The sequence below is a fragment of the Ischnura elegans genome, assembly GCF_921293095.1.
Source record: "Ischnura elegans chromosome 13 unlocalized genomic scaffold, ioIscEleg1.1 SUPER_13_unloc_1, whole genome shotgun sequence".
Taxonomy (NCBI): Eukaryota; Metazoa; Arthropoda; class Insecta; order Odonata; family Coenagrionidae; genus Ischnura; species Ischnura elegans.
In genome coordinates, this window is record NW_025791657.1 from 1,132,274 (window position 1) to 1,204,362 (window position 72,089).

At 37.5% G+C, this 72,089-nt stretch overlaps 2 protein-coding genes across 2 annotated transcripts in view; one reads left to right on the plus strand and one right to left on the minus strand.

Moving 5' to 3' along the window:
* Positions 1 to 1,756, plus strand: part of LOC124172274 — a 19,654-nt gene extending 17,898 nt beyond the window's left edge. Inside the window, exons 4-5 of the mRNA XM_046551692.1 lie at positions 507 to 626; positions 1,552 to 1,756. Coding sequence (XP_046407648.1) covers positions 507 to 626; positions 1,552 to 1,719 — 288 coding nt within the window. The 3' untranslated portion in view covers positions 1,720 to 1,756. The remainder of the gene's footprint in view (positions 1 to 506; positions 627 to 1,551) is intronic.
* A 51,072-nt stretch (positions 1,757 to 52,828) lies between these two features.
* LOC124172270 lies at positions 52,829 to 55,713 on the minus strand. Its single transcript, XM_046551687.1, has 6 exons — positions 55,117 to 55,713; positions 54,853 to 54,998; positions 54,363 to 54,726; positions 53,664 to 53,749; positions 53,400 to 53,583; positions 52,829 to 53,317 (listed from the first exon to the last, which is right to left on the minus strand). The coding sequence occupies exons 1-6, from the start codon at positions 55,355 to 55,357 to the stop codon at positions 52,878 to 52,880; spliced, it is 1,461 nt and encodes a 486-aa protein (XP_046407643.1). The 5' UTR covers positions 55,358 to 55,713; the 3' UTR covers positions 52,829 to 52,877.
* Between the last annotated feature and the right edge of the window lie 16,376 nt (positions 55,714 to 72,089).

Consider the following 72,089-nt stretch of genomic DNA (forward strand, 5'->3'; position numbering starts at 1 on the left):
GTAAAGGCTTGATAAGGCACACGTAGGGCAAGATCAGTTTATGCTAAGGCTGATGATGTTCCAAGGGTCAGGTGGACCTGCAATGTCGATGAAACAAATAAATATGAACAAATGATGACAATGGCTTTATCTTTATTGATTGATTGAATTCAGGACTTCAAAGTCCTCTCCTACAATCAAGTTGAGGACACCCAAATATTTCAAGGCCTGGATGGAGGAAGGCCACCCATTTGGGATTAGAACCTTTAACCTCCTGAGTTGGAAGATGTAGAAATAACCCACTTCTACTTTGGCTAGCACATTGAGAAGCATTCCACACCAAGGTGTGCAGAGTAAACTGGTCATGTCTGCAATTTCATTTTAGGTTGTCAATGAAATCTCGTGCAAACATGATTTCAGCCAGCTTGAGTGATCTCAGATGAAAGAGGAGAGGTTATTGTTATTATTTATAATTATTCACATTTTTATTTTGCCTCTATTGATTGGCACCCATCATTATCTTCTAGGTAACTGTGAAAGACGAGAACAAAGACCCTCTCAGTGAAGATAAATATCCTGTGATGAACACTCTGGATCCAGCTGGAATTTCAAGTAATGCTTTGGACCCACTGGCAACTGATGACTTGGTAAGTTCACGTTTGCTTTGTTAAGCATAGTTTTGCTACTACATAAACTCAGTCCTCCATGGAATAATCCAATATCTTTTACAATAATAACAATACATTTTCCCTTCATTTATCAAATGTGAGTAAGTAAATGTTAGATGTGTCATAAGTCTTAGTTAGAACTTTCACTGTTTTTCATCATGTTGGTTAAAGAAAAACCTCTCTGCTATGTTGACGTGCTAATTTTTGTCTAGCCTCTATGTTTCCTGGTCTATTTTGGTTGCTTTTTCAAGGAAGATCAAGGGTATCACAGTTCCTAAAGTTTTAGTCAATAGGGCCAAAAGTTTTTTTTTTGCAACGAAGAGATATGTTATTCTTGAAGAAGTCATTCAAAATGAATGGGTCATTGTACTGACCAGAATAGGGGCATAAAGCTGCTCTGATCACACACCTTTGCTCACTGAGCAACTGATGCCATCTTTGGAGATAGTATTGAATGTTGGCAAACCAGGATGGTTTTTAGAGGCATCAATTATTTTGATGGAGCATGTTGTATGTTCAACTTTGATTAAAATAAAATGTAATGATTACCTTTAAAGGATGTAATTAACATTCTTGTACTCCGTCTGCACATATAGAAAATGATTCTTAGTTGTTGATGAATGATGTCATGAGACCATCATGTCTCAAAATATTGCTGATAAATTTGTTCTTCCTTCTTTGGAAGATTTTCCTATGGCTAATTGAAAAGGTAGAGGTATTTGGTGGCCCGTATTTTGTAGGTCAATAAATTTATCCTGCCTTCCTCTCCGAGGTTAGAGTAGCAATTCAAGGAATTTTTAATTTGTGCATTCACCCTATATTTGATGTTTTTGTTGCGATCTTTTTGCTTTTCCTACCAATTGGTGAAAACTCATAAATGAATTGTTAATTCTCTTTCTATCAGATTGGCATGGGAGCATGTGGGTCCCCTTGTGTAAAAGCAGATGAGACCAGTGATGATGGAGGAGAATATGTGCACAATGATAGCTCTGATGGGGCCACAAATGACCTTGTGGCCCAAGCCTCTATTCAGGTAATCATCATAATAATAATATTTAAATTGGCCCAGTGATTTGTTTGGACAAACAGGAGACATGTAAAGGAGCATATACGATACAAAAGCAACACAAAGAAAGAAAGAAAAGAAATGTTTATGTGAAGAAATTCATCAAAACTATAAATATACTTTTTTGCACAAACATTTACGGAACGCATGAACACACAAGTGTGAGGTAATATAGTCAGTATTTGAAGTAGAGTGAGTCATGCTGTTTTAGTAGACATTTTACCTATGAGCTTCTGTTTCTTTCTATGAATTTTGAAGATTATTTTGTAATTGGTTCTAGGGCCACAGAAAAGGATATTAGACAACATTCAAGTAGAATTCACTATTATAAATTGACATTAAGGCATCAATAACTAGTTTCTCAGATAGAATCAAAAAGAGGTCGATGTCATTTTCTGTGGAGCTTCTGAATTTGTTGCCCCTAGGAGACTTGATTATCATATTATGCACCCAGATAATGAGAACAGATTTTGTGGATTTTACATCAGCTTTTACAGAGATAAGTTAGTGTAGAGCTGGTTGCACATGCCGATAAGTCACATGCCATGGTAAACTTCAAATTTAGTAAAATTATTAAGATTATAGCCTTAAAAAGTTATATTCGTGTGCTTAAAGTAATACACATTTAATACAGTTACTACCCACGATGCACCCCTAAAAAGCACCAAAAATGAAAATGTTATAATAATATTATGTTCACAATCGTTTAAGGCTTACTCCTTGTACGAAAAGAGGAGTTTTATATCCTCTGTACTTTAGGTTAGAAAGGCATTGGAATGAGTAAAACTAGAAGTTATTATTTGCATGCAATGAATGCTCCTTTATACTCCTTAGCTATTCATTGCCTGGCTCACTGCAGAATAAAACCTGCTCTACCGACATATGGAATTATATCCCCTTGGATCAGCGTGGTAACCTTGGTAGGTGAAGGAATGGTAGGGTAAATGTAAAAAAAGCAGGGACTTTGATTATCACCTGCAAAGCACAGAAGAATTGATAAGGCTACCATGGGAATCCAAGGTTGGTATAGAGCGTTCCACATTTAGTTGACAGTATGGGCTCTTATGGAGAATAGTTTCCCATGTTAATCTCCATAAGGCCAGGAGCGCGGTGTTGTCAACAACAGCACGAAAATTAATGTTGCATTTTGCACTGCTTAAAAATTGCATTCTAATGTAGAAAGAGATGATGCATTCATTGCTGCCAATAGTTTTTCGATAAAAATTATAACAAAAGCTATAAAAAACATTTCCTTAAATTTCCGTCAGAAAGGTGTATTTTTTTACTTTATCTTCTTCTCGCAATTTCTGCCTGACCGTTGTCTGTATTGAATTGAATCTTCTGCAAAAATTTCTTCACACTATTTTCTCCTTGAAGGTCTTCACCAATTGTACAAATATTGAGTTTAAATGTTGTTACACCGATGTAACACCCTTTAGGACAAGAAAATTATTATTTTTGCAAGGTAAAAAGTAGTCGCTTACTAAGTTACGTTTCTTACGTCGTAGGTCCCTATATGCTGCGTATCAAATGTGAAAAAATTATAAGGTTATTTCTGGTGAAAAAATCATTAACGTACATCAATTCTGAAGCGATTTACAAGGTTTTGATCTTAAGAAAAATATTACGGTGCCACTGGGCCGGGCTTCTTGCTTTTTTTTGCGCGCAGAGGGAAGGAAAAGGAATTTTTTGTCAATGCATACTATGAAATGTATTTATCTATTCATTTGATATCCTAAACAGAGAATACTCATACATCATAACAGGAGTGTTTTTATCTGAATACATCGTGGAAACTAAGAAAAAGAATATCTCATAATCTGTGCGAAATACTACCCCATCCAGTGTACCCCTTTTATAAATGGGGGCTTGGGTTTTTTTCTGAGTTCCTTTCATAGGGTACCATAAAACCTGCACCAAAAGCGACCCTAGTCGAAGGGGCCGTGGGAAGAATTTACGAAGGCGTTCAGTTTGTCATTGCATTTTTTTGGAGTGAACAAGTGTTGTGTGGTCTGCTGAATTTGAGAATTGTGATGTGTGTGTTACACTTACCTTTGCTGTAACACGCCCTGTGATCGATATGTCTGTCGTAAACGCTCTGTAATTAATATGTCCGATACAAAGAAGAGGAGAAAAGGTGAGAAGCTCATAAGCCACGAAAGACAGTTAGTGCTCAAAGTCTTCTCGTACTTAAGGAAATCTCTCAGCATTAGTGAGGCCTGCCGAGAAGCTTCGAAGGCTACTGGGTGCTAGGAGTTCACTATTTACAGAGTGAGAAAGGAAAGCTCCCGTGGTCCATTGGTAACTCCTTCAAAAACTAAAGAAATTAGACAGCCTTACAAAAATTCGAGAGCAGTGATTTTCGACGGTTTGGTGAGATCAGGAATTAGAAGTAAGGTACATGAATCTTTCGTGAAAAATATTCCTCCGACTTTAACACCCATCTTAAACTTGGTAAATATGGATAGTATTCTCCCAGATTACAAAAGGACAACACAATATCGTCTTCTTTTGGACGTAGGTTTCATGTACGAACGCAGGGGGAAAAGAATCATCCTTATCGAATGGGATGATATTATTCGTTGGTGGCACAATTAATTAGTTAATGCAGCTAAAAAAATATGGTCGTGAAAACAGGACAAATGTATTCACAGGCAAAAATTGGATTAATGTTGGACAAATAGTAATCATTAGTTTGCGAAACAAACAATTAGAAAATCCGCATCAAGCTTTCCTTGCTGGACTAAATACTGGGCTTGGCCCCCACTTCCCGAGGAGGACGATTTGCAATTATACACACAGGAACGGAAAATGGGTTTATAAAAGGAGCATCGCATGTGTTTCTGTACGAAAAACTCAATGGATGAGCATGAAGAAGTGGGTGGCGAGTGTTATGAGAGATGGTTTGAGCACTCACTTCTTGCAAACTTACCCGAAGGATCAATTATAGTGGTAGATAATGCCTCTTATTACTCAAGGATATTGGAATCCTTGCCTACTATAAGGTGGAGGAAAGAGAACATTAAGGAAATTAGCTTTGAAGATGTCAGCTTGAAAAGATATTTAATTTACAATAAACCAAGTACGGGAAAATTTTGAAAAATAAAAGGTTGACGTCTTATACAGCATCGCCTTTCATGTAATACTAGCCAGAGCCAAAAAATATTACATAATATGGAAGGAATAGAAATTTTGTCTCATTCAGGAGTGGCAATATTTTTATTATCCTTCCATTTATTGTTATTTTTTACATTACAGATTATTCATTATTCAGCTTGTGCATTGAATAAGTACGTACATAAAATAACAAAAGACTTTGTTTTATAAGGCAGCAAAGGTATTGTAATTTACGCTAAAAAATTCCTTAATTTATACCGTCTTTCGTGCGATCCCTAACACCTTTTTGAACTAAACCATTTTGGCGCCATATTATGTGTGGTTGCATATGCTATTAGGATGCCTGCCTGTGGAGCGGAAGCTTGGCAACACTGTTATCCATAAGGCCCGTACTGTCAACTAAATATGGAACGCTCTATAGTTAGTCCAGGCATTGCAATAGGAGGAACTAACAATATGAATCACCTTAGTCAAGTAAGTAACCACATCTCATCCATGTCTCAGCAAAGCATGCTTTTATTTTTCTGTACTCTTTTGTGTGATTTTTTCCAAAATTGAATGTTATATCTATATTCTTAAAGACTAGTAAGAACTTTGAGAGTCGTAAAAATATCTAGTAAATAAAATCCACTGAATACAAACACTTTGCTTGCATAGAATATTAGTCAAAGTAAACAGTAATATAGGCAGCAATATCTTGAAGCAATTCTAATTACACCTAAATTTCAGACACATTGAGGCATTAGACAAATATTGGTTCACACAGTAGTATTGACCTTTTCATTGTGACTAATCCCACATTTTCTTGATAACATAAGAATTTTTTCTTTTTCGAATAGGTACTATGATAGATAATTGTACAATTTATTGCATGTAAATGCATAACAAAAGCTGTAAAGATGTGAATATTACAGAAGTGTATGTTTTGAGGTGGTGTGTAGATATTTATCAATGCTATAAATAGGGATTATTATTTTTTGTGAACTCAAAAAGCTTTTTCTATATTTCTGTATCTCTGTCTTAAATATGCTGATTTTGGACTCATATGCAGGCACAGGCCTCAACATCTTCCCAAGGCAAAGAGGTGGATGCTGAAGGCACAAGGGCCATTGTGATAGAGCTTGACACTCTGTTGGTTTTGGCCAAAAACGTACTATCTCCCGAGGGGACAGATGCCTCTGAGGTATGCATGAAATACACATTCAATTAAATAAATGGATGAAAGTGATGCTTGGGAGAAATCTTCAATTTCAAGTACTTTAAACTGGGGCACTTGAGCCCAGATTTTGAAACCTATACCATTATTTTCAAAATTGGGCATAATGCATTGTGAACAATGCCGCTAGTCATGGGTTATGGGTAACTTTGAATCAGCATTCACAAGGTAAGGAGAAAAAATTCAATATCCTTTGTGATTACTTGTGCTAAGAGGAATAAGGTCAATGGATGACGCCTTGAATTAAAATTTAAATGCCATGGTGAATGAAGATGCTGCAGGAGCCAACCGAGGAGGTAATCCCAATCCATGACAGAGAGCCAATAAGTAAAACTGTTATCCCACATGACATCCCCCCAGTTAAGAAGATTCACGAATAAATCCCCTGTACAATCAAGAATAGAGGAACTAACTCTGAAGAAGACCTGTTGCCCCACAATATTTGTACCTTGCCCTTTGTTTATTCTTTTGGCCAACACTTTTTCCCCGGAAAGGAGTGTATATTATAGTATTTAGGACAGTGTAATATTGGATAGTGTTTAGGATTAGCGTTGGTGTTGTCACCTCATTATTTTTTGCATTTAAGCCAGAGATTATCAAAAATATAAGATTTTTGTTTCATTTCTTTATTATCTTAGACATGTCATTTGTAAATCTGAAATCTGCTTACTTTCAGCCTACTGTTACGGAGATTGGAGAGCTGGTTCAGAATCGCACAAATGCTATGGAGTCTATGACAGAGGCAGAGGGTGAGTGATATTCATTGTTTTAAAATGACACTTTACAGAATGACTTGTAACTAAATCTGACTAGGCGATGAAAAACTGGATTTCAGAATTCAGTAAAATTTTGAATTTGATTGTTTTTGTACTTTCTTTCTACACTCTCATTTTACAAAAGCTTTTTATTCATCAATATTTCCGTTAAGTTCATTGGAAATGTTATTTTTACATGTGGCTCGACCCCAGGTCCTCGGCGTGACAACTGGGCCCTTTAACCACTAGACTAACCCTCACCTTTTGCAGAGTAGCTCTTACACTTGAATATATTTGACCTGTAAATATTTAACTGCATTTCAGTTTAAACTGTTTGGTTATATAACCCCATATAGTGGTTGATTCAAGAACAGCTCCCAATGGACTATGTATAACACAAGAAAAATGGATTAAGTTGCGAGACCAGGTTTTTGGACACACTGCTTGTGAAGGATGTAGTATTTGTATTTGTCGTCCACCTAAAACTTCTTTAGTTTATGATTTATAGTTCTGCTTGAGAATATAATCAGGTCGGCAAATGTTTAGTTAAATTTTCGTCATGCTTCTTTGACATCCAGCAATATATGCAGTCATCTGCATTCATATGGGAATTCCAGTGTATGTACTTCATCTAAAAATCTTGTCTTTAAGGCTGGGTAATAGAAAAAAATCCCAATAGATCACTCGTGAAGAATAATTAGCATAAGATTCCATTTATGTACCAATTCAATTGTGGTGTCCACAAACAAAATTAACATGGAACTTATTGAAATGAGCTCAAGTGGTTTTTTTCAGTTTTGAAATGATGGTAAAACTTTGCTTCGAAAGACACCCCAACCAATTCACTGCTTTGCGCTCTTGGCAACTGTGCTTAAATGGGCCTAACTGTTATTCATGGAAAAGTGAGATAAGGGAAAAAACTGATTTGGCTGAAAATAGGCTAAACTCAATTTCAATACCATGCGTGCAGCAGTTGTAGTTCTGCAGAGTAATGACAATGGGTGACTAGGCCATGCTTACTTATTCACGTCAGCTAAGATTTCAATGTTATAGCTTCATTCAAATTGTTAAATGTGGTACAGCAAAGTACAAGGCATCACCATCTTTGATGGTCCATATGAGAAGTTTGAATTATTTGGATGTTGATTTCACTTATAACAGCTAAGTTTATTTTTATTAGGATGTTCTAGTAGTATTTTGTACATTGCTTAACATTTTAAGTACTTTGATTTTTATGAAAGTTTACTCTGAATGTACACAAAATTAATATTATTGTGATGATTGCTTCTGAAAAGAGATAAACCATAAGGGAAGTTGAAAAATGGATGCATGTGGGCAACCTGGAATTCAGGTATCTTTTGTCAATTTTCAGCTTTTTCATATAAAGTCTATGAATCGACAAAGTGAGTAAATGAAATAGATATTCTTTAAGACTTTTCAATGGATCAGGATTCATGGTGATTGCTTGCAAGACTTAACCCATGGTGAATTCAACCCTGAATAGAGGGTCAGCCTGTGAAACCAGACGACTGTAGATGGCCCTAAGACGGACTCGGGAAGTATCATGGGGGAAGGTTTCTGATATGTTACAAATTGTACTGTCTGCCATTTCAGTTCGTCATTGCATGCAAAGCCTTTTATTAAAATGTTGGATGCATTTTGCAAATGCGACAAGTTTTTTGTCATTCTAACATTTTGCATACCTGGTCTGTTCTGACGGTTTTTGATACCAATACATCCTGAACCATCGAGGCACTCAAACTAAGACCGGCAGAAAGGGATATTAGCGGATCTTTGAGGGCACATTCAAAGAGAGAGGAAGAACCCCTTTCACTCTTGTCATATGGGTAGTGAATTCACTGAATCCATAGTATAAAATTTTGGATCCTAATCTGATGCTTTCCCCAACTTTGGATCCGATGTATCCGATGAAGGGCAATAACTGCAGATATTTGGACATGAGACATCAAATCTGACCAATCTTATATAATATATAATGACATAAGGTATGCGATCATTAATACCCCATGCCTTTATACTTGAAATAATTTTATAAATAATAGGTGTAGTGGTTACGAAAGTTTCCTTAGAATAGAGAGGTGTGCCCCTCAGAGAATGTGATATTCATTTGCTGCCATTGTTGTTCTTATTTACGCACCACATATATTTCTTTTTTAATAAATGTGGTCCTTGAGAGTAAGTTCTTATAATATGCCATATTAATACCCATTTATCTTTCGCTCAATGATTTATTGAGATAGCAATGATTTTTTGTGAGCTTTAATTTAAACCTTCTAACCCCCATAGTTCCTATCCATTTTTATTTTGCATATTTTTAGCCTTGCATTGCAAGAAAGTGTTTCCGTTTAAAAATTATGAGACTTGTTTCAATTCAATATTATGTGTGTGTGCATGCCATTTGTTCATAAATTCAATTTATTATTACTTCTGTACATTGAGGTGTTTTCTGGAGTAGATACTTGATGTTAGTATGCAATATGTTGCTCAATTTCTCTGAGGAGCAGTACCATTCCATTTGTGAATAAATTTATAGGAACCGCCGTAAAAATTAACTGACACCATGTTATGTGTATAGCATCTAAACGAAGTATTGGTTGAAGTCGCTACCTTGATATCTGTCTGATGACTGTTATAAATTAGTTCATCGAATCATAGATTTCATGCCTGACTTTACTTTTTTCTAATGTGAAATTCTTTTCTAGAGTCCCCAGCTCCTGAAAGAACCTCAGCCTTGTTTGCAGTCCTTGAACCAAAGATAAGAGCATCACATTCAATGAAGGGAAAGACATTGATGGATAAAGACACTAAAAAATGTGATACCTTGCTTGCTGACAAAATAACGTGCTCAAATCGTAATGATGGTCGGTTACATTCGAAATCTATATATGCGTCTAAACTCAGAGAGTATAGAACGACAATGGCTATTGCTGGGAAGAGAGATGGTAGTGATGAGGCGGACACCATAAAGTTTTTCAGGAGCAATGAGAATGCGAAGAATGGCCCTGAGGCAGCCATACTGGAAAGCAAAGTGAAAAGTACTTGCATGATTAAAAATTCTGGGAAGCGTGCCAGTTCAAGGAAAAAATCTTATCATTGCTTCAACTGCAGAGATTCATTCAATGCCAAATGTGATCTAATTAAGCACCTTGAGATTCATTTCGGTTCTGGTAATTTGGATATTGATTCAAATTTGTCAATCAGAAAAGATTTGTCCCTCAAAACCTTTGTTTCTGGAAGAGAAACTAATAGTTCTTGTCAGCCCTTCTCCAAAAGTTTAAATCAGTTGAACTGTAAAAGCCGAGGGGAGAGGCAAAAAGGAAATAGGCTTCTTAAGGATAACTTCGGAGGAACAAGGAATAAAAAAAGGGTGAAGGAAGTGAGGAGAAGCTTCATTGTAGATGGAAAATCATGCACAGTTATTCCACACACGGTAAAGACGTCTTATTCCTGCAGTCAGTGTGAAAAGTCTTTCCCTCAAAAGGGTAACATTGTCCGTCACATTCGGACTCATACGAAGGAGAAACCTTATTCGTGCAATGAATGTGATAAGTCTTTCTCACGAAAGAGCATCCTTGTCTGTCACGTTCGGACTCATACGAAGAAGAAACCTTATTCTTGCAATGAATGTGAAAAGTCTTTCCCTCAAAAGGGTAACCTTGTCCGTCACATTCGGACTCATACGAAGGAGAAACCTTATTTGTGCAATGAATGTGATAAGTCTTTCTCACGAAAGAGCATCCTTGTCCGTCACATTCGGACTCATACGAAGGAGAAACCTTTTTCGTGCAATGAATGTGATAAGTCTTTCTCACGAAAGAGCATCCTTGTCTGTCACGTTCGGACTCATACGAAGGAGAAACCTTATTCCTGCAATGTATGTGATAAGTCTTTCTCTCATAAGACTACCCTGGTCAGTCACATTCGGACTCATACGAATGAGAAACCCTATTCCTGTGGCGAATGTGGTAAGTCTTTCTCTGTAAAGAGTCACCTTGTCCGTCACATTCGGACTCATAAAAAGGAGAAACCTTATTCTTGCAATGAATGTGATAAGTCTTTCTCTAATAAAAGCATCCTTGCCTGTCACATTCGCACTCATATGAAGAAAAAAACTTATTCCTGCAATGAATGTGAAAAGTCTTTCTCTCAAAAGGGCAACCTTGTCAGTCACGTTCGGACTCATACGAAGGAAAAACCTTATTCTTGCAGTGAATGTGATAAGTCGTTCTCTGCAAGAAGCAGTCTTGTCTGTCACATGCGGATTCATACAAAGGAGAAACCTTATTCCTGCGGTGAATGTAATAAGTCTTTCTCTCAAAGGAGTCACCTTATCCGTCACATGCGAACTCATACGAAGGAGAAACCTTATTCTTGCAATGAATGTGAAAAGTCTTTCTCTCAAAAGTGTCACCTTGTCTGTCACATTCCGACTCATATGAAGGAGAAACCTTATTCGTGCAATGAATGTGAAAAGTCTTATACTACCAAACGAAACCTTGTCTTACACATGCAGGTGCACCGGAAAGAAGGCTTATTCTTGCAATGAATGTGAGAAGACTTTCTCTTAATGTATCCACCTTTTCTTTCATTTTCAAACACACAGGGTTAGGTTTTAGTTGTCTAATTAGTTGGTATTCATAAGCAATGAAGGTAAATAACTCTTGTTGTTACGAGTAATGCTTGAATGAAAGGGAAATAACTGTCATATAATGTTGCAAATTATGTAATAATATTCATTAGGTGTGCGACCTAATTTCATTAATGTTTAAGTAAATTTACTTTGCTACATTTTCTAGGACTAAATAATATTAACTGTGTTCAATCTTTCTTGTTGTCTTTTCCATAAATACTATGGTAACAATATTTTAGGAAACTTTTAATATTTCCAAACCTTATGAGTATTATAATTAACCTCAGCTAATAAAAAATAAGAGCTCAAGACAATAATGCTTATAAACATACTCACTTTTAATATTGAAATTTGCTATCAACCTTCTGATAAATGTATTTGAAATACCACTTTTCATAACATGAGTCAAACAAGTGGTTGACCCGGCTTGTCCTGTACATAACGGGCACTTCTTTTTCTAGCATCAGTAACAGCAAATGGTTAAAGCAAATACTATATCTTGAAAAAGTTTAGGCCAACACGTAACAGTTAATAACCCTTTCAACGGAAAACAAAAATTATTAGGAGAAAATAACATTTTGAAGTTGAGTTGAAAAAATCAGTACAAATGTCGCGAACGTAATGGTGAAATGGCCCTTTCACATACCTAAGTCATAAGTCTTGTAAGTCATATACCTAAGTAATCTAACCTCAAAATAAACTTTAAATGCTATAAATATAGGCAACATTAAGTTTTTAACGCTTTGCTATTATGAAGTAAGCCATTAACTTCAGCTGCACAGAAATCTTTTGGAAGAGGCAAAAAGTCATAAGAGGGAGAGCAACTCAACTTTAACCTGCCACAACCGTACATGCCCACAATAAGCTTCTTTGTATTTACTTACATTGTATTCATTTTCCAGGGCCCCATTTACATAATCAGTAGAATTCCTGGTACCTTCCCAGCTAGCACAGAACAGGACGTTGCCCCGTAAATTACGGCAACTTTCCATCAACGATAAAGAAACGGCCGAATACGTTGCTATAAACATTACGGCAACGAAGGGGCAATAATACCGTTAAATGTCGCCAACGTTAAGGCAACAGTTTCTTTTCGGTGACGTCAAAGACACAAGGGACACCTACCGGCACTTTCGAGAACTAACTGAGCAGCAACGCGACAGTGGCGCCATCTTGCGGGTTTTTTATATCACGTTGATACTGCTACCACGGCGGGGTATTCCGATAAATTCAAATAATAATTGCTAGGTCTGGGATTAATAGAGAAATCAATCATTGAAAAAATTTGGAAAATAAACTTTTATTTTCGCTGCAAACATTAAAATCCATTATATATTCAAGCAAACGGTATTAAAAGGTCACAACAGTAATGGTATCACACGCACCAAACACACCACAGAGCAATTAATTTTGTAATCAGAACAGCCCCACCTGGGGAAATGAGAGTTGGAAAAAACAATGAGCTACAGGATAGTTCATAGCCCAAAATGGAAAGAAATAGATAGGTCTCCGTCAATACAAAACAAAACATATTGCTAACCAGAAGATAGCATGATAATTTTCAAGTGGAATAAAAGCCTCAAGCATAATAGATCCCCCACGAGGAACAGTTCGAAAAATATCAGTCTCACACATGACTCCAATATCAAATTAGGAGAATTAACAAATTATAGCTTTACATCATAAATTATATAGTAAGGGTTGAGGTCTTACCAGAAACTTGCATTCAATTTTTTGGAGTTTAGATTTAATTCATTTTCAAATTTTCTGTTGCAGCAGATACTAATGGGCAGGGAAATATTTTTTAGTTACATTTGACATAATATATTGAAGTCTTATTACGAACACGGAGGCATGAAATTCAATAGCAACACTAGTGTGCCCTATTTAATGTGGCCTCTCCTTTTAGTGGTCAACTCCTGAATTGCCATGGAACACAGCCATTTCATACGAGGACATACACTTTCAAGCTTGTGGTGACAGGGAACATCAGCATGTGGTAATTAGGAAATGTTATTTTTAAAGAAGATTTCTTCATACAATTTACACATTCAGTTGTTCACTGCCATAGCCAGCACGATTATGAATGCCCTATTATGAAATTGCTGTGTTCTATGACGATAAGGACGCTGATCACCACAAGCAAACACACCCTAGCGTTCCTGCAGCATTTTATACCTCCATATATGGAATAAGATAATCTTCTCCACTTCACCAATGGAGCTGTATAAGGGTAGGGCATTCTATAGCATTTGAGTTAGGTTCACAGGAAAAAAATGAACTAAAATTAATTTATTTCATGTATACGAAAGGCTATTCAACCAAACTTGGACCTATTCCTAGCAGCATTTGGCATTCTGAAAATCATAAAAAATAGGATATTTAAGAAGGCCAAGAAACATTCCTACTCCCTTGTGAGACAAAAATCAAGGAGCATTAATGACATTTCTAGCTGTCTGTCGTAACAGTGATCAGTCGCTGACCTCACCTTATCCCACAATCATGTTATGAGACTACAAGCAAAACTGCCCTTCCACACTAGCAGGTTCACAGATAGGCAAATTGGAAGAATCATATTTCTTCGAGACCCCCTTTGAGTTGCCTTTCAGAACACTTTCTCGTTTCTTATTGAAGAGAATTTCAAAGTTTCATTATTTATTTTGCATTTTGTTTTAACAATTGAAGAATGAGTTCACAGGATCAGAGCGGTGAGAAAATTTAATGAGATTTAATTTTTTCATAAAAATACAAGTATTTTTTCAAAAAGATATTTAAAAAAATAAATATTTATTATATCAGAAATTAATAATCTAAAACTGTGGAAAAAATGCATGTTTTTATGACAAAATATCTCAGTATTTATTAACCCATAAGGCCGAGTAAATATATACCTAAATATATTTAATTTTCTCTCCTTATTTAACGTAATAGTATGCTAAATAATGTAAATTGAAAATATGGGCCTTCAAAAAAATTGCTTATGGTAAAGAAGAAATGTCGAAAAGAAATATGCAACATTGGCGAAATTGGTATCTATACGCAGTTGGGCAAATCGCATTACCATATATTTTGATACCACATACTCTGTCGAGGGAATATGCCGTTTTCATTGACGGATATAATCCTACGCTATTTTATGGCAAGTTTATGGCTTATACGTCATATTTGATAACTAATATTGTTCGATATCGTGTTTTAATGATGTGTTGTACAATATAACCTAAATTCTCTATAAAATAGGCATGCTTTACGGTTGGAAAGAAATGAGTCGTAGCGAATATTTTTACAGGAGACATGCATTTCACCTTTTTTTAATTGATATTAATTTTGCCATTGCAGATTAAGTCTTAGGCTAAATTCGTCATTTATTCCTTCACGAATCCGCGAAGAATTACATGGCCTTTCTGTTTATGGACGAATATTGCATAGGGGTACGTCATCTACTCACTCCTTCGCTTCACTTATTAGATGCGTCCCTGCTAGATACGACTTGAAGTCTACCAGTGACATTTACTTCCGTTGCATATACTCCTGTAAGTAAGGAAAGAGTACTCTTTCCAGGCTTCAGTGTAAACGCAGTCCAGTATGCTGATAATTTAGGACTTTTTTTCCCAGAATTCTAGTGCGTAAATTTGCATTTGCATTTCGTGTTGGTCCACAACTCCAAGTTATTTACTATACTCCCCAATAACTCGAGGCAGTGGAAAGTATTTAATTTTTTACTTAAACGTTTCCCTGCGCCAAATGGAAGCGCATCACTTGTATTGCTGTCTACAGTGACAACCGAGTTATTATTCCATGGAAGAATATAAAAGACCTTCATCAAATGCTTATTTTCATGTTCCTCTCGGTCTTATGCCCATGGTTTTGCAAAATTTAATCAGGCACTCCACCATTCTATTTTCACGGTGAATTCGATGCACCCGTGTGGAAATTAAATTTGCATTTGGATGCCTTTTCTGATCCCAAAATGAAGTACCATCACGAAAAAATAGAATTTTCTGCCTTAAGTGAACTTTAAAATGATTTAGCGTCAAACGTCTCTTTTCCGTTGTAAAACGGATTGTATTTCAGGTACTTTTATTCTATTTCGTATAGTACGCCAGTTTTACAAGTGTTCCTCGATTAATAGGGAAAGTAGGTAATTACTCGCGATGGTTAAAATGAAAGAAATGAGTTGGTATGAGTATATAGTCTCCAACGCTCACGTGCCCATCGAGTAGTTAGAAGAACATTTACCGAAAAGTGAGTTAAACTGGAAAAGATTCCTTGTCACAAAGTCAGTATACATTAAGACGCACTTCCGAGGTTTCACCGACTGACGTACTCACTCACACCTATGTTTACGGTGAACGAGACGAGATACGACAAAGAGCCATTGAATCACTCCCCTCAAAAATCGACAGAAGACCATGGAAATATTGTCGCAACTCTTAAGCCTCGGGAAAAAATATTTTAGAAGTTTGACTATTGCTGGACTATTAACGTCATTTTCCCATAGTTTTTAATGCCTCCCGGGTAGAGCCTAAGAGTACCTTTCCTCACTGTAGGGATCGCTAATGCGTCTTAACCCTTTCCTGCCGGAGACTACGAAAGCATAACGTTTTCGAGCTACGAGTAGCAGAAGTATATTTTAAATTTCTCTGTAAGGAGCTCTTTTTTTGGGGGTGGGGTGCCCGGGTACACTCGTCCCTCGGATTTGGGACCAAATAAGGGACAAGTCGTCTCACTATGCATCGTTTTTTACCTTCTACCATCTTCTGATTTATATTATCAAAGATAAACGACCTCCTAGCAGCATGCGCGGGATGAATTTTGCTGTAATCGAAGCGTGGGAGGGGGAGAAGCGAGCGTGGAGGGGAAGGGATCGGCCTGCGGCTCTGGTATCCACGACGCTGCGTGGGCGTTGGAATATTTTCTTCGCGAACGCGGACTCAAATTAGGCATTTTGTAGCTTTACGGTGGCAGATACGTCAAAATGCACGAAATTTTCGCCCGAAAAGGGCAGTAACTCGGCAAAATCTATAAAGAATGACCATAAAATACTATATTTTTCGAATTTCGACCCTCCCCCCCCCCCCTAAATTGCATTTGAGCGAGGGTCAGGGGTTCATGTACAGGTCTCAAATTTTTCAGGTCTTTTTTTTGATCGGACCCACAACTTTTTTTCATTGGGCCAGATGGATTTGAAAAAAATCGATTTTTGCGATCCGCCCTAATGTACAAGTTACATTACTTTAGAATGCCGGCGTATTAGTAATTACCTGGGGGAAAATGAATGGATCATAAAATAAAGGGTATGTTATGTAGATTGTTATTTGGATTGCAGCATTCATGAGCGATAAAACAATAAAACAACAGCATCTCCCCATTACATATTTTTCATCTCGTAAGATGAAAGAACAAGTCATTAAAGCACTCATATGAGAAGTTCATTAAAATAACACTAAAATTTCATTTAAAATTTGCCTACTTACAGAATAAAACAAAGAATTCATTACAATAAATAAAAAAATTGAGTTTGCAACAAATTATTTTTTGCAAAAACCATTGCCGTTTCAATCACTTCACCTCAAGTTCCTGCTGCGGGAGGGATCATAAATGAGTGGCAGGGTCGGGCTTAATTGCCTAAAGGGAGGCACAAGGGTCTCGCTAAGCTGGGTCTCGGGCCGGGCCTGAATACCACCGACCATAGCTACCGCTGCGGTCGGTTCCCCTTCCCGCGCGACGGCTATACACGACATCAGGTCGTCTGCTTAGAAAAGTTTGCGACAGCTATATCCGACGTCAGGTGTTCTGCATATAAAATGCCCGTCGGCTCCACCCGACGTCTGGTGCGAAAGGGTTAAGCCCTCCGGCCATCCCTCACTGCAATGGATGCTTCACGGTGTATCGTATCGCAATGTCCACTTCGTATTGTTTCTTTCTGGTTCCACGACGTTAATATGTCTGCAACAAGTCCGAAATTGAAAGGTTTTCGGTTATTTTCCATGCCAGTGGATAAAAAACGTGAAAAATCTCAATTTAGGCATTGCATTACTAAAATTACATAATATTTATTTGTAATGGAATATGGAAAGTAATGACATTTTCCTCTGTTAGATAGTTAGCCCTCTCCCATTATACTTTCCCGTGCTAAGTAATAATTCCCTCCTCTTGCCCAAAAAGTGACATTCTATGAAGTCGCCATTTATGCCTTAATTTCCACTTTGCATTTCGTATCCTACTGTGCATTTCGTATTGCTTCCTTTCCGCTCCACGCTGTTAATATGCCTGGGAAAATTGCCCATGTGTTGGCCCATCTGTTGACGAGAAAGGAAGAAGGGATGCCCCGGATTATATGAGTCCACTCCTTGCGAGGCACTCGGCTGTGGATTTTGGAGACACCAGGCTAGAGGGAAGAATATTTCTTGCTTCTCTTAAGCAAAGGTTTGTAGCTAAAATCATTATCTTCTCCCCCAGCTGAAGTGTTAATGTTCTCTTTAGTACATTGTTTCCATTGACTCTTACGTACTGAAAAAGGGTGGTTTCCTTTTATATTTGTACTGCCTAAACCGAAATATTATAGCTCTTGAAGTACGCATTTCACTGTTTAACATTTTTAAATGACGATATCTATTTTTCGCGTCTAAATGAGAAGTGAAAATTTTCAAGCGCGCGAAAACGCGACGGCTAAGTATGAACGCTGGGAACGCCCGTATGTTCACATTCTGGTTCCCGCTACCGCCACGTGAGTTGACCTTGGAGTGAGAATACGTACGCTTCTGCGATGCAAGATGCTAGCAGGTAGCGCTTGGCTTAAATAAGGATTAATAACGCGTCATCGATCGAAGGGAATTTTCCAACCGTAGGAAGTTCTAATAAATGATTATTAAGAGATGTTTCCCCGAGCTCTGTTCTTCGTGCATGCATTTGCAACCTAAAGCGATGTAAAACTGCTATCTACTTGTATAGTAACTAGGTCCCTGTGGCGTCTCGTGGAGTGGCATCAAACGGGTGCAAATATGGCCGTTTTCAAATGCGGTTAAAATGACCATTGCAGTTCATGTAAACTGGGATTTTTAACGCTTAATAACGACGGGAGATATTGTATTCTGTTGTAGAGACGACAATTTAGTTTTCTCACCCATTTTCTCTAAAAATCTGGAGGCGGAAGGGAGGCACGGCCCCCTCATTGAGTGTTAGAGAATCGCTTTTTAACTATCGCTTTTTCGTCATTGAAATTCACATTCACCGTTACGTGAAACCATCATTTTTCAACTGACCATTCAATTTTTAGTCTTTTGGAGTTCTCCATTACAATTTATGTCTACCTCGTACACTGCATTAATTACTAGTTAACTGGTGAATTTATGACAGCAGAAATAGCTATTAGCGTGTTAGTTTATTCATTTACCTTTTTAGTTATTAATGTTTTCAAGAACACTCTTCGGCCCCATCATAACCAATATAGTAACGGAAATAAAGTCGCATTTCCTAAATCACCAACGAATTTCTTACCATTATGGTTGCCTGGTATCGTATCATTTAAGAATCATTAATTAGGTATTTATAATTTTCAAGTAATTTATGTCACTGCTGCTTCTCAACTTCCTTCACTCAATTACTTTCGATAAATTTCAATCGTTTTGGCAATGGCCTAACTGTATTTAAGGGGATACATCCCTTCATCCCCCCCATACATGGGAGCCTCAGAGAAATAAAAAAATTATTTAAATTCCTTGTCTGGATTCAATATACACTAACTGCGTCTGCTTCAACTAAAATTTTAAGTGCCAAAATGATGTAAAATTCACTTTGAGCCATGATATTTTTCAAAATGTTCCCTTAAATCCACATTTTCAAGGGGGTTCCCCCCACTAAACCCCCTCAATCCCCCAAAACCCTCAATTTCCCCCCTAGTATATTACTAGATACGCAACTGCTTTTTGGTACTGATGTATTGTAATTAATAACTAAACCCAGGAGTTTACCAGCATTGTATAACCGTTTGATGTGATACTCATTTGACCATGGAGGAAGCCTGAGTTATTGATGAAACACTGTTTTTGCGCAATGAATTATGAGAATATCTAATTTATCGGGATTTTTATTCACTTTGTAGCAATCAATCGCTAAGGACCCATCATTAGATCTCTGCATTTCTCCAGGGTTTTCGTCCGCGTCAGATTGTTGGCGCCTACAATCTGAGGCGGAAGAAAACCCTGGAGAAATGCAGAGATCAGACCATCGCAGCGGAAACCTAAGCTCTAACATGACCCATCATTAGTGTGAATTTGAAGTGACACTAGTAGGTACCTAAATCCCGTCGACGCTAATTGTTATTGTTTAACTTTTGTTTTGTTTGGCGTCATTGAAAATGCTTTTATACCAGCGACGAGTGTAAATTAATTCATTTAGTCACATTATATTAGTATGTTATACGGTATTTTGGATTCATTCTTGGAATTCAACCCTAGTTTTTGGATCGTAGTGCATTATTATTTGAAAATTCAGCTCCTAAGAGTAGTAAAATATAATTAGCGTAAATTATTTTAGACTACCAATTAACTCTATATTATTTACCCGTAAAAATTACAATTTCTTTGATAAAGTTAATGCAATCAAAATTTACCCACAAAATGCTTCTCAGGAGCCACTTTTTTCAGATGGCTCGTATTCAGGTGAGTAACCGTGAGCTGAAAAGATGGTTGATAAACGGCGGATCCAGGATTTATTTCTATGGCGGAGTTACAAGGGTCTAACAGGTAATGATCTGACATTACTGATTTTTATTCTAATCTTATTATATCTGACAGTAAAAACGGCATAATCCTATGAGACGGCAGGATATTGTAACGTGGGTTGCATAACGGCCTTTGTATACCGGAGTTGACCAAAGTTGCGAGAACGCAACATTATTTTTTTTATACTAGTAAATTTTTTTAAGGGAATCATGTTTTCAATTTACCTTATTTAGCATGTAATTATTTAAAATGTAAAGAAAAAATATATATTGTGGCGAAACGCCTTATTTGGTCTTTTATTTTGTTAAGTGGTTTATTTTTATTTATATTTTTTATGTAAGATAAATTTGGTATCAAGGGTATTGTATTACAATTCAAAATCTGTGCCTCGTTGAACTAGTGAGAGATGAAAAAAAGAATATAGTTCGCTCAGTCCCCACTAACGTCGTCAGTTTACATGTGCGGTGCAGACGACGTTAGTGCGGGGAACGCTGGGTAGAGGAGGAATGGATAAAAGGCCGTGCACGGGAATTAGCACAGGCCTCAGACAACAAAGAACAAGTCAGCAAAGAACAGAACGGAGAGAACAAGGTGACGCACGCTACGGCTAAAACGCACCCGAGAAGGCTGAGGGCTGTGATTAAGCGGAAGGAAGGTTCCGGCTCGCTGAGGGGTCGGATTTTGGAAGAAGCACTGGCCACGTGTAGCAGACACAATCAGCCGGCTGCTGGCCCGAGTGGCTTCTGGTCTCGATCCCCGCCACCCAGTGAACGAGTAAGCTTATACGCCCCTATTTCCCTTCTCGTGCAACTGATCATTGCCAAAGTAGTGTGTCCCTTAAAAGAAACCAGTGAGTGTTTCGTGCTCTCTCTCCCCGTCTCTCGTCTGAAGAAGAGGAACGATAAGTGATTTGTGTCAATTTCTCATTGTTTAATGATTCGTCAAAATTGCATTGATGATAAATAGTCCTTCTCAAAGAAGCTGACGTGGTTCACGAGTGTTGATTTCATCATTGTAAGATATTTAAATCGCCTCTAAGACTAAAACACGGCTTTTGTGCTCAAAGGCATTACTGAATTATGCGCAAATTCATTGTATGATTTATTTTATGTTCGATGGTTTATTAAGTGTTTCAACTTACTTGTGTTTAAGGGTATAATTTTTTTGTGTGTTTCTTTTGGAGGGGTAATTCAAATGTCGATGGGGTAATTTCATTTCATTGTACTGTAGTCGGTTCATTAAAAGTCATTTATATTAAAAGAAAAAGAACCGGAACATAATTTATTTAAGGTAGCGATTCTTCTGCCCCCCACCAATTTTACTGTCTTAATAGCAAAGCCAACGGCGCTGGTCGCCCGAAATCGACGAACCCTAACAATTTCTTACGTGTCGTCCCGTTTGTGCTTCCCACTCGTCCTAACGGGTAGCGGAGGAAAGAAGGTGGGGAGGGGTTTTGGACTATACAAGACCCGGTATGTATTATTGAATTATTTCCTTTGTATTCGTACATATGTAAAAGTGGCACTTGTTACACGATAAATACATTTGTATTTTTTGTGTATTTTTGAAATTTGGATACTTATGTAAATGTGGTCAAAATACACAAAAATACAAATGTATTTATCGTGTAACACGTACCACTTTTACATATGTATGAATACAGAGGAAATACATATGTAAATGTGGTCAAAAATACACAAAATATACATTATGTATATTTCCTGTAATACTTGGGAGGTTTTCGTGGCGTCTTGCGAAATGTTCATAAACATTTTCTCCAGAAATATAATTTTCATAGCAAACGCTAGATTTCCCTATTTTAATGATCATTCATCCATTCGAATTTATACCCAGAAAGCTTAAAAATAAATCATATACTGGTCGATGTGAGCAAGGGTAGTAAAGATGGCGGCCATTTATGTTAATTTGTAAATGCACGCGAAATACAGACGTATTACATATGTAAAATTCAGTTTCTATCCGCGAAATATACACATGTAAAAATGGTTCACAATACATGAAAAATACAAAACATAGTACTTAGACAGATCAAAAGTAAAAGCAAAGTTTAATTTTTTAAACAATATTTTAATGAAACTGTTTAAACAAAAAATTAAATTCTCAATTCCGCGGCTCACTGTCGCGAGGGAAGTGAGTGGGAGTGATACAGTTATAATCTCGTTGACAGTTAACCTCGGCATTTCGTTCGAGACTACGAGAACGTGCTGTAGGAGGAACTCCGGCATCTACGCCAATAACCAAAAGGAAATCCGTTATTAACTAGCTACTGATGTATAGTTAATTTTATATTTGTTTGTATTATTATACTTATTGGAAGAATTGACATAGTGTTTTAATCCTCGATAACCGGTGCGTGTGGATGGTGTGCTCAACGCGAAGCTATGTTTTGCTGGAAATGTGCTTCAATCCCACACGTTATTGCGATTCGTGCATGCCAGCTCCAGCAGTTTCCTGTCACTGGATTATTAAGGTAAGGTATGATTTATCTTTTATTGTATTGTACGTCTACATAGACTACATTAATTATGTTATTTGAGTATATTTGGATACAACTATTGGCGCAATGTGGTCAACACATTGCGCCAATAGAGGTAATTATTTTGTTTATGTGTGGCTATTGTTTTCCATTTTTGTTGAGCTATGTATCGAGGAGACTGGTGTCCATTGAAGTTATATGGTAAAACACAGTAATGTCAATCTTGTACGTATAAATTAATAGATTATGCGTCGTATAGTAATTCCGTGCTTCGCGGCTGAAGTTACATTTTTTCTTCTCTTAATTAAGAGCAGAAAAAATTGTTTAAAGGAATGTTTTTGTTCACGTGTAAGTTGTTTTATCGCTGTTTATTACCACAACCTACTGTATTGTAGTTCTTGCATTCCTAGTTATCCTATGCTTTAGTCATAACATCTTTCACCGTAGACTTATCAGCGTAGCCTTGTCACTAATAGATTCCTCGAGGTTCCGAGCCGTTTTGCCCTCTACTTCTAATTATTTAACGAACAAGAAGTATTGGTCGTGTAACATCGGTTTCCTGAAAGCAAAATGTAATATTTCTTTCATCTTGAAATGCAGTCAATCAAGGTGCATTTCGTCATTATTATTAACACAAGATAAATACGTAATTTTCATGCGAAAGTTTGTCATTACATGTAAGAAAAAGGTGCGTACGGGCCAAATTAATTAATTGTAATTTTCTTTTCATGCTCTTTCGCGCATACCCAGCAGGCGACGATGTAAATAGCTTGGCCTGGACAAGAGGAGAATGGATTACGGAAAAGACGACGAAGCAAAGCCAGAATATCAGGTGGAATTGTTAATACCGAGGTAAGCTTTGAGGGAAAACTTTTTTAATCCATAATGGAGAGGTTTCTTAAAGTTAAGCCTGAAATTATCGGTTATGTATGAAATTTGTTTGAAAATTTGATATCACAAGTTTAATTCTTTCTGTGTGAGTCATCCGCTACTAAATTATGGTAATAATATATTAGTATCATGTACTAAATAAGCATACCAATGGATTCACGTTTTCCTAGTTAATTCATATTTAAAAATAGTCATATGATCTTTTCTCATATTTCTCATTCTTCTTAAGAGAAAGGCTATTAATTTTGTAAAATGAAAGCATAATCCCAAAATATATGATTTCTCAAAGGACAAGGTCAAATCTGTGCTAGCTGGGACCTCGACATAATTGGTAAATGAAAAAATTTAAAACTTATGTCTGGAATCTAGCAGAGAAGCCAAACTTTCATTTGAATTCAGAATACAGAACTAGTACTAAAATTACAGACTTCACAGAATACTGACTGCCTATATGAGTTGAAACAAAATTGAAAGGCCTTGAGCTCCTATTCAGATCTTACAAAAAGATATATTTTTGCATGACTTTTAAACTTGACTTCTTCTTTTCTCCTGTCAGAAAGTGGCTAACTGTGCAGAGTTGGTTTCCTGAGTTCAGGTTTCTTCTTGTGCAATAGGTTACAACGCTTGTCCCGTGCTAACATTTTTTTCTATTTTCCAACTCAAACCATTGTTTGTACTTGATTTATCTTTGTGCCATTTTTTTAAACTAAGTTCCACCTACTGTTTGCTGGCCCTTAATGCTTGTTAGCAATATTCATGGCCACACTTGTTATTTGTGTGTATTATTTTATTTTTATCTTTGAATATATGTTTTATTATCTGTATGTTCTGGTTTCCTTATATTTATTCATCCGTTTGATCCATATTGATATTAAGTGGATGTGGGTCAGAAAATCAATGTGTATAATTCGTGTACGAGGGCATGCAGATACATATGTATATTGCATGTAAGGATATTCAGATTTCCAATTTATAATACGCATGTATTCATTCATTGATTCATTCATTCATTGTATACATACATTCTGAGGGACTTTTGAGCCACTTTTACGTGAAATATACAGACGTAATACGATTGTATTCCATCATATACATATGTATTATTCATGTATGGGTATTCAGATTTCCAATTTGTAATACGCACGTATACATACATCCATAGGGACTTTTGAACCACTTTTACGTGAAATAAACCGATGTAATACGATCGTATTCCATCTTATACCTATGTATTTGGTCAAGTATTTTTTGTGTATTATTGATGTATTACAGATGTAATACAAATGCCGTGTTATCTGGGCAGCTTCGTCAATTTGCCATAAGCCTCCGCGAGAGCAAAATATGATGTCTTTCCAGAAAGAAGTGGCTACAGAGGTCAAATAAAGGTACACAAATACTTAATAGTATGTGCAGTTTTCTGAAAATTAATATCTTTATCCGAAAAACATTCCGTAAGTAAGAAATATGCTATTCTAATTTTGCATTCGTAGATGTTTTGCTGTTGCGCTTTCGGTTGCAGTAAATGCACAGACTGGCCTGACCTTAAACTGGAAAGTTAAAAAACTGTACATAGTCATACCAATACAGTATTTCATGAGGTGGACTTTACACTTGATTAGCAATGAATTGGTAGCTTATTGCGTTGGACCTGAATCTTATGCATCAATAAGTGAACAGTTGATATCATATTATTAGTAAACTGCAAAAATTATGTTATTTTACCAAAGAAAGTAGATATTACAGAAATTATTACGTGAGTAATATATTATGAGTAGGTAATAATGCGACTGAAATTCTTCCACTGCCAAACATAGTCATGATGGCTTGCAGGGTAGTCAAAATGAGTTTGATATCTTGATGCATTTTCTTAAGCTATTACAAATTATTTATAACTAGTTAGCTGTCACTTAGCCGTTCTATTCCTCTTCTTCAGAATATCCTCACAAGTTTGTTGAATCTTCAATTAAGCCATTTCCGGAAGCCTTTTGCGATTTACTATCCCGTGAAGAAGCGTAGAAAGCGACCGTTACTGCCTGAAACAGTTGTGAATTTTTATCGCCTAATAATATTTGCAGATCAGTTCTGCATTTATAACTTCTTTCATGCATAGCATACATTTATATTTTAAGTTTATCGGCAAAAAAGGTAAATTTTATAATTAAGCAATGTCTAAATAGAAATTTATTTAGAATTGTTGCATTGTAATTTTCATTTCATTAATTGATCATGCTTGACTTTTTTCATTTACCTAAGAATTTATTATTAATATTATTTATAGTTATTACCTAAAGAGAAATTTAAGAGCATACGTTTTTTTCTAGTACAGACGCGCATTTCTGGCGAGAGAACGGCGCTTTTTCCAGAGTTAAATGGCAGAATGTGAAAAAATACAAGTAGAAAATATAGTATCAAGGTAATTCGGTAATATGCCTCTGAAAGTTACTTAAAGTTGTATTTGGTCAATATTTATCATGCAATTTGAAAATGGTGAAAACGCGACCCGGAAGAATCACACATGCCATATCAAAGACGTTAATTCAGTTTAAAATATTCTAATGTAAATAAGTAATAACTCAAATTCGCACTTGCAAATGCCTAAACTTCCTAAGCGTTTTAAATCTCAGCACAAGGCTAACAAGATGAGTGTGTTGATAAAAATGAAACTTTAATATTTGTAAGGATGGAGTGAAGAACTCTTTCCGAGCATTTATCGCTCCCTCCAATGAAAAATTGAAAGACAAATATGTTCGAAGTTTCTTTAATTTTGATGCTAAAATCTGCATTCTTTTAAGAAATGTCTATAAGTGCAGGTAAAGTATAAATCTCGCGTAACTGATTCATAAATACAAATAAACCTATGCTTAGACATTATAACATGAGAAAAGTGAATTGAAGATACAATATATGCCATAGAGCTGGAAGGAAAAACGTAAGTACCACGAGTCGTGTTAATGATTACCGGGATTGATTTCTTCTGTTATCAGTACTACCATTTTCTCAAACGATTAAGAATAAATCTCAAGGAAAATGTCATCCCAAATATTTGTGATGTGTAAATCTATTTCACATGTTTACTCTGGCGAACCCATATACCTTAGAGCTTCCACTTGCGAAGGATATTTTTTCCATCACGTCTGTCAAGCGGCCTTAGTAGCAGATTCATGTTGGGAGTTATTTCCTCTTCATCGAAAATGGAGAGGTGATGGCAGAGTCAATGTCAGAGGAAGATAATGGGTCTCTGCAGTTGCAACCTCAATGGCTCTTTATCTTTGGAATCAGGCGTTAGCCAGGTGAGTTGAAATGTTTGCAAAGCGATGAGAAGTCCAGAGACCAAGTGCCGTTGAGGTTGGTAAGGACCTCTCTGTTCCGCTACCGTTATCTCCCTCTCACATTGACTCTACCTTCACCTCTCTTTTTTCGATTAAGAGGAAATAACTCCCAATATCAATTGGTTCTAAGGCCGCTTGCTATGAGTGATAGATTAACCCTTCGCAACCCTTCGTAACCCTTCGCAAGTGGAAGTATTAAGGTAGATTAGTTTGCAAGAGTAAACATCTGAAATAGATTTACACATCACACATATTTGAGGTGACATTTTCCTTAAGATTTTTCCTCAATCGAGTGAGCAAATTGTTGTGCTGATAACAGTAGAAATCAATCCTGGTAATCAATAATACGACTCGTGGTACTTACGTATTTTAACTTTCTAGCTTTATGGTTTATATTGTATTTTGAATTCACTTTTCTCATGATATTTTGTCTAAGCATATGTTTATTTGTATTTATGAATCATTTACGCAAGATTTATACTTTACCTGCACTTATAGACATTTATTCAAAGAATGCAGATTTTAGCATTAAAACTAAAGAAACTTTGCACATATTTGACTTCAATGTTTCATTGGATGGAGCGATATATGCTCTGAAAGCGTTCTTCACTCCATCCTTACAAATATTAAAGTTTCATTTTTATTAACACACTCATCTCGTTAGCCTTGTGCTGAGAATTAAAACGTACAGGAAGTGTGTTCACGCAAAAATTATTTTATGTGTTTGCAAGTGCGAATTTGTGTTTTGATTTAGTTAAATTCGAATATTACATGCTGAGGTAACATATTTCTTATCGCGTAGTGTTTGCTCCTTCCGAGTCGCGTATGAATATTTGGGATAAATATTTACTAAAAATACGTCTTACGAAACAATTTTGTAAATTTCGAAATAATGTGCGAAAAATAGGTAGAACGAAATGGAACAATTGGTTCGAATGTAAACGATGAGTATTTACAGTTTTAAATAAAATTGATGTAAGCTGCTCATGAGTCTGAGATCTGAGTTACAGTCATAAAGGAAAGCTATTATTTATTCGTAATGAAAACTTACGGTGGGGTCAATTATGCATCAAAGTTCATAGGAAAAATTAGTATGAAAGCTGGTTCAAGAAACGGAGAAGTTGCCGTATGATTTGATCAGTTTATAAACTCACCGTAAATAATTAGTTTGCACAGTTGTTTTCCCACGAAGGAGTTCCCACGGTAATTATTTGCTCCCCGAGGTGATCATGCATGTTTTTTCATTCGAGCCGTGAATTAAGTAAGAATCCTTTTACCTCGTTTCAATAAAAAGAGTAAAAAATTGACCTGTCCGTCAGCAGATCTTGATTGTATTTGAAACGCTGATGGAATGTACTTATTTCTGCTACAAAATGACATATTTCTCGAAGTTTCTATTTAGTTTCTGGTTAGTATGAAGTCGTCGAGTATGTGATATTAGCCAATCTAACAAATTGTAATAGCACTGCAAGTATTTCAACTGCCGGGGCTAATCTCAGCGTCCATTAATTAATGGAGAAGCATTGAATTTGTAAGAGCGGCTTGCTATCCCTTTGCGATACCTCACCTCCCCCTCAAATTGACTCTGCCTTCACCTGTATTTTGTACATTATAGGAAATAACCCCTTACACATCTACATTGCAAAGGTCTCTTTATAGAAACAATGAAAAAATATAATTTGCATGCAGAAGCCTTGAGCACTAATGGATCACTGTAGCAAAATATGGGAAATATATTTAGATGGGTGAACATTATTTCATTTGTATCATACTTTTATCGTCTGAGATGATGTTTTACAGACAATATTAAATTTCTAACCCTTTTTCAGATTTTAGAGGGGTTTTAGCTTTAAAATTAAATGGTCTTAACAATATCTGTCATTTGATATTTCATAGGATAGATCGATACATGCCTGAAAGAAGCTCACTCAACCTGTACAAATACTTCAATAAAACAGGATTACATGTATCAATTTACTCATATTTTATGTGTGAGCAGATACCTCACAAAGGAAGTGCACAGGAGTGCTGTAACAATAAAAATTAATTTATTTTGTTGCAATTGCAAATTTGTGTTTTGATTTGCTTGCACTAGATAATCATTACCTAATCAGATAATATTTGACCCTGCCGATTCGCGTTTGATAATTTGGGACGAATGTTAGCCAGAACTTACGTTCTGCCAATTCACAAAAATGTGCGATAAATTCGATGATTATAAATTTGTCTAACGGAATGGAATAAGCGGATGAAATGTTAACGAAGAATATTTATAATTTGAACTGAAATTGACATCAACTGCACATGTCTCTGGTCCCAAATTAGCAATGAAATACATTTATTTACCAATGAAGCTGCTATCTATCGCTAATCTTTGACTTTGAGTAATATTAGGTAGGTACTCAAACCTATTCGGGGCGAATGCACGGCCGTACATTTCTTGCAATTGTCATCAAGCCATCCCCATGCTTTCGTACCACTTCGAACTTTCGAAAAAACTATGTGCTGTCATTAAACAACGTGCGAATCATACCACTATAAATTACATACATTTAGTAACAAAATTAGGCGAGAATATTTGTAAGACAGAAATGAGCTCCCACCAAGTATGCATATCTTCATGAAACGAAAGATGTTATATCGAGGCATGAAAAGTAAGATGAACTCAACGAAGGTGTATGCAGAAATCTGTAAACAGACATTGTAATATTCACGTGTAATTATTCACATGCAAAGCTAACTGCCCGTTTCAGTGACATCAATTGCTGCAGAAATATCTATTAGTGTGCCAGAGCAGCTTCAACTAACCAGTGCACCAGGAAGAATATTCTCCACGTGCAAACACGCATAGAGGTAAGTTCACAAATGTTTAGATAAAAACGTGCAAGTGTCACTCACGACTATGCTGCCTGCGCTAGCGCTAAACGTTTTTACGTTTATTTTAACTACAAGAATCATAATAGAAATATAAGTAATTTTTAAATTGACTGCTTAAATAATTTTTTTATCTTTCAATGAGATACTTTAAATTTTCAAAATATTGTTTTCTTATTAATGTTTGCTAATACTCACTATGTTGGGAAATAATTATATTCATACTGAGGTAAAATATTTTTTTAAATAGTAATGACTTCGAAAAGATTACTAACAGAGCAGGGAATTGAGAGAATCGCCGAGGACAGTGACTGCGACGATTTTTTTGACAGTAATAGTGAATTCCTCCCAGCAGAATTCACATCTGAATCAGAAGATAATTTGAAAGAAGTCAAGGAGGGGCCATTTGACCAACTGCTTGAAGAGGAAGATATTTACCGTGATGTGGAGGTAATTAAAAGCACAGATTACTCTGATATTAGGGTGTCAAAATCAAGGCGTGCGTGGGAAAAAAATCCTTCAGAAACTACAAAAACATTACAACGAAACATACTAACTGTAAATAAGGTCCTTCAAAGTATCCCAGTTGTGTTTGTTCAATTTGAAAAACTTTTAATCTGTTTATGAACGACGATATCAAAGGTATTATAAGTAAATGCACTAATTTGTGCCCCCAAAAAGTGTTAAATGAGTTGTCAGTGACGCCCTATGAAGAAAACAATTGGAAATTTTGAGTATAGATGAACTTGATGCATATAATGGATTAGTATTCACTGCAGGTGCTCTTCAATGTGCGAATAAGAACGTAAAGGAGTTAGGGTCAACTGATACCAGCATTTGTAGAGCTCTTTCACAGCATTTATGTCCCGCACAAGGTTTCAAAACATGATGAGAGTCGTGTGATTGGATGACAAAGGTACTAGGGCCGAAAGAAAAAATTGAAAATATTGAGTTCCTAAAGGACCAAAAACGGTAACTAACGTAATAAAATGTGGGCAGGTTACCTGAGGGTTAAAAACGTGAAAATTTTCTACTAATCATAATTATTGTGAAAGCTCCATACTTTACCATCAAACAAAGGAGCACGTGGTTAACCCATTAATGCCCAGAAGATTTTTTTCAAAAAATTTTAATTTTTTTGCTTAAATTTGATTAGACATCATATTAGATGCGGGAAAAAATGTTCAAAAAAATCTCTAACATTTGCATAGTACTTAATCCTATACGTATCTTAAGATACGTCTGGGCACTTGTGGGGTCAAAAAAATTTACTTTATCATTAAATTGTGTTAATGCACGTTTTTGTTATATAATTCATTACTAATGCCTTCATCAGTAGTTTCTTAATATAGTAATGAAGTAATTATAGTGAATTTGAATTTTTGTGCATCAAATAATATAATGTTGAGTTTTATTGTAGTATTCTTGCGTGAACAATTTGCATTTGCACTTTGAAATTTTACAGCTTTTGATTTTTGAAATGCAGCTTTTTCTGGTAGGTTATATACATTATTGGTTCTATTTTCACGAAGTGTTCAAGTGCCACACAAGCTCCTTCCAGTCAACTTTGTAAGCAGCTTTTCTGATGTGAATAAGTTTAAATTTAAACAAGTATGTTTGTACCTAGTGGTAATTTACACTCATCCACCAGTCCTAAAACTACATCTCCTCCTTGACCAAGATCTGTTCTCTACAATTTTGAAAGTCTTGACCAAAATCTCAAACAAAAGTTGAACTCTATGTAGCCTATCCTTGCCATCATTTTTCCCATTATAATAAGTATCTGCCAAATGCAGAAACCTTAAAATATCTTCAAACTTGTTCCTTCGCATTGATTGAGAAACTATTTCGATGGTGCAGTCTGGAGATGACCTCCGATAAAGCCATCGACTAGGAAGACGATGATAACCTGAGAGTAACGATATTCCTTTATAAATAACACTTTATATATGTATTCGATTTGTACGTACGAATGTACTAACATTTTTAACAATTGTTCAGAAAACTTGTCTTGAATTTTTGTTTTGACAGCGTTGATGGTAGAGCTATTTCAGATGTGTTTCACCTCAGCTCATTCACGAAGGTACCTCTTCTCTTCTCAGCGGTAAATGGGAGCCCCTATGATGTTTTCCTGACTCACATAGCAAGGGGTGTGCAACAAAAGTAACAAAAAATCATTTACAAAAGAAACGGTAGAGAAGTTTTTAAAGCTCCGATTCCTCCTTATGTCAGGTGTATCCATCGGAGACTCGATTACAAAATACAAAGTATGGGGTGACATAGCGTGGTACATAGTTTCTTTACCAATGTTCACTAAAGTTACTTATTTCCTACTCTGATTTCCGTTTTGCAATCTGAATATCATTGCCAGCGGAAAGTTTAACGAGAAACAAAGTTATCAATCCATTCCACCGTCGGCGATAAAGAATACAAGTGATGCCACGACAGCGGCAGGTACGCATGGTGGGAAGGGGGCGCGCGCCCCCCTCTTACGTGGCCGCCTGCATTGTCTAACATTGCAGAACTACAATTGTAACTCCTTGACATCATAAGATGGCATTACGTTGTACATATACGTGTATAATAATTTTAAATACCTTTCCTAAACTTTGAACGTGACTTGATTAGTTTCCGTTACGATACAAGTATAGGTAGCTCAAGATATCTTTTGCACCCCCCTTGAAATTTTTTTCTGTTTGCGCAACTGTACCAGGATAGGCTACTTGATATAGCGAGCATTTGCGCCTCCATAAATTCAATACTGATTCATTTCATGCTACCAATGAAGGTAATTTATCACAATTCAAATGAGGATACACCACAATTCGGAGAAAATAACTGTTTATTGCTGTATTTACCTAATTGTTCAATATTATACTTCATGAAATGGCAGAAATATAAAATTGTCTTCAAGCTATCACATAATTAGGCTTATAAAATAATTATTTATTTATTTAATCAATAAATAAAATGAAACATACTTACAAGTCAAAACTTGAATTTTTAGTGCCACAAGTGCCCAGACGTATCTTTAGATACGTCAAAACTTTACTGATTAGTTTTGTAATGAGCTTGAAAGAAAAATAAATGTCTTTATACAGATAATATTTCTTAAACATTCAAGATAAAACAGGTAAAAACTGGATTCAGATAACTAAAATACTTTATACGAAAATTAAATTTTCACATGACCATAGCGTAGCGATTTCAGAGTAGTTCATGGACAGCCATGTGAAATTAAGCATAAAAATTGCAAATATAGGCTTAAATAATCTAAATCGCTTGTATGCCATTCGAAGACTGCCTTTTGTCATATTACATAAATAAATTGCGTAAACAACATACTTAAAAGTATTTAGGAATTTTTAAAGTATGACGTATCTAAAGATACGTCTGGGCATTAATGGGTTAAAATGCTTTCTGAACAAAACTGTAAATGTACGCGTTTTTGATGTTACTTAGAAGCATTAAAACTGGGATATAAAGGGTTAATGAGATTAACAACACCATTGAATAAAGTGTTTTTTCATCAGCAGCGTTTAACATTTAGTGGCGTAAATGATAACGAATTCATGTTAGCCAAAAAAACGTAGCTTTGCTTCGAATCCTCTCATGCGCGATGGTTTATTTCTATTTTTTCCGATTATGTGTGAATTAATCTATATTGACGGAAGGCTTTTTCTCGGTGGATGGCCCTTGGTTGGTGGATGCTCCCGGGGTGGGGAACCTGGGACCCCCTTTCATACGGACCTGGTTTGAATTATGCAGTGTACCGGACTGCTCAGTAAACTGCAGGGGCGAAGTCTTCAGTATTTTGCGATTTGGTGAATGAGCAACAGGATAGCTTTCCCCGATGGAATGTGATATAATTTCGTGTTAAATGTATCTGATCTGCAAATCAAGGGCCACACCGACGATAGATAGGGCTGTGGGCCCCAGAAAATCCGAGAAAAAATAAAAAATAAGCAACACCCTACTGTGGGGATAAGATCGATCGTCAGCTCCCACTAACAATGGAGAGCTGTGAGGCGAGGCGACAAGACAAAGGGGACACCATAGAGCTTACTGGAGGGGGCGACTCATATTCTCCGTAATGGCCAGAAGTGAAGGCTAGGGGTCGCTGCATGCTGGCGCATTTAGCCATATTCCCAGGCACAGCTATAACAGTCTTTGGGGGGAATGATCAAGTTTTTCTCTTTATTCTTAAAATAATGCCTTTCGGGATTTTTCGCGGTAGGTTCCATGATAGTAAGCAGTGATACGTATCGAAATGAATTAATTTGCATTAGATTAGTACAGTTTTTCCCGTAGGGGCAGGATTATTATTAAAGTATTCTACCGATTAAGGTAGGTCTCCATGGAGTGTTTACGAAGGATTCCGGGAGCATTCCCTTACATCTTGCACTTCCCTCTTCAGCGCACAGTAAGACCTTATACCTTTCATTCTATCTATAAATCCTATTCTTTTCCTTCCCCTCCCTCGTTTACATAACATTCTTCCCTCTAACACTGTTTTCAACATCCCATCTTCGCTAAGTACTCGCTCCATCCATACCTTCTGCCTTCTCCGTATCTCATCTAAAAGCTACCTATCCTCCTCACCCACCATGTCCAGCACTTCGTCGTTCCTCCTCCTCTCCGTCTACTTCACCTTCTCCATTCTTCGCCACACCCACATCTCGAATGCCTCGAGTCTTCTCTCATCCTCCTTCCTAAGTGTCCACGTTTCTGCACCGTAAAGCGCTACACTCCAGATCAGGCTCTTCACTAACCTTTTCTCTAAATTCTTACATAGTGAACCTCCCAGAAGCTCCTTTCTGTTCATGAACGCCTCCTTTGCTAATGCAATTCTCTTCCTAATATCCTTACCACTACATCCATTTTCCTCTAATGTGCTGCCTAGAGGCAGGATTATCAATAGACAATTCGGTATTTTTTCAATCGATTGACCCAACATTTGCTGGCAAAATAACAGCTGTCATTTCGAAAATTGCAATAATTTCAACTTTCTGTATCCTATTCCCGAAACTAAAGACAGATTTGGGTATGGGGCATCCAGGACCAGCAGTGGGTGGGGTTGGGGAATTCAAGCCAATATCGTTCAAGTTGTTACGTTTTTGTACAGAAAATGTTAAGGGAACCAAAATTTAACATAAATTATGACAGTCTTAATCAGTTAATAAAATTATTTGCTTGACAAAAAAAATTATTTCTATTATATTTCCATGTAATTTTCGTTTTGAGTTAAAGTTATTTCCGTTTTTAAGGGCAGTTGCCCCCTTCCGCCTCCCGCTGGGTACACTCATGGTTTTGTGCGATTGTTATGCAACCATCGTTTATTCTTCGAATGTAACTTTTCATCGTTAAAAACGCCAAATTATGATATATATTTATGACAAATCCAAAGTAAGATAATGTTTTCAGTGGCATAATACCGAATAATCTTTATACTTTGTTTTCTATTTATATTTTTACATTTTCGCCGAAAACCTCCGGGAAAAGAGTCGCTCTGTCACTAAAAATGCACGTTTGTACTCGAAAATATGCCTGCTTCTCAATTTAAATTTACGGATAGAGCGAAACATTTTTTAGGTAAACGAAAGAAAAATCAAGCCTGAGCATTTACTGAATTGAAAATTACAATACAATAATTAACAATGCAATTCGATTTTGACGTTGTTCACTTAAACACTTCCCTTCGTTGTTCGATCAACTTAAAATCTAAGTGAATGCAATACATTAGTGATGTAAAAAATGCAGAACTTAAGTGTTGATGGTACTAGGCGTTTGTAATTCACAACTGTTGCAGTCAGTAACGGTCGCCTGCTACCCTTGATATCGAGAAAGTAAATCGGAAAAGGCTCCCGGAAATGGCTTAATAAATGGGATATAAAATAACTTGAGACTCCAAGCGAGACACTAGGGCAGGGTAGAGGGTAAAATATTTCTGTTTCTTCCCGCACAGGCTGTTAGCTAACATTTTATCCTAATTTAATCCTAATATTATATCCTAATTTAATTATAAGTGCTACTCCTGAAGATAAGGAGTTAAACCTCTTTGAATGGAACTCCATTTTGGGGTGAAGTTTCCCTGGTTTTCTCGTCCCTCCGATTTGAGGAACAACTCAACATGCGCCGTGCCCCGGTCACTGCCCAATGCATTATATGTCTTATTATGCAATGCAATATTATGTCTTATTTTGCATAATACATATGTTTATTTCAGGTCACTAGACATTCTAACCCTATGTTAGCGCATGACCACGGTTAACAGATTGCGTTACCTCTCTATTACCTCCACCTGGTCTTCCGTGGGGGTAATTGAGAGGAGCGTTTACTCAGCCATGTTTACTCAGCTTAAAATCGATTTCCTTCACCTTTATCTCGTAGCCCTATGCATCAATCATCTTGTAAACGATCGCAAACAATCCAAAGAAAAAGCGTAAAGAGCGATATATATTTATCTATCCAGCATGTCCAGTTGAGATTACTAATGTAATTTTAGCCCGAGCGTTGACTGACAGTACCGGTATTAGACCATCTCTATACCTTCATTTTAATGCTGCACTAATGATTACATACTACCGCTATCTGTGGCTATAAATACCTCTATATTAGCTAAATGAGGAGCACATCCTGAGCGAGTTGAATCTGACAAACTGATCCGCCATACGGTTCTTCAAATAACCACCTTCGTGCCTCCTGAGAAGAATTTATCCGTCACTTTGAATTTAGATTTCTGTAAGTCTTAATAAGAATGGAAGGAAGATGTTTTCCTTATACTATTGTAATAATTTTCCCATATCAGTTACTGAAGTAATTTATTTTATCATTTCAGGACCTCCTCAGGAGCCAAGGGGGTAATAAATTTCATTTTCATTTAGATTGCCTAGCCTATTTGGTAAGTAGTTGCGAATGCATTTAATCTATGCTTTTCTTTGAATAATCGATTCTTACGTGGTTGCCATTCTTTAAATAATCATGCCCGTGAAGCGAAACGTTTAATTTAATGCAATCGACCAACGGAGTTTGAACGTAATATATGATAGGTATATAATACCTAGAAAATATTTGTTTTGTTGTATCCATATTAAGTTTTTCCCCACAGTGTACCTCAGTCTAATGCCACACAAACAGAGTTAAAACGCTATTTCAAAACTATATTTCAAGCGAAATTATTTTTGGCTCTAATTTTAGATGAACTTACCCAAAACCAGTTTTTGAGAGACCGCTGGGTTTTTAAAGTCATCAATACTTTCTAAATGATTATGATATATGTGAAATATTGACGTTATTTTAATATTTTCTATGCTTCTGGAAAAATATTCTTGTAAATTCACGTTTTCATTTGTGTGTGTACCCGACTGTATCCAACACCTCACATCACTCCCGTAGAATGGTACATCCAGAACAAGAAAAAAAAACGAAAAAAGCTCTATTTTTTCCTTTTAAATTTCATTTCTTATTTCATTTATAAGCATATTTAGAAACATGGCGGAGTATTGATTATTAAAAATGATGATTTATTATTTTTTAAATCAGTTTTGGATTCTGTTTCAAATAACTATTTACCGAAATATTGGTTCGAATAGTTAACCCTTTCGAGACGGTGAAGTTTTCGCTTTAGCATGACTTCTGTACTGAGCCCCGAGAGAATCTTACGTACCCTTAGTACAGAGCATTATTGCAGAATATTCGTAAAAAAGAGTGTCGCGGATAATCACACACTCACAGCATTAACCTTTTTTACCCTTCCTAGCGGAGACTCCGCATCATCTCGGACTCCGAGGGTAGTTGGGCTCCCTCCTTTCGGGGTTTACAACTCTACCAGTGGCATTGGTTTGCAATCACTCATGCTTTGTTTATATGAATTAGCTGTATGGATCATTGTTGCTTGAACGTAAATGGCAGACTTTGAATTGAATTCTTTGTTTTATTTTAGCTATTGTATTTTTTTAACGGAGCTTTACTGTCTATATTAGCGCATTTAATGCTGTAAGTATTTCCATGCTGATGTTTATACTGAGATCGAGACATAATTAAGTGATTATCGAAGAATTTTGTTTAAAATTGTAAACGCAGCTCAAAAGGGTAATAATTCAATCCTTTAGTTACATATTTTGAGAAACGAATAAATATTACTTCGCAAAATGACTGGATAAACGGTTGTATGACCGCAAACCCCTTACCGCTAGGAGGGGTAATATAAGGCGTGTGGTCCGGGTACCTGCTCATGAATTTCGAGGGTACGGCCTATGCCCCGCAGTGTTGGGTCCCGTAAGAAAGACATGGCACACCCGCGATTGTCATAAAAGGGGAAGAGCTAGGAAACATATATATTCGGCATTTGTTGACCTGCGTAGGAAATATCTCCAACGAAAATATGAGGCTTTCGTCTTTCGGGTCAAGAAACGTCCAGATGCATATTTACGTCTTTAATAGGGAAATGGTTAACGCACAAATGAAATATAAGTTGAGGAATAATTCAGCAGTTATAAACTTTAAACAAAGCGATAGAAATTGCGTCTACACCTTTTATTAATACTTGATTCGTTGGGGTTACTCAGAACTTTGCGTTTCTGGTTACGTAACATAAAATACAATTCACCGGTTATTGATTTATCTTTTACATATCGTTTCCAATGTTCTTTCGGCTTACTATCGAGGATTGATAAAATTTTCAATTTTTAATAAAAGTTTCAATAGAAACATTTTATAGTGACCTACTATGATAGTAAAATGAGTGAGAATATTGGACAGGTGATATCATAAATAATTGATAGAAAATATTTTTACTGATTATTTGCAATTCTTTCTCAGCGAAATGAAGAGAGAATTATGCCCCCCCGGAAAATTCTCCGTCGCTTGTGTCCACAGTGACCATAAATTACTGCAAAAAAGAAGGACATCAGAATTTTCCAATTAACTTGAACAAAAATAAAAAAAAACCTGGAAAAGGATTTCTTATGCATTGAAAAGTTTGGCTGAGTATCATGAAATCTTTTAAGGGTGACCTCAAGTTTTCTGTCATTTTATGTAATTAGCATCAATCCCAATACCAAGAAAAAATTACGCTGTCTTTGAAAAGTAAAGATATGACGCAAATAAGCTTCATTCTTCCATGTGGGGTGATATGGGATAAAAATCGGATAGAAATTGGATAAGACTTTTGAAATATCTCCGCAACGATGGGGAGCATGTCAGGAATCTGAAAGTAATCGTCTAAGTCATCTTCCCCTCCTATCTATAAATCTTGAAAAGGGTAAATGGCATGCATTTTTTCAGTGTGGTCAATCATTATAAATATTTTTCAGCATGGTATTATGTTTTTATGTTGCAGTTTATCAGCGCTAATTCTAGTAGTGATTTGCACAGGATATCATGAGAAGGCATTTTTCCAGTGAAAGGGAGTTAGGATGAAAATTATATGTTTACTTTTGAGAAAAAACCTCTTATTAAAAAAAATGCGCCCAAATCCACATTACTAATTAGTGTCTTTGGACTTGGACAATGTATAGCATCATTCTACGATGCTATTAATATTAAACGCTTTCATGATATTCTTTTCAGCAGTTTTCTACTGGGGTCATCTCTGATTGGTTACAAAGATTTTTCTGAAGCTTTGAATTTTGTTATCTATAACTTAATCAGTGGCGTAAATATTAGAGGTTGATCGGGTAGATCCTCCAAAAGTTTCAGACATTAAAAAATATTTAAAAATTGCCTTGTTTAACAATTTAATTACTACTTTGGCTTTTATTTAAAGGTTTTGTGTTAAAATGATGGAAAATGAATTTCCAGGCATGTCATTTCTTCCCTGGAACCACCAATACATGGGAAGTGTTTTCTAGGCCATCCAATGCCCACTAATCATATTCCTGGCTATGCCACAATTCAGAATTATCATGTGACTGAATAATGAAACAAAACCGAGTGCACGGGAAATCAGCCGGGTGTGAATGGACATTGCTGCCAACGTTTCAATTGCCTTTTCTGCCATCGTCTTCAAGGCGAATCATGGACCTGGTTGTTACCTGGCTTATGTACACCGTTGGGGTGGTCAACAATGTCCATCCTTACCCGGCTGATTTCCCGTGAAGACTTTATCAGCAGCATTCGCCGGGAAAGCACAAAATCATTCTTTAAAACCAAGTGCACTGTCCCCATCATATTTTTACGTAGTCAATGAGGCAATAGTTTTCTTTGCACGTTCACTACCGTCTCCGAAATCTTTTTCCTCAACCAGATTGTTTCAGTACATTTAGAGATTGTTATTTAGTCGCAAAAACGATGATTGAATGTGATGAAATTTGATGGATGCCACTTGTGATCAGTTTTTTAGTCCGGGTTGCGCAGTAGGCGGGAAATTTTGGTTTCAAAAGTAACGCTTACGCTAGTTCTATTGTTCAAACACAAATATTGACAACGTATTATGTTATAAAGGCATATTCATTCTGTTTACTTCCAGTCAATCTTTCAACCTTACGTGTTAACACTGAGAAAGGTTCTTACTCCTCGCTGACCACCGCCACCACATTGTTTCTACTTGCAACTTTCTGTCTGCCAAGTTCAACAAACTTTAAAATAATTACCTCATTGTTTAGCAACAATGGCGAGCCACATTTCTGTCAGTAGAAGTGAGGAATCTGTTTTGGAAAGTCTATTTAGAGGATTGCATTCTGGTTCAGTGCTCCAGTATAAAGAGCCACTGGACATTTTGAGAGGTGTAAATGTGCGTGGAGATTGGCGAAGAACACTCTTGCATGTTTCAGTGCGGCTAGGGAAGCCCGATTGGGTGGAGGAACTGTTAGCTAGGGGAGCTGACCCATGCCTTGTTGATGGTACCGGATTGAACGCAATTTCTTCGGCCGAAGAGAGGTGTCGCCGTTTCCCTAACGACCTGGACTGCTTGCAAGTCCTTAAGTTGGTGACATTGGCTTACATGAGAAATCAGGAGATGATGCACCATCTGCAGTCAATATCAAGTCATAGTGCTCACAGAAAAAAAAAAGATTTGGGTTCTCCAAATCAACATTTTGAATCTTTGAATTCCTCCGTGGACTCATTGAGGCAACAGATGAAATCTCTTGTGCGTGAGTTGCACTTCTCCTTGGAGGAACTCAAGGCGCAAGTATCAGGACGCGACATAGTGTTGCGTTCCGTGGAAGAGGCAGTGACGTCAGTGGTTGAAGATGTAGGGTTAATTAAGTTAGTACTAAGAGGAGAGGCTGGGGTGTGGCCATCTCTTTCAGATCGAGCTACAGCTAGACATGAGTTTGTGGACGCCATGTTGGAAAGGACGATAGTGAAGTACGGAGATGGATCTAACATTATGCGAAAATTGTATGAGAGACTTTATGATGAAGACGATGGCACTGCTTGTATTGTTAAGTGTTTAAGTGGATATGATCGGGTGAAGGTGGTTGTTGACTGTGGTTCTGAGAACATAGAAAGGATGAAGAATGAGGTTGTGCTTTTGGATTGGACTCAAGAGAGTGGCAGAGAATGGAATTCATTTTGTGATTTGCAAAGTGAGACTGTATATTTGGGTGCAAAGGTTAGCGATGTTAACAGTGAGATAAACAAATGTGCTTGGTTAGCTTAGGCCCTCTCACAATTATGTCTGAAGTTAGTCTTTGAAAATGAATGGATGCCTTACAAAAAGGGAGATATCGAACGCGAGTATGAGTGGATGAGGTCCTTACAAGAGGTTGAGAAGAAGACTGGGGAGGAAATTAGTTTTTGGCTCACTTTTGCATTTGAACGGAGGACACAGCACGCACAGATATTTTATCTTGCAGCAGGTATCCCACGTATTATCGCTTTACATGGATTCAAAGAAGGAAGAGCTAAACTGCAGGAGGAATCCCCTCTTCTCCACGCAATGTACTTTAACTTTGTGATGCCAACAATGCTAGCCAACACGAGGGTGAGTCTTTTTTTCTATTCTTCACACGTTAACTTCCCCTTTCTCCATATCACCTCAACAAATATTATTTGCTGCCTTATAAGTGGTCCTCTTTATTGTAATAGTTTTTTTCTGAACCATCCTAATAATTGGACGAAATGCATTTCAGACTTGTTCCTCATTGTTAATGCAAAAAAATAAATGAAAATATCTTAATATACGATTTTATAGACATATAACGCCATTTTGAAAGATTGTATTAGTTATTTATCATTTTATTTTCCCAGTTTTCCCAAAAGTGGGTCATTTATTGAAGAAATGTTTTGCATATAGTGGTGAAATTTAAATTCTGGCACAAAATACAATTTCTTTCCTTGTGTTCCATAAGATGTTTAATTTTACGTTGGAGAAATGTCTTGGGTTTACCTTATTCAGTAACACTGTAGTCATGAACTTCATATTCAGATATAAAGAGATCTCTTCTTTTCCCGGTTTTCTGGCGCGTTTAGTCATCAGAAGTGACAACAGTTACGCCAAAATTCCACCAGGCTACTTCAGGTCAAAGTGATAATTTCCGTAATTTTGTCGCGTTATATAGTTCTACTTCCTCAAGCCCGTATGACACTTCCCAATTTATTGGCCAATCCATTGGATATTGGATTGTGGACCCACTGACACACACCAATTTCTAGCCCAATCTCCGTTTCACAATATTGGGCACAATTTCTTGGCCAATCTAGATTTTAGAACGGGTTCTATTTTCTCGAGGCCAATCTCCAATCAGAACTCAGTCTCGTCGACTCCTAGTGGCCAAATCTAGAAGCTCTTTGCAAAACATTTCACCTCGGAATTTTAATATCATATATAAAAACTTTAGAAGCAAAGCAATCCATGGAATAGCTCAAATAATTAATATGTACTGTCGCGTCACGGGGCCGTTGTGCTCCGCCCGAAATGCAATGCATGCAGGGCCGGAACTAGCCTTACATTTACGACGAAAATAATAAGAAAAGAGAAATGAGGGACTGGAAACCAAAATTTAAATAAAGTGAAAGGAAGAAATGACGGGGGTGGAAGAAAATAAGTAAGAGAATCCCGCCTTACCTTGGCTTCCGCCCGAACTCTACACCCCATGCGTCCGTCCACCACTTGATTCTCGTCAGAGCTTCGACGAGATAAACGCGTCTTCGCCTTGAACTCAGGCGAACGAATGCTGTCGTCTTCGCCCGGACCCAAGCGAATGAATGAATAGCGGTGCCGCAGGCCAGCACCGTTCTTCCGGTGCTGCTCAAGCCCTCTTTAGGCAAAAAAGTACGGCACAAAACAAAAAAACCAAGGCAGGCGGGAAAAAGAAGAAAAGAGGGAAATTCAAATGGAAGAAAAGAAGGCATAAGGCTGTTCCGGCCCGAACATACCGCCCACCTGAATTTAGCAAAAATTCACCTCTTTATAACGAAAACTGAAATAAGCTGCGTTCTTAGTCCTATTCTAAGAGTTGGGTTTGGGATACTATAGCTTCACTTCCAGAGGCCCATCTGGAAGACTTACTACAGGACTCAGGTTAGGCCGTGGATAGGGAATTAGAAGGAATAAGAATGTTAAAAACGAAACTAACGCGTAACTAGCGAGGAAAAAAAAGAAAATCTTACATCCGATCTCACAAGTGCTCTACCAGATATAATCCAAAATTTTCTGACTATTAATGCCTCTACCATTCGAGGTCCCCCGTGCAGAGATGCAAAGTGATAATGTCGCACAATCAATCTAGAGAGATGACTCTCTTTAGGCAACAAAACAGGTTGTTTTTGTGATTGAGGCAATGCGGAATTAATGAGCCTGCCGCCCACCCTGAGGATCCCTTGATCATCAACAATAGGAGATAAACGAGCAAAAGTAGAATGAAGACACTTGTTTCTAGAGATAGAATGGAGGACATCCTTGAAATGACATTTCTGAACCAGTTTTATGATGAGGTTAAGAGATTCGGTCCATTCAGATTCCAAAATAAGAAGATTGGATGGTCGCTGCACTCCCTTACAACCAGAGATAAATCTACGCACAAATACAACTGTTCGTATTAATTTCAAGTAGCAGGAGTACGCCTTCATCCAATGACATGAACATCCCTTTTCATCTTGGATGGCCCCTGCCCATTGCGCTTGAATCTTAACCTCCGGTAGATCATTTGCATATTTACTTTCCGAAGGTATTGATGGCCACTTTGATTCATCCTCTTTTAGAAATTCCGGACCTGACCAATATAAGTCACATAGCAGCAACTGATTTGGCATCATTCCCCTCGAAACACAATCCGCTGGATTGTTGGATGATTCAATATGTCTCCACGAAGAACTGGGAATTGAAGCCGTAATATTAGTGATTCTGTTAGCAACAAAGGTCTTTAATAAATGAGGTGACATTCGCAACCACGCCAACACAATCTGAGAATCGGTCCAGGCATATATTTTGAGGATCTGAAGTCTTTTGTCCAAAAAAGATGACAAACGGGATAGAAGCTTAGATAACAAGTACGCTCCCATTAACTCAAGCCTTGGAATAGATAAAGTTTTCAAGGGAGCAACTTTACTTTTAGCTGCAACTAGATGAACATTAATTTCTGATTCTGCGATCGTTCTTATATACACCACCGCACCGTAGCCGCGCTCCGATGCATCACATAATCCGATCAGTTGCGCCTCTGAAGACCGTGGAAATATATATCGAGGAAACTTTATCTGCTGCAACAACTGACTCTGCGAGACAAAATTATCCCATTGATTCTTAATGACTTCTGGAAGGGAATCATCCCAAGATAATTTTTCATTCCACAGGGATTGCATCAAAACTTTAGCCCATAAAGTTACGGGAGACAAAGCCCCAATCGGGTCAAAAATTCTGGCAATGTTCGAAAGCAGTTTTCTTTTTGAATTGACCACCGTATCAAAATTGACATGATAGGAAAAAGTATCGGATTTTGGTGACCAATACATTCCCAAAACTTTTAAAAGGCAAACATCGCTCGAATCAAAATTTAAAATTGATACCCATTTCTCCTCGGGAATATGACTTAACAATTCCGGAGCATTGCTTGCCCATTTTCCAAGAGAAAAGCCTCCTGATAAAAGCAAGGAAATTAATTGCTTTTGCAAATTTAGTGCCTCTGCAATCGAGCTCGCTCCCGTGACGATATCATCAACATATGTGTCATGAAGAAGCACCTTTGAGGCTAACGGGAAATTTTGTCCTTCATCACTGGCGAGTTGATGTAGAGTTCTGATCGCTAGAAAAGGTGAAGAAACAACTCCGTAGGTCACCGTATTCAATTCATAATCCAATAATGAGGACGATGGATCCTCTCGGAAGACAACGTGTTGATAGGTGCGATGGTCGGGATGTAACGATATTTGTCGATACATTTTCACAATGTCGGTAATAAACGCGACCTTATGCGTCCTAAATCCAATTAAAAGGTCAAAAATGTCCTTTTGAAGTTTGGGACCAGTTTCTAAGACGTCATTTAGTGAATTACCGAGTGATGTCTTCGCCGAGGCATCGAAAACAACACGTATTTGACCGCACTGAGAAGCATCCTTAAACACGGCATGATGGGGCAGATAATACGATCCGGGACTCGTAGACCTGGACATATGTCCCAGCGACTCGTACTCGCTCATGAATTTATGGTACTCGCCTTTTAAACGCGAGTTCCTTGACAATCTGCGCTCCGTGTTCATCCAGCGCGTGATAGCATATCCATGAGAATCTCCCAGAGTGGGAGGACATGCCTGAAATGGCAACATAACTTGATATCTACCGTCAGGCATACGACGATGCGTATTTTGAAACCCTACTTCGCATTGCACGTCTTCAGGTCTCGGTAGAATTTCGACCTCCACTCCTTCCACTTCCCAAAACCTTTTCAGTTGATTAAGAAGAAGTGTCTCCCTCTTACCAATAGCCAGCGAAAGTACCTGAGAAGGATTCTGGGGGGCAATGGTTGGATAACTTCCCATTATAACCCAACCGAACACAGAATTCATAGCTATCACATTTGCGTAAGACAATGATTTCCGCCCACCAAGAAGAATCCTAGGAAATAAATCCATGCCCAATAACATTTCTACGGGGGCCGGTCTATCGAACTCGGGATCTGCGAGACGCAAATGTGCAAATTTTTTGAAAAGATGGAGTGGGATAGGAGTTGTTGGAAGTTCATTTAAGACCTCCGATACTACAACCGACCTCGTGGTCAATACGGGGGATGACGTATGTCTTGGAGATAAAGAGCATAAAACCTGACCGTTGGGTTGCTGCAGGGGAACATGCGCTAAGCCAAATAGCTCGCCCTCGTAAGCGGAGATGGGCAAAGATAATCGCCTTACCGCCGAGGACGAAATAATGGATAACTGCGAGCCCGGATCTATTAGAACTCTGATACGCTCCCACGCCCCATTACCAGCCTGAATCAAGACAACCGCTGTGCCTAGAATAGTCGAATGCTGCCGATCACTCCGAGTGCATGACGATATGATAGCAGGGGGTGTGGATGAGGTGGTAGATGTTTTTGACAAGGAAATACCCTCTTGACTATCGTCACGCAATCCGGTGGAAACCTTTCCTGCGTCCTTCGCGCCGACTAAGTTCCCGTCTTCGGCAGAATTATGTAAAGACGTGTGGTGATAGCGTTTACATCTTTGACAGCGCATACCTCTTGCTTGACACTTGGGAGCCCAATGACCCGGCCTTAGGCAATTGAGACACAGCCCTTTTGAACGCACAAAAGTTGAACGTTGATTACAACTCATTTCAATGAAACGTGGACATTTAAATAAAGGATACAAGGAGGAACACAATGGGCAATTATCACGTTTCTCTGAATAATTAGACATCCTTGAAGAGGCTTCGTTGGCTGAAACTGGCAGAGAAAATTTAAATCTACCTCGAGAATTCGTGGAGGTAAATTTAGAAACCGATCCACTTGATGTTTGCAGAATTTTAATTCTTTTCTTTACAAAATCAATTAGATTTGTTACAGAAGGGAACATGTTTCCACTCAGCGATCCTTCAAACTGGGATAATATCTCAGAATTCAAAACTCGAGCGGCTAAGCGGAATAAAATAAATTCTCCCAAATCTGGAATATTCAGGGTCCCTAAGGCCGCATACATTTCTGCAAACGTTGTCACGAATTGTTGTAACTCTGCTTGATTATTAGAAATTTCTGGAAACGACAACATTTTGTCCAAAAATGAAAATCCAAGAATGCGAGGATTATCATAAAAATCGTTTAATTCTCTCCAGGCGGATGGATAATGAGCTTCGCCAAAAGGTACAGAGGCAATTATTGCCAATGCCTTACCTTGGAGAGAAGATTTAAGATAGGAAAATTTTTCAATGGCGGATATATCATTCCGGTAATGCACCACCGATTTAAATATATCGCGAAAAGCGGGCCATTCAGAAAACAATCCCGAAAACTTCGGAACATCAATGGCTGGGAGTTTACATTTTTGAGATTGCACAGGGGCTTCCCCGTCCACATCGCTCGTGGACGCCCTCAATCCATCAGAAACAGACAAAATAAAATAATACTTCTCCTCGAACTCCTTTGCCAAAACGGAATCTATCTTATACACGTCCGCGCGATTGCAATTATTGCAGTGCTCAAAAATTGCCAAATTTTCATCTAAAAAACCACGATAAACCTCCTTTAGACTAGAACACCTGGCAGAAAATACGCCAAAATTAGGATGCTCCCTGACTCGCCCCTGGTATTCACTCAACTGACGTGCCAAATCATACGCGACCGAAAGAGTGGCTTTGAACTGGTCCCGTTTGAATCGCAGAAGGGATAGACGCGATTCGAAATTCTGTCTCGTGGTTATTTCACTTTCTGGCATGATTGCACTAAACGCACTAAATAAATTAAAATAAAATAAAGCCTAATGATTTCCAAATCTGTCCCGGGTTTCGGCACCAAAAAATGTCGCGTCACGGGGCCGTTGTGCTCCGCCCGAAATGCAATGCATGCAGGGCCGGAACTAGCCTTACATTTACGACGAAAATAATAAGAAAAGAGAAATGAGGGACTGGAAACCAAAATTTAAATAAAGTGAAAGGAAGAAATGACGGGGGAGGAAGAAAATAAGTAAGAGAATCCCGCCTTACCTTGGCTTCCGCCCGAACTCTACACCCCATGCGTCCGTCCACCACTTGATTCTCGTCAGAGCTTCGACGAGATAAACGCGTCTTCGCCTTGAACTCAGGCGAACGAATGCTGTCGTCTTCGCCCGGACCCAAGCGAATGAATGAATAGCGGTGCCGCAGGCCAGCACCGTTCTTCCGGTGCTGCTCAAGCCCTCTTTAGGCAAAAAAGTACGGCACAAAACAAAAAAACCAAGGCAGGCGGGAAAAAGAAGAAAAAAGGGAAATTCAAATGGAAGAAAAGAAGGCATAAGGCTGTTCCGGCCCGAACATGTACTTTGAGAGAACATAAATTCACAAACATCAACTGTCTAGAGTGGGTAATTCGGAAATAACATTTCGGATATTTAATGAATAAAAACGTCGTGATTCTCCTCGATTGCGTCTACATTTTGCTTAAATTACAGTTATTAAACTTTTTTTCATGATTTGAGCGCTAAAGTTTCGGGTGAAAGTCCCAATTGATGACAAATTCTCTGTTTATTCGATGAACAAATTCCAGCCAAAACGAGCCGCTACGTTATCTTGGCTCACCTATGAGATCACAATATTTCCTATCTCTCATCATTCAAGGAACTCACCCGAATGAAATTTCGAGCAATTCGAGAATACCATTGCAGCCCCTCGAAATAGTTATTAAATTTACAATTATTATGCCACCTCCCATTTTGTAGCTCATTGGCAATTAATCTGCGTCTTGTGATGCTCTTTTGTCATTTTGTGTTATGTGGCGTTCTCTAGTGGAGTAGTAGAACACTATAACGGCCAATATTGGTGTAAATATTGGTACGTGTCGTACAATGCCTAAAGTTCAATATTTTAACCAATATTGCGAGCCAATATATTGGCCAATAAATTGGAAAGTGTCATACGGGCTTCACGGCCACGATGTTGTCCGGTTACTCTTGCTGCTAGGCCGTGGTTGGCCGGAATTCTGAACACTCCTACAGGCGTTAATTATGTTCTATCCTTATCATCTCTTGAAATACTAGTCCGTTTTAATGATCACTATTGCCTCCCTACCAAAGCTTGTAAGAGAGTGTGTAGAAATCAGGCCAATCCCGCGCAGTAGCAAGGGTTATCCGACAACACCGCAGCCTCGAGGAAGGAGATCTAGGGTGCGGTCCAATGAATGCTACTTTCGCTACCGGACGCTACTGACGGTATTGCTCCGGAGGTCCGGTCCATAGGCACTACCGGCGCTTCGAGAATTTATTTTCGGACCGGTCAGGAGCGAAGTGAAGATGGCGGAAATGAACGAGGGTGGGCAAACTGGGATTATGAAATCGAAGAGATGGTTTTTAATGCGAATTGAGGCGATTGTTGTCATTTAATATTAATAAATATGTTCGAATATCATTTAAATAAATTTTATTTTCCAGTATCGAGGTTCCACAAAGTAAAGCAAGAAACTTTGGACCGTATTTCTCACGCCTACCCTCGCCTACCCCTTCTAATTGAAACTCATTACCTTAGTAAAGGAAAAAGTACCGTTTTCTCACTTGAAACATTAACGTATTATGGATAACAACTATTATAAAACATTAATCCATTCCATTTTTAACCTTTTTCTCTTCAGATTTTAATTTATGGCATAAGTTGATGTATCGATATATGTTCTTACAATTCTTTCTTATAGTAAATGTCCCTTTTAATAATTTTATGTTGCCTTTTGAATGTAAAGGTTGCTTCCAGAGACATTTGAGTTCATTTTGGGGGAGATACAAGAATATCTGCTGAGATACAGTGCTTGCTATATATATGTTTAAATCACTATTAAATTTACATCTATTTACTATGTGAGTCTACTCCGTTACTTCGTAGTCACATTTACAGAAAGAAGTCCACATTCAGCGTCCAACAACTGCAACGTTACTAAGCTCTCAACTGCCTACGTGAATTCCCTTCGAATTTCGAACTCGAAGTATGATAATCCATACTTCGAGTGACAATATCATTTACATCATTATTATAAAAATTTTTATGTCTACAATATGCTCCTGAATGTCAAATGTTTGAAGAGTGAAAGTATAAATCCACTTAACTTCAGTATGTTGTTTATTTATATAGGTTTTATACATTATTTTAAAGTGTTCACTTTTGACTCATTAAGACAACGATTTTTGTCAGAATACAGATTTTTCAGATTAGGGACAATGCGAACGGTTATGTAATTTTTGTTTAAGTTGTTTCGTTAATCGGGCCAGGAACTTGTCTTACTATAAATATATTGACCCAATATTTCTGTTTCATTTTCGCTATAATTGCTTAGCACTTATCAAGGTGACATAATTTTTTTTCTTTTTATTTCTTTCAGTGCTGAATGTGGCCTAATGTACTTCGGAATGTTCTATAGGGCCAGTCCTTAAGAGGAATACTCCTTAACATTCATTTTAATTTCATCCTGGCTATAAATGTTTCGTAATACAGGCTATTCTCTCTTTTTCTTATGTTTCGAGTATTCATAACTCTTATTGTATATTAAAACTTAAATCTTGTTTATTCATATCATGCTATTGTACATCGCATTGCCTACATAAATTTGATAAACACACTCAGAGATGTGCGTTTTCAATTATTAAGTGGATTAATCATTTAATTTTCCGAGTGAGGAATATAAATTGCATTAATTTTTGCTTATTTATACATGCTCCATTTGCAAGCATCTCATTTGCCTCGATTTGGAGTATGTTAAGGAAGGGAATAATAGAACTAGCAGTCTCTGTAAGAAAATAGTCTTTTGACTAATCAACATAATTTTATTTATAGTTTTCTGAATGCAATCGTACGCATAAATCCATTTACAGCTCTTTCTTGTTTCGAGTGTTCTATTTTTCCTGATATTCATATATAGTTCACCTAGCCATTTTTCTATGTGGATCTTTTATTTAATTTTTGATACCATGTAGTATAATTGCATGAGATGTAGCGTAGTTTATCTATTCATTATTTTTTAAAAATCTATTATCGTGATTTTACTATGCAATAATTGTTTGATATTCACTTTCAGTTCGAGCATCTGTCGGGAGGGACTTTTCTTCAAATACATTTTTAGTTATTATGCTGGAGGACTTGCATTTCTTTATAAGATTACATTTCAAAACTCATGTGTGCCATACATTTTTGCTCGCAATACAGCATTTTTGGCTTACCAACTTAATTAGATCCACAACGTAACTGAAAGTCTATGTATACATAAATCCTTTTGCAACATTGGCTGCTCTTTTCTGGTGGCCGGAATTATATTTTTCCTCATGCAATTATGTTTTTCTATCTCTTCGATGAGCATTGGTTTATTTTGTTTAATTTCTACGGCATTGCTTGGCCCATTGAATTGGGATCCATTTGCCAGTGGTTTGGAATCATGTGTCTGCAACCACAAAATTTTGTTATGCAATCTATTTATCAAAGATGATAAGGTTCAAAAAGCTGGTGTATACATATTATCACTGATTTTGCAATCTTTCAGTTGTTTTTATTGAATATTTTGATGAGATTTTATTAAAATTTCAAACTTTATAAATGCTCGGAGCCATTTAAGTAATTGAAGGAAGTTCTCATATTTTTAATCGTTTACAGTAGTAACCATCGTCCATTATCATCCATTTTTCTGCTTGCCGTTTCTCATATTTTCAGTGGTGTCCGAGAAGAACATTGCCTTAGTTCATGCATAAATATATCTTTCACTATTCTTGTCATTTAGCTAATGATGATAATTAGTGGGTTGACCCAAAGGAATATGCTCTTGGTTATTTTATTGCCAACAGTAAATTTCACGTAACTTCCCTGTCGATTTCTGTAACAATAATGTCTGTTCGTTGTCTGTTCAGTTGGCTGTTCGTATCCTGTTCGTAGACCAAGAGAGAACAGGCAGGCGACTGTTCATAGAATCTAAATTGGAACGCCTTCTCTGTTCCTTGTCTGTTAGAAAAGGGTTACTTGTCTGTTCTCTCCCTGTTAAGGAAGCAGCATTCTCTGTTCCTTACTTGTTGGAAAACAGCCAGTGAACAGGTAGGGGACTGTGCGCTGTCAGTTTGTTGCCTGTTTTTAGGCTGTTAGTTCTCTGTTCCTTGACCAAGAGAGAACAGGCAGGCAACTGTTTGTAGAATGTAAATTGGAACGCCTTGTCTGTTCCTTGTCTGTGAGAAAAGGGTTACTTGTCTGTTCTCTCCCTGTTAAGGAAGCAGCATTCTCTGTTCCTTACTTGTTGGAAAACAGCCAGTGAACAGGTGGGGGACTGTGCACTGTCAATTCATTGCCTGTTTTTTAGGCTGTTAGTTCCCTGTTCCTTGACCAAGAGAGAACAGGCAGGCAACTGTTTGTAGAATGTACATTGGAACGCCTTGTCTGTTCTCTCCCTGGCCACATAATTTGTTACTAGACGGTTCTTACCTTGTAATATTCTTTTACCTTTTTGCTTGCTGATGGTGTATACGCTGTTCATAGCCCGTTCTCAAGGCGTTATGTAACAAGTCCTCTAGCTGAGAGTTTGTTTGTCTGTTTGTTCAAGTTCGTTGGTCTACTATAGCTGGCCAAAATATGCAGAAATGAAACTACGAACTTACCACTCTTTTGAGATTAATAAACACTTGAGTATTAAGCACTTATTGATCAACTAATCATTTTTTTACCCCAGCAAAAAATACTTCAAGACAGTGACACAAAAACTAGTACAAATCTCTACTGAAATTCCTCTTCAACATGATTAAACCATGAAAATTATACTTGTACTCTCATTATTCCAGGATGCAATGTTTTCTCCTTTTAAAAGACAACATAGTTTGCAGCATTAAATCTTACTAAAGGAGCCCAGCTAATAATCATGTGATACTACATCCATCTTGATAACCGGCAAGTATTTTTACCTCACAGACACACCATGTTAAGGTTAAGGTGGTGACCAAAAAGAAAAGGTCTTGGATTCTGATGCAATCAAAACACTTAAACTGAAGATAAAAAATTGATTATTTAATTCCATAGTAAAATTGTTTTAACATTAAAAATTCATTCCACCTGTTGGTGGCGGTAAAACAGGGGACGTTGGTGGAGGTGAGACAGGGGACCCTACAGGGGAATGGTCTCTGAAACTGCCTCTTTCACTGCCTTGGTCCTCACAGGCCCTTGCCTGCTTATCGGAAGGGGCCTCAGCCTGCCCCAGTAAATCATCTGCAGTCCTCTTGGCCTGCCTCACTACCTGGCGCTCCTCAAATTTAGCTCTCGCCTTGGGAGACACCATTGCCAAAACTTCATTCGGACTGCGCCCCTCTGCTACTGCTGCCTTAATTCTGGCATCGATGCCTCTTTTCGGTCCCATGTTGGTGGCACACTCCGCCAACTTGCGAGGCAAGTCTGCCACCAGCTCCACCACTTTGGAAGGGCTGTACTTCCTCTCTTCTCCTTCTCCTTTGCAGCCTTCCAGCCATTCCATATACAGATCTGTGTAAAGATAATTCATCATTAGATTTATTTTCCTAATAACATAAGCCTGATTGTAATCAGTTTGATTTCACTGTCTTACCTTGGGCAGCAACTAAAAACTTTCTTGAGAACTTTTCAGTATTTGCAGTTTTACGCACCCTCATTTTATGAGGCTCAGCATAACAGCCTGTTAAGAGGGCATTATGCCACAAACTCAGGTTGCCTGGATTGCACTTCAGCAATTTATAGCTTCCCCCACTGCACCAGACGTCCCCAATTAGAACCTATAGTAGAAAAGGAAAACATTAAGGAAACCATAATTTTAAATACCATAATGAAATAACGTATTGAAAGAGGCATTCACCTTGGAAGACTCAGCACTTGGTATTTCACCATCCAATGCAAGGTTGCCGTCAGAGCTGGCCCCTCTTGAGCTACTACCACGGTCGGCTGTAAGAAGATGAAAGAATGCATATAATTGAGTGAAAATTATCACCTGTAAGAAGATAAGTGACTACATTTAAATGAACCTTGACAAGAATCAATCTCACTAATCTATAGCACTCTCCTAAGTGGAAAAGAGTGCCACAAGGCAACAAGCACACGTTTAATTGCAAAGAGAGGAAATAATTCACATGGTTCAACATATCAGCGAGTGAAATTCTTAGATGGTGGGCAAAATCTAGCATGATTAATGGTGATTTGACCCGGAATAACCCTTTCGCAGAGAAGGTTACATACTTACTAGGGAATAATTGATCAAAATGGCAATGTATGAAATATCCTGATTCCAAGAATGAAGACTAAATATGGAATAAAATTTAATAGCCTTCAAAACATGATTAACAAGAACTAGATTTTTTTCATTACAATGACACATGCCAACGAGTTAAATGTATCAATGGACTAGTTCACAAAAACATAGCAAGGAAATTAAATTATTCTATTACCATGACTTCCTCTCATTTACCCTAATGGTACTCTTCTGAGCCCAAAACTTAAACAATTAGTGAGGTAGGGTGGAAAGCAAGTCCCACACATGTTATTAAGGAAAGGCACTTACACAGGAGGGGGCTCATCCTGGCACAAATGGCACCGGCAATTTCCTCTGCCAGGCTTTCGCGAAGGGCTTCCATTTTAGAACTTATCATGGCCTCCACTTTCTCAAAAAATAACTCGTCATCCTTAGCTGTTCGTAACTCTTCCTCCCTCAGCTTTGACGAGGCCCTCTCCTTCCTCAATTCACCCTCCAAAACCTTAACACGCTCCTGGAGCCTTACCAATTCTTCTTTCCCGTTTAAACCCTTTTCGGAAGACCCACTATTTTCGGCGTCACCTACTCCATCTCGCATCGAGAAAAAACCGTCTTCCGATAGCTTCTCAAGGGTTAGCTTATCATTTTTCCACCGCAGCGCCGAATTATGTTTCTGCAAAAATATTTTTAAAAATGAAACAATTTTATTTCGTTATGGTTTTTAAAAATCACGCTTAAGTAATAAATACATTTAAAAGTAAATTCAACCTTACAGTTTCGCATAGGAAAATGCACTTACTTTCACCGTTCTGGCATCCTGCAATACTTTGGAGGCATTGAAGAGCTCCTCTTCCGTTCCGGACGTCAAAGGGTCTCCGGATACCTCCTCAGACCTTATCACGGGCCAGTTTACACGCTTCGAATCCCTCAATTCTGATTTAGAAGCTGAAATCAATTACGATAATAATGAAATCCACTAATCTCTAGTTCACCATGAAATATTATCTCACATGAAAGCGAACACATGAACACAGGATGGGCCTATATGATATTATAACCTTACCTGCTATCCTTCCGATCCTAGCATAGTAGGAATGCTTCCGACCGTCAGCACTGCCCGTAGCTGTTCTGACGCTGTACCATTTTCCAGCTTCGAGGTCGGCACAACTTTTTGGGAGGAAAGGGGTTCTTGCATACCCTTTGCTATGGTCCACATCCGAAATATCCACAACGGGCACATCTTCCACCTTTCCATCCTTGTACTTCACGGTGGCGTACATTAATTTATATGGAACATCGGCCATCTTTCACTAGACGCAGTATCTAAACCAAAAGAGCGATAAATGTTGCAGCTACAGCTATGTGACTCTATGGTGACAACAAAATCAGTGCTAATGGCAGCTAATGGCGTCATGCAGCATGAGGTCACAAGCGTCACAAGAATATGCGCGGGATTAAGCCAAGTGCATTTTGGGAGTAAAGATGAAAGCTTATGAATTACAAAAAAGTAATAATACATTTGGAGAGATTAAATTTCAGTAGTAAGTTTCGTCATTTACTATTGGATTTGTCTTAATTTTCTACGTCCCTTATAAATTAACTTTTGGCAATGTATCTGTGTCACAGAAAATTTTTCATACGGATAAATTATCAACGTTATCTTTTATACCTATTCCACATGTCATACTTGTTTAATTAAAAAAATTAGTTATGATCAATTCATTTTTGGTATACTTTGTCTACATTATATAAGATATATATATATATATATATATATATATATATATATATATATAGTGAGTAAATTTTTAGAATGTTCTTCTTGAATATTTCTCATATTCTAACAAAAGAAAGTCACAAGCGCACAGGCCAAGGGTGAGAACGCCAAACAGTTTTTGTTACAGTTTTTAAAATAGTAGTTGGCGGATGTTGAAGTTGGTATGGTTAAACATCGTCGTTCCCCACCTTGTGCTATTGGCATTTATTTGCGTTCATAAATTTGCTGTTAAATATATGTATATATATATTTATACATATCACGATCCCGAGGTACAACTGACGACAAGGTCAGCACAACTTTAGCTTGATAGTGAACAAAATGCCGAAATACCGGCTGTATTTGCTAAATGGAGGGAAAGTCCCGAGAACTACGCTTTACAACAGAAGGAAAGTTCAGCAGCGGAGAGCAGCGCTTCAAGAGGTGAGTTTCTTGTAATTGATGTTTTGTTTTACACTGCCAAGGCATTAGACAAAGGAGAAAAAATTAACGCCTCAAGTTCTTTTTTCTTGTATAGGGAGTGAACCTCCAGAGACAAGGTACCAGGAATTCTACTGATTATGAAAATGGGGCCCTGGAAGATGAATACAATGTAAGTGAATACAAAGAAGCTTATTGTGGGCTTGTACGGTTATGGCAGAGAGATTAAAGTAGAGTTGCTTTCACTCTTATGACTTTTTGCCTCTTCCAAAACATTTCTCTGCAGCTGAAGTAAATGGCTGCCTTCATTGTAGTAAAGCGTTAAAAACTTAATGTTGCCTTTATTTATAGCATTTAAAGTTTATTTTGAGGTTAGATTACTTAGGTATATGACTTACAAGTAAGTAAAATTACCAATACTTTCCCTTGCCTCGTTTTTAACAACCTGTGGTACTGAATTGCAAATCAGAGGGGCCTATTTATCTCAAATCAGGCAGATATTGCAGAATCATATCTGGTGACCATCACCGATGTATTTGAAAGTTATGTAAGTGAAAGGGCCATTTCATCATTGCGATCGGGACATTTGTACTGTTTTTTCAACTCAACATCAAAATGTTATTTTCTACAAATAATTTTTGTTTTTGTTGAAAGGGTTATTTACTGTTATGTGTTGGCCTAAACCATTTTTCAAGATATAGTATTTGCTTTAACCATTTGTCGTTACTGTTGCTAGTTAAAGAAGTGCCCGTTATGTACAGGACAAGCCGGGTCAACCACTTGTTTGGCTCATGTTATGAAAAGTGGTATTTCAAATACATTTATCAGAAGGTTGATAGCAAATTTCAATATTAAAAGTGAGTATTTTTATAAGCATTATTGTCTTGATCACTTAACTTTTATTAGCTGAGGTTAATTATGATACTAATAAGGTTTGCAAATATTACAAGTTTCCTAAAATATTGGAGGAAGAGTTCTCGGGTTTCCAGCCGGGTCCAAAGGTTTTTCTGCACCGACGTTTCGAAGGCTAGGTCTGCCATCGTCTTCAGGGTGACTGACCCTGAAGACGATGGCAGACTTAGCCTTCGAAACGTCGGTGCTGATAAACCCTTGGACCCGGCTGGAAACCCGAGAACTCTTCCTCCAATCTATTCACCGGGAAAACCTTAGATCCTTCATTACTAAAATATTGTTACCATAGTATTTATGGAGAAGACAACAAGAAAGATTGAACAGAGTTCATATTTTTAGATCTTTAACCCATCAGCGCCCAAAGTTTTTTTTTGAAATTCACACATATTTCACTTTTAAAAAATATTATACATAGAACTTAACACAAAGAACGCAATTCAAACTGACTGAATAATGGAGGAAACCTTCAACTAAGTATGTAAACCGACGACGATTGGGACATAAAGAAATTGAATGTTAGGGTATCTTTAAATGTATGTACGGGTATATTAACACCCAATGAAGTCATTCATGGTGGGATATGGAATATTGTGTCTTTATACCTGAATTTATAAGTTGGAGTTGTAAATTGGACAAGCATTATGCCACAAACTACAACCTGAGAAACTTCAATTCTGGGGAGTACATTCAGAAATGTGGGTCAAACCACACATGCATACAAGCTGTGACACTAACAAATTTATATTTACGCAGAGTATATAAGAGAAATTTAAAAGAAAATAAAAGGTGGCCTTTTTAAATAATACTTTGTTAAATAATCACTCATTTTTACTAAACAAGTCCTATTTGTACATTATTATTTAAAATTACTTGAAAGTTATGTCATAATGTGAATTAATGCATATTCTTCTAAATGAAACAATAATCAGCATTTATGTGATTTTTCATTTTTTACTGTGAGGCCTAACTTAGCAACATTCAAGGGATAATAACTCTCTAACGGCTCGGTTTTGAAGTGACATAAAGTGATCATTATTCATTGTAAGGATACTGCTTTCATATAAGTATATAACTTTCAGAGAAATTGGTGATGGTCACCTGACACCCCTCTGCCTGATTTGAAGTGAAATCCCCCAGAGATTAAAGAAGAATGCTTCAGTGCTAAGTGTAATGATGAGCAATGACTGTGGTAGACTTCATCCAATGATGCTGATAGTGTGTTGTTTATTTTCACTTTCTCATGCACAGGTAGGAGACTCCGAAAGATTCAGTTGCTCTTATGTCTCTTACGATGGCTCAACATCCTCGAGTAACACTAATTGTGATGTTCCTTCAACGGCAGTTAGGGAAGTAAGTGTCTCACTTTTCTTCTGTAAATCTGACTATTTTGGGGGTTAACTTTTCACCAAATTGGTTACCAATATTTCATGTCATAATGAAATGGTTATTATATATTTCACAGCTGATAATTTTATTTCTTATATTTTTCAGGGACAGAGGAGGAGAAAGAAGCGAAAGTCATACAAGAAGCCTCATTGTCAGTATAAAAAGGACATTTCTCAGCCCAATACTTCAGAAGAAGGCTCTGGTGGCATTTCTTCTGATGGATCCTATTCTTACTCTTCACAAGGTTTGCAAGGCTAGAACCATTCCTGGTCATCGGTATCTGCACCACCAACACCCCTTGGAATGCAATCCACCTTTTCACCCTGCCACTCTCCAACTAACGTTGAATCTCAGAACCCCCACAGTTTTCCCCCCGAAAGTGATGATGATGACCCATTCAATAGGCAGTACTTTGAAAAGCTATGCCCATGCACTGATGTAACTGCTGGAGATGTCATTTTTATGACTTTAGCTTTGGGTTGTAGGCATGGATTAACTTGGGCAGCCCAGAATGACATTCTGAGAGCTTTCCAGTCAATTTCTGGTAAGAGATTTCCACAGAAAATTCAATCTCTGTTAAAAAATTTTGAGAATTATGAAGTAAATGTTAAATTTCATATTTTGCCATGTATGTGATAAATATTTAGGGCCCAGAGATGAATTGCTAGATGGAAATTGTTCAAATGAGGACTGTAAGGCAAATTTAAAAATGAAAAGTTCCCAGAACTATTTTTTATCACTTTCTATGAAGTCGCAATTGCTCTCATATCTGAAGGACAAAAACTTCATAGAAATGGTTCTGAAATATAGGTTTCAGAAGCCAACCTGTGATGGAGTATACTCAGACATTTATGGTGGATCTGTGTACAGGAAATATTTTGATAATGGAGGAATATTGTCCAACCCATACAACTTCTCTTATTCTTATTTCCTTGATGGCTTGGCATATGGAGATTCATCTACTCAAAGTGTTTGGCCTATATATGTCACTATCAATGAATTGCCTTATGGTCAGAGGTCGAAATATTTAATATTAGCTGGCCTTTATGTAGGAAAAAAGGAGCCCAATTTCGAAAACATTTTGGAACCATTTGTGACTGAGGCCAATGAGCTAAGTGAACACGGAGTCCAATGGCTCCAAGATGGTGAGCCTGTGACAAGCCGTCTCATACCGCTATGCTGCATAGCAGATTCTGGGGCTCGGCACAAAATACTCAACATGAAAAAGTTTAATGCTTATCATGGCTGTACTTTTTGTTACAAACGGGCTGAAAATACGAGAAAGGGGATTCGATACCCCATTGGTGAGATTGCACCTTTGAGATCAAATGAGAGCATCCGTGGGGATTTAAAAGAAGTTCTTGAACGTATGAATATGCCTGGGGTCAAAGACAAGTCTTACAGAGGTGTCAACGGTTTGACTCCTCTCATGCATTTGAGTAATTTTAATTTTGAATGTAGTGTTGTTGTGGACTATATGCACAACATTCTACTTGGGACAACAAAGCACCACATGGAATTGCTTCTGGCCTCAGAACGGAAAGATAAATTTTGGGTTGGCATGAACGACAGAATGGGAATGGAGCACTTAAAGTGCATCATTGATAAAAGGATTTCCAGATTGCAGTCCAACTCCTCAGTGATTAGGGACCCTCGCCCTCTGACTGATATTGCAACATGGCGAGCGAGTGAATGGAGGGCCTGGCTACTCTTCTTCATGTTTCCTAGCCTGCAAGATCTGTTAAAAGAAAAGCATTTACGTCATCTGGCTATGCTAAGCAGTAGCACATACATTCTTTTAAAGAAATCAATAACATCGGAAGAAATTAATGCGGCCCACAAGTTATTGATGCTTTACTCCTTCTATTTCCAGAAGTACTTTGGCCCAGAGGAGATGCGTTATAATGTTCATCTCCTCTCACATGTAGCCGAGGGCGTTCAAAATTTTGGACCTCTCTGGACCCATAATGCTTTCTTGTATGAGGCTCAAAACAGGTACCTCAGAAAATTATCTAAGTGTCCATCATCAATTATTCTGGAAATGGCCAAAAAATTCATAGTCTTCCGCTCATTACCACAGCTGCAATCAAAGCTGGTGAAGTCAAAAAAAAACTATTGAATTTTGCTCCGAAATAGAAAATTCATCAAGACTGAAGAAGTGTTTGCAGTCCGAGGATGGTTTCGTTCTCCTAGGGGGTGGAGATCTGTGTGCTCTAACTGAGGATGAACAAACAATTCTTACAGAGTATGCCAATGTGTCACAGTATTACAAATGCTACCAGAGAATACTTTGTGGCCGTACAAAATATTGCACAGCTGTGTACAGCAAGGGAAAGAAGAATGATGATTCATGTGCATTGTTATCTGATGGGCGCTATGTGTCAGTGAATCATATTCTCCTGTTGATCGATGGCTCTATTGCGATTATAGTAGAGATGTTAAATATTTCAAATACCAGAGTGGTTTCAAATATCATGGCAAATACTGATCACATCAAATTCTATGAAAATTCTGGAAAACTTAAGTGCATAAATCCTGCAAACCTTGCACAGCCGTGCATTCGCATGTCTCAAGGGTGTCATAATTATGTGTCGATTATTCCGTTTGGTTGCACAGTTGAATAGCTAATCTGCATATTCATTTCACTGTTCTTCTTTGTAATAAATGAAGTTATTTTTTTTTATTACTGCCCTGAAATAATTTCTGTATCATGTGATTTGCTGCAAATCTTTCAATGGTAAAGTAATTAATCAGCATATTCATTTCACTGATCTTTTTTGTAATAAATTGAGTTAAGTTTTTTAAAATTGCTACTCCTGAAATTATTTCTGTAGTGTACAGTGTAGATTTGATGTAATTCTTTCAATGGTAAAAATGTTCATCTGCATTTTCAATTTCTGTGATCTCGTTTGCTATGTATTAATTTTTTTTAACTTTTGTTACAAATAATTTCTGTATGGTGTGATTTGTAGCAATGCTTTCCATTCTTGGGTGTGTAATGTGCATATACATTTCACTGATCTTGTTTCTCATACATGAAGTTTATTATTTTTAATTGCCACTCTGAAATAATTTCTGTATGATGTGATTTGTAGCAATGCTTTCCATGGTTGAGTGTTTAATCAGCATATACATATCTGTGATATTTTTTGTTATTAATGAAGTTAATTTCTTAAAAATTGCTACTCTTGAAATATTATCTTAGTGCAGTGTAGATTTGAAGTAACTCTTTCAATGGTATAATAATTAATCTGCATATTCATTGCCCTCATGTCGTTTGTAATAAATTAAGTTAATTTTTTAAATAATTGCTACACTTGAGATAATTTCTGTACAAAGTAATTTGTAGCCATGCTTTCCATGGTTGAGGATTTAGTCTGCATAAACATTTCTATGATCCAAGATTATAAAAATTAATTTATATTTAAAAAAAATACTGTTACTCAAAAATAATTTTTGTACAGAGTATATGAAAGAATTTTTGTTTGGGTATTTATATATATATTAAATAAAGAGTACTTTTTTACAAGTGCTTTTGAAAAAAGAATATTATCTGTGTTATTGGACCACCTTAATTGCCTTTTGACTGTTCGTTCCTTGTTAGGTGAAACCTATAACCAACCTGCCCCTGTCTGTTTAGTGCCTGTTCACTGTCCGTTCCTTGTTAGGTGAAACAGATAACCAACCTGCCCCTGTCTGTTTATTGCCTGTTCACTGTTAGTTCCTTGTTAGGTGAAACAGATAACCAACCTGTCCATGTCAGTTTATTGCCTGTTCACTGTTCATTCCTTGTTAGGTGAAACAGATAACCCACCAGCCCCTGTCTGTTTATTGCCGGTTCACTGTTCGTTCCTTGTTAGGTATATCCTATAACCAACCTGCCCCTGTCTGTTTAGTGCCTGTTCACTGTCCGTTCCTTGTTAGGTGAAACAGATAACCAACCTGCCCCTGTCTGTTTATTGCTTGTTCACTGTTCGTTCCTTGTTAGGTATATCATATAACCAACCTGCCCCTGTCTGTTTAGTGCCTGTTCACTGTCCGTTCCTTGTTAGGTGAAACAGATAACCAACCTGCCCCTGTCTGTTTATTGCCTGTTCACTGTTAGTTCCTTGTTAGGTGAAACAGATAACCAACCTGTCCCTGTCTGTTTATTGCCTGTTCACTGTTCGTTCCTTGTTAGGTGAAACAGATAACCAACCTGTCCCTGTCTGTTTATTGCCTGTTCACTGTTCGTTCCTTGTTAGGTGAAACAGATAACCCACCAGCCCCTGTCTGTTTATTGCCTGTTCACTGTTTGTTCCTTGTTAGGTGAAACAGATAACCAACCTGTCCCTGTCTGTTTATTGCCTGTTCACTGTTCGTTCCTTGTTAGGTATATCCTATAACCAACCTGCCCCTGTCTGTTTAGTGCCTGTTCACTGTCCGTTCCTTGTTAGGTGAAACAGATAACCAACCTGCCCCTGTCTGTTTATCGCCTGTTCACTGTTAGTTCCTTGTTAGGTGAAACAGATAACCAACCTGCCCCTGTCTGTTTATTGCCTGTTCACTGTTAGTTCCTTGTTAGGTGAAACAGATAACCAACCTGTCCCTGTCTGTTTATTGCCTGTTCACTGTTCGTTCCTTATTAGGTATATCCTATAACCAACCTGCCCCTGTCTGATTAGTGCCTGTTCACTGTCCGTTCCTTGTTAGGTGAAACAGATAACCAACCTGTCCCTGTCTGTTTAGTGCCTGTTCACTGGTAGTTCCTTGTTAGGCGAAACAGATAACCAACCTGCCCCTGTCTGTTTATCGCCTGTTCACTGTTAGTTCCTTGTTAGGTGAAACAAATAACCAACCTGTCCCTGTCTGTTTATTGCCTGTTCACTGTTCGTTCCTTGTTAGGTGAAACAGATAACCAACCTGTCCCTGTCTGTTTATTGCCTGTTCACTGTTCGTTCCTTATTAGGTATATCCTATAACCAACCTGCCCCTGTCTGATTAGTGCCTGTTCACTGTCCGTTCCTTGTTAGGTGAAACAGATAACCAACCTGTCCCTGTCTGTTTAGTGCCTGTTCACTGGTAGTTCCTTGTTAGGCGAAACAGATAAACAACCTGCCCCTGTCTGTTTAGTGCCTGTTCACTGTTCGTTCCTTGTTACGTATATCCTATAACCAACCAGCCCGTCTGTTAAAACAATTGTTCGTACGTTGTTCATAATCTGTTCTCAAAATCTCCAAAAGGCTCCAAACTAACAGCGAGCAGGCATTATTTTTACGTAAATCGATAGGTTGTTTAGTGTTTGTTCATTTTTGTCTGTTCATTCCCTGTTCGGTGAAACATACTACCAACTGGCCCCTGCCTGTTAAAAGCTTGTTCACTATTGTTCCCGAAATGGTTGTTGCCTGCCTTTTAAGGAACAAGCTGCAAACAGAGTAAAACTGTTGGAAGGCTGTTCGTAAGTTGTTCCTTCTTGTGTGTGACCCTAGATTGTTCGTTGGCTGTTTATACTCTGTTCACTAATCTCCAACAGGCTATTAACAGACATCAAACGGACAGTGAACAGGCATTGTTGTTTCAGAAATCGACAGGGTATCCAACAAACTAAACAAATTGATACTTAAAAGATACATCACATCCATTTTCTCATTGTGTTTAATTTTATGTGTATAGTTTAAAACGTTAACAATGACATTTTTGCAACTATCAACTTCAAAGCTTAAACTTAATTCTAAATACTGGGCCAGCTATGCAATCACAGTTCCTCTCATCTTTTCGTATAACGATTAAGCCGTGAAAATTGAGAGAAAATTTTGAAATATCAGCAGGTATGTTTGCTTATAAATAAAGAAAACCTCAAGAATTCACATTTTGAGTGTGTGCTCTTTAGCCTATGATTGGACGCTAACTTACAGCTCAATTTAAGTTTAGAATAACAATTAGCAGGAACCAGTAGTAGATTTTTTTGTTCGTTTCAACATGCTACGGTTACCCAAGTGAGTAAATATATTAAGGGGGTTCTATCCTAATTCAAAAATCCAAATTCAACCGTCGCCGGATTTTAGTTGCGAAGTCGGCCGCTACGGCCAGTGGAATGGGAAGCCTCCTTGGGTGGAGGGGAGTGGTCGCCGATGGAAGGAAAAAAAGAAAAGGAGAAGGGGTCGAGCTTCGCTTCGACCGAAAACAACACCCGACCCTGTATCAAATTTCACTGCGGAGGGGCGATGTTGAGAGTGGTCAGGATTCGGAGGTTGATTTTTGCTCTCTGGTGGCATTAGTCCCATCTCAGCCACTCGGCTGACGTTTCTTGGAAGGATCCAAATACGCACGCTCTCCAAGAGGCTGGTAGGTACGGCCGGCTTCTAAGAAGAAAGGTGATAACTTGCATTGTTCTCTCCTTATTCGACTCCCCCTCGAACGGGAGAGCTGGTCAACGTTCGCATCACAAAATTTTTAAGTGCTATTCAAAGTATCGTAAAAGTAAATTACGCTAACCGAAATGCGCGTACTTCGTGAAACTTTTTTTTAACGTCCAACTTTACATTTTTACGTTATTCCTCAGTATGAATGAAATAGTGTTCACCCACGTCCATTTGAAAACGTGTATTCAATACTGTTACTTTATGAAACGTGTTTATTCAGCAATCATAGCGTTACAGGTAGAGCACTAATGAATGTGACGAGTAATGAATGAACGAAAACAGATTTTCAATTATTTTTAAAATTTATTGATTTATATGGCAAGAACATCATAAATTGCATATTGCATCATACATCGCATACAGCTTTAATAAGGCCAATAACCCTGAACAGATCGCATCGGGTCAACTTGACTTTTTCCTTCGATGTTTTTTATTAAAATGATGGCGTTTGAATTGGAGTTTTTCCTGTAATTCTCTAATTTCATGTAATTCTAACTCTAAGTAACGTTTAATATTCAAAGTGTTCCCTAGTTTTGCTGCAACCGATGTTTTGACCCGATGCGACCGTAAGTGGTGCAATTTATTCTCGCTTCCGTTCCATCGTGAAGACGATGAAAATTCATTCGCTCGCATTTGGATTGATTAAATCACCGATGGTCCATCTTCCTGGAGTACACCCATGTGCAAAAGCTGAGTGAAATGAATCATCAGCATTTCGCCTATTTTTGCGCAGAATTATTAGATATAATAGTGGAAATCACAAATCCCTACTTTAATTCTGTTTGTAGAAATTATGCAAGAGATCGTGGTACTAGGCAGGTGAGTGAAGATGATTAACTGACTTTTATTTGTCTCCTTTTTCTCTCAGGTGCGAATAAAATTCTCAATGTTGATATTTGGGAGATTTGGAGCAAAGAAGTATGTTAAATTTTTCTCTTACACTGAGCTATCGGATTTTTTTCTACGGTGCAATATTTTTTTGACCTAGAAAGTCATAGACTAGACTAGAAAGTAAGAAAAGTGACTAGAAAGTCGCAGTTACTGAGTTCATTAATAAAATATCCAACAAATTTGAATTTGCAAATACACAATCAGAATACATAACGATCCTTGAGCAACTTATATCATTTCGATGCCGATAACGCAGTATCTATCCAAGAGCCAAAGAAATATAGTATTAAAGTCATTACTGTGGTGGATGCTAGGAAATTTTACCTAAAAATTGAAATTTATATGTGCACATAGCCAGATGCCCTTTCAAAGAATCCAATTCACCTCATGAAAGTTTCAAACGCTTAGCTGAACACATTGAATGCAGAGGAAGAAACGTTACCATTGGCAATTAGTGTACCAGCAGTCTTTAACAGTAGAACTTTATTTTTTTAATTGGCTATAGTAAGGACGATGAGTAATAACAAAGAAGGCGTTCCTCCTGAATTTCTCCCAAGAAAAAATCGAACCTTACATCATGGGCGAGGGGCAGAGGAGGGGCAGCTGCCCCCTCCAGAAGAAAAAATCTCAAAAGTATTTAAGCAAAATCAGCACTGAATTGAAACGAAAGTATTCAACAAATTTTCTGTAAATCCACGAAAAGTGATATGCATTAGTAGGAATAAGATATGTAACTAAAATAAAGATATTTTTTCTAGGAACCGATACCATAAACTAATAAGCGCTGTTATTATTTTCTTAAAATATTTGTTTCATTCACCTTTTCTATGCTAAAATGTCGCAACTTGGTTTGCGCCCCCCTCTAGATCATGGATTGCCCTCTCCCCCCTAGTTATGACCCTGGGTACGCCCTTGTCTTACATCCTTGCCTTTTTGGCTTTACTCCAGACACTTCCGCGTTATAATGTCTACGTTTCAATAAAATCCCTGTAGTACTTATTTCTGCCATTATCCATGAGGCAAGTATAATAAAGCCTCATAAATTACCGCCTCAAGTGGTAACAAAATGCTTATATATTAACATTATATCATTTTACAATACTGTCAAGGGGGTGTGGATTCAAATAATCAGCTTCACTCAAATTATTACAGTATCGGCCGAAGAACGAAAATGTGTCCCTTTCCGTGGTATTGTCTCCCTTTTCTGACGCAGAGCGACTGATAACCTTCCTGTTTTGTTTGATTTCTCTGCGATTTCCCTCAACCTGTTGCAGTAGTTGCACAATAAATGATTTATGCACTCTAACTATTGGGCAGTTGATACCGTAGGGCAGTACTTCAATCAATTTCTTCCTAACGCTGCTGTCACCATCACCTACGAATGAAATGATAGTATTATAGTATTTTCTAGAACAATGACACTGAATTATTCCGTGCCTTATATTATCGTACCAATTATCCAATGATATTTTAATTCGTGCATTTTTATACCTGTTCTGAACTCTTTGACTAATATGTCAGCTTCCAATGCTGCCGAGGATTTGCTGCAATTTTTGTACCTTAGCTCTTTCACCTCCGATTTTTTATCTCTACTTCTCGCACAAATACAGCAGTATCTGTTCCTCACTTCAATAAACAAGACCTTTTGAGTTCGAAAGCCGACAATACAGGCCTGTGAAATGAGAGAGAATTTTAATTGTAATTCTACCAAAATTTAGTTTAAAATAAAAAAATACATCCAATATTGTCCAACAGAATAATCCCTGTCCTACCCCAAAACCAGATTTTAATGCCAGTGTGTTGATAAAATTCACCCTGCTACGTTTGGGCTATAGTACACGCTGTTGGACAAATATGCTTCTGAATATTCTGCTCTTCTAGGTACCAAGGGATTATAGGTATGAAATCATAATAATTTGTCAACAATCCTTAGATTGATTTGACTCAGCTCTCCATTCCTCTCTCCTATCCTCTAGCCTCCTCATAGCGACATATTTCTTCCCTTTTAAATCCTTTATAACCCTTTGCCCTATGTATAACTCATTCGGGGCCGTCGCTTGCCCTTCTTCCCTTACACATGTCCTTCTACGATTGTTTTCACCAGGCCATCATGTCTCATAATGTGTTCAAGTAAGTTGTACCGTCTTCTGCTTAAGTTTTTAAGAAGACTTGTGTTTTCTCCCTCTTTCTTAGCACTCCTTCATTACTTACACGTTCGATCAATTTTATCTTCATCATCCTTCGGTAGAACCACATTTCGAATGCTTCCACTCATTGACTTCTCTGCTGAGCATATGATGAATTGTTTCCTTACTTCTATGCTTGTAATCTCAGATGTAAGAAGAGTCGTCTTTTAATAGTAAACCCTCTTCGCCTGCGCTATTCTACTGATTATTTCTTTCTTGCTTCGTCCATCGTTGGTAATCCGGCCTCCCAGGTAAGAAAACGCTATCACCTCCTCTAGCTTTTGATTTCCTAGCCTAATGTTTGTCCCAGCCTCCTCTCTTTTGCTGCATACTAATATCATAGTCTTCCTTTTGTTAATTTTCAAACGATATCTGGCAATATTCCTTTCTATATTTGTAAAATCCTTCTTAAAATTCTTCTGTCTCTGCTATGACTGCATTGCCATCAGCGAATCATAGCATATGTACTGTTTTTTATCCGTTAATACTGACACCCAAAGACTTCTCCTTCCAATTACCTTAAATTGTAAGGTTTTCTCCGCCTCTTACCTGTTTGATTACTGCTGTGATATTTTCGTAGACGCCTTTGACTTCTTCATCCTAGTAGTCCGTCATAGATATGTAAACCTGTACCACTACGGTATCTACCGGCTTAGTCTCTAGCTTTACCATAATTATCCATTTATTTAGGGCGGAACCTTTTCCTCTGAATTTCGATCTTATGCCCCTTATCTTTTGGGGTAAAAGGATGACATTGAAGCAAGCATCTTAAGATCGGAATTTGACGCTGCAGTAAGAGACCTGAGAAAGGATAAGGCTCCAGGAATAGATGACATTCCAGCAGAGTTAATAAAAAATGCAGGAGAAAAGGTCTTAACTCAACTGTATAAAACTATTTGCGATATGTACTCAACAGGAGTTTTACCTGGTGACTTTGAGAAGAACATCATCATTCCCATACCAAAAAAGAAGAGAGCTGAGAAGTGCGAAGAATTTAGGACCATAAGCCTGACCACACATACGGCAGATTCTGACAAGAATCATTTACAGGAGAATTGAACGAAGAGCAGAAGAATTCCTGGATGAGGACCAATTCGGATTTATGAAAAGCAGGGGCACAAGGGAAGCAATTTTGGCACTTAGGATGCCAAAAATAATTAAAATAATTTGATAGTGTATTTACTAGCTGCATCACGTTTTTTTACAGATTTTACGTGGACGAAAATACGTGTCTAAAGATATAAAAACAGTTAATAATGTATCACACTTAAAAAGGATTATTCCTAGTACTTATTTTCTACCTTCCCACAAAAGATATGCTTCCTATTTTCTCCTCTATTGGTCTTCATATTCTTCTTCCTCTTAGATTTCCTTTCACTTTCCTTGCATGAGAGCAGAAAACTTGAAAACTCGTGCTCCCCCCGTTTCAAACACACCGCTCGCAACACAACACGAGGCTTCGGATGATAAAGAAAAAAACTGTTGGCTCGCTGGGGTCAGAAGATGGGCGAGAGAGAGGAAAGGAGGAGACACAAGAGACGTTGGAGGGGAAGTAGTGAGAGAGACTGCTGTGGGGTGGGAAGCTCTTTCCTCGAGAGTGGGGGATCACACAGCAGCGCCATGGAAGAAAAGATCGTAAGCGCTTGACGTTGAGAAAACACGCTCGGGAATTTGAACTACAGCGTGGTTATTACAAAGATGACATTCATGAATCGTGTCTTATTTCCAAGAAGATGGACGAATGTTCTCATTTCCCGAAAAAAAAATTCAAATCGCGTTTTCTACGAGGTAGAATTACATCGAGAAAACAGGCGTTTTATTGTGTTTTTCAGCGCCAATAACTAATTAAGAAATGCTTTTCAGATTATTTTTTTTCACTAGCCTTCAACAATAATCTTAACTTAAACCATATCCAAAAGAAGTTCTCTCCAGAGTGGAGAATAAGCGAGTAAATGGCGAGCAAATTGAAGTCTGCAGAGCCGTTTTTCGCGGAGGTATAGAACACCCTTAAGAGGGATTGTTACATTTCGTTGTGGATGCATTGCCTTTAATGAGTTGTCCACTTGAATGCCCAAATTTGTAATCCATAATTATTTTACAAACACTTAGCTGAATCAGGCAAAACCGTCTTCACTTATCACCACTGAAACATCAACTGCAAGGTAACAAGCACTTTACATGGAGATTGCGAAAGTTCTCCAATATAATCAATTTAAAAAAATAATGCTCTATTTATTTTATATCTCTAATCCAAATTAATTTTAAAATAAAGTTGGATTGACCACCTACATACAGCATTCTATTTCTCAAGTTGTGGCATCAAGTGAATAATCAATCACAATTTTTAGCTAATCCAATCAATCAACTCCTATAAAAACTTTTAATCCACAAATTAAAATCTACTTGGATTTCTCGCTGCTGTCGACACAAACCAAAGATTCTCACTTAACATTTTCCGAAACATACCATGTACCAGTCATCAAAAGAGAATGAACGAAAGTACTCACCCTATAGCAATTACTCCTAGAAAATTTTCTCAGCTTTGCGTCCGATTCTAAACAAGTCATTTTGAAATCACTGAATTCCTTGAGCTTTTTCAAACATAGTGGACACAGGGTGGTGGGCAGGCCATCTCCCACTGCAACCTAAGATAGCAATCAACACACTAAACATTGAAGAAGTGCGAAATGATGGTCATATCACGGAATAATGAAAGCAATATCAAAAGGATAAACCAAAAAAATGTAGGCAACGTGCCACTTACTACTAAACCGAGTAAACCATTTAGGGCATCCTTCACAGTTATTCTGCGAGCTACGTTGGAAGTGAATATGTTGTAATAATAATCATCATCCTTCATGCATAGTCTGCACAAGGTTTTCTCAGAATTCCTTTCTGATGAAGCGGTGAAAATCCCGGCGGTTAGATTCATGTTTGAATTTCAATCACTCATTCAATCTTTAAATATGTTAAATAGTCGATGAAATCATCAACGTATAACAGATTTCAGATCTCCAGATTCGTCACTGAAACTACATACATTTCTATGATACAACAATTGTTTAGAATGCACACGGTGAAAGACTAGTTTAAATTTTTATATTAAATAACTTATAATCACCTCAACCAAAAAAATACACCACAGCAAAATATTACGTTTGACCTTGCAGTTCACAGTAGCCATCGTTAATGTAAGACCATGCAAGAAAGATTGGTTTGCTGTCGCTGAGTGTTAGTTTTCTTTTCTACCGCTAGAGGCACAACTATATAGCAGGCCTTCAATGAACGCGTGTTCCGAAATTCACCGGCAGAAGTACCAACTGTTTTGATTTTAATTTAGCATAGTGGGTCATCACTAGTCGACAACATGCGCAGTCGGCCTACAATAGATAAATAAGATATTTGCAACGATGAGTGATATTGCATTGAGCTTTATTGTATTATTTTAAACAGAAATATTGTAAAAATTTTTTAATTCAACTGTCAAGATATTTTGATATCTTTTTCAAGACCGTAAATGTACTGTGACCGTGGGGAAGGTGAAGACGGGCTTAAATTCTGTTTCTGGCCTAAGTATTGAATAATATTCAACTATAAATTATTATGCTACCATTAATTGAAAGAAGATTGACGAATTAAAATAAATGTTCCTTTATTTTGTCAAATGGAAAGAAAATAATCATCGAACGCGGATGTTTGGCCTGTTCTATAGGTGTGCTGTTTGCGGATAAAATGACAACTAGATATCATCGATTCTATGTTGAGGATTGATTGCATGGTCTTGTATTAACAAATAAGCGTGGCGGATCAATGTTGTGTTCCCTGGAATTTGCAATCGTCTCATAAATTGTTGAAAACATTCTCAGTCGATGCTATTGAGTCGCGATATGTCTCTCAGGCGATTGTTGATTGTTGTTGGCGTTGTTGGTCCTTTCGTTGGGTATTGAGTACTTTCATTTTCAAACATCAACTTAGTTAATGTGAGTGTAGTTCCCTTGAGAGATTTTGTGATTGTGGTCACTGAGGAGATGATGTCTTCGACGATAGACCTGATTTAAATAGT

Excerpts from the sequence above, each read along its gene's own strand:
- LOC124172270 (XM_046551687.1), bottom strand. The coding sequence starts at position 55,357 with ATGGCCGATGTTCCATATAAATTAATGTACGCCACCGTGAAGTACAAG. Across the intron at positions 54,999-55,116 it reads TAGGATCGGAAGGATAGCAG|CTTCTAAATCAGAATTGAGG; the intron begins GTAAGGTTATAA and ends AATTGATTTCAG. Across the intron at positions 53,584-53,663 it reads CAAGTGCTGAGTCTTCCAAG|GTTCTAATTGGGGACGTCTG; the intron begins GTGAATGCCTCT and ends TTTCTACTATAG.